Source organism: Sceloporus occidentalis, unplaced genomic scaffold, assembly GCF_023333645.1.
Source record: "Sceloporus occidentalis isolate IW3139 unplaced genomic scaffold, rSceOcc1.0.p SCAF_1, whole genome shotgun sequence".
Lineage (NCBI taxonomy): Eukaryota > Metazoa > Chordata > Lepidosauria > Squamata > Phrynosomatidae > Sceloporus > Sceloporus occidentalis.
Window position 1 is genome coordinate 197978882 of NW_028316981.1, and position 72089 is coordinate 198050970.

Consider the following 72089-nt stretch of genomic DNA (forward strand, 5'->3'; position numbering starts at 1 on the left):
AAAATAATCTGGGATGTATCCAGGTTGACTCTTTCTTGTTCATACATGTCCTGAATACACTTGATGCACTTTGGGGGTGGGGGTGGGGGACTCTGGCAAAACCCCACAACCCAGGATATTCGATACTGGTCCCTCACCCCCCAGGTTTTCCTGAAAGAACCGCATCTTTGGCAGTGTGAATAATCTTCCCAATCAATTCAGCTTGCTCTGTATTGTTCAAGGGAATGGAGGCTGCTCCATTTTATCCTGAAACGATGGCATATGTGAATAACAAAGGGATTACAATGACTTGAAGAGATTCACAAACCCAAATCAAAATGGGAACCACAATCCCGATATGCATCAGTGTGGTGATCTGCATCTCCTCAGAACAAAAAATTGAGTGTGATTGCTCACTTAGTTTACACACCTGGCCACTTACATGATTTCCCCTGCCTGCCCCCCCCCCCCCCCCCCGGAAAGGACAAATGAGGAGTTTGGTTTGCATAAAATTACCCATGCTACTTTATCTGTTGGTGTTGTTATTTGCCATTACATTGGTTTTGAATTATATGGCCACACGCTGAATGAAAGACCCCCAAAGACATCTGGCCACCAACAGCCCTGCTCAAATCTTGCAAACTCAAATGTAGGGTGGTAGCTTCCTTGACTGAATCTTTACCATCTGTAATGTATATCTTATATGTTCAGATGCAAAATTTTAAAAATGATTTTGGTCATGTAAGTAGAATTACAAGACATCTCACCAGAGTGGATTAACTGTGACTAAGGACTTGTCTACACAGGCCAGAATACTGCTCCTGGAATATTCTGGCCTTGGAGATGCCCCTAATTCTTCCTGTGACCTCCCCACTCGGTAGTGATGCTGGGTGTCCTGCTGTTCTGCCCACTGCCAATGGCATGAGTCTCTCCCACTAAAATCAGAGACGAGGCACCAAGTTTCAGTGCTATGGTAAGGTGCCTCACTGAGATCTCAGAGGAGTGCTGGTGGGGGTGGCACCAGGTGGCTGTTTACACATGTGTCCTGTTGTGCCACCTAGCACTGCCAGCACCAGCAAGAGTTGCTAGAGCGTTCCAGATTTCCCTGCAAAATCTGAAGCAAATAGTAAGCATTCTCAATTTCATTTAAGCAGAGAATGGGAAGGTTCAGTGTGGAACTGGCCTTCCCTCAAGAAGACAATTCACACTTCAACCAGGGATTTGGCCCTGTGTCATGTAGACAGGTTGTAGTGAGAGTGGGGAGAAACCAGTTTAAATGGCCCATGTAGACATATCCAACTCAATCTGTTGAATCTCCTTCTTTGGAGGTAATTGATGATACTTCAGCTTCAAGGTCCCTGATCTCCCTCCTTGTGGTTCTTTATCTTTACACGATACTTAGACAGGACAGTACATTAAACAGAAGACCAGCTTCTAGAAAAATGCACACACACAAAGCACATAAAAACAAAAGAAATGCTCTCAGGGAGCCCATCAAAAAGAGGATTATCCTCTGCAAAAGAAGACATGTGGCCACCCTAATGCAGGTGAATTTTGCCTTTTGTGAATGGTAGCCATTCTTCAGTGTTGGAAGCAGAAAATTTTCCTAGCTCTGACTAGAGATGTTGGGATGTTGAACCTAGGATCTTCTATATACAGCATGTCTTTAGCAATGAGCCATAACTTCTCCAAAATTATTTTATGTAATTAACATAGTATAGTAATCATTTTCCATAAAGCTATTAACTGGTTTTTAAGGTAATTATCTTTTGATCATTTCTGATTACCTGTTTGAAATGGGGCACCACTCAGTCTGACAGAGTGGATTTATAGTTTTGGGATAGCTCTGGATCCATCTTTGTTGTTGGACGTCTTGAGTCATCTGGAATACATTTTAGCACCTTTGATTGTTAACACCAGCTATGGCTTCTCCTGGACAGAGATAGCTCTTGGTCATGGTGATACAAGACCAAGACAGAGGCATTTTAAAAGCTTGAAAGGCTGAAGACAGAAATCAGAGACACATTCCAGAAGCAAATGGATAGCATTGGATGAACTTTTTATTTGACTTTTAAATGATTATAAATTTCCTCTGATTTTATAAGCACTCCTGTAATGGACATAGGAGCAGCTTCCAAACACTTGTATTGACAAGTATTATATAGCTTCTTTTCTGCTCTTTCAATGAATTGCAGTCCCTGCCTAAGTTAGGCCCGGGACAGACCGCCCCAAAGGGACGGCCTGGCAGCAGCCTGTTTCCCTCCAGAGGGACACCACAGCAGCTAAATGGTGCGGCGTCCATCCATAGTTAAAAGAACCCGATTCTTCTGGGTTCTTTTTATGGCATCCGGCTTATGTCATGAGCACATGACAAACGCAATGTGTGGTGACGTACGGACGCTGTGTGTCCGTTATGCCAAGGTAATGGTGCCCGTGTAGATGGGATGCTGCCATTTGGCTGCTGCTGTGCCATACTAGGGTTAGCGATCATGCAGTTGGTGCATGGTCCCTAACCCTAGAATCGGTGGTGGCACAATGCTTTGGGACCATCTCTACTGCACCTAAAATGCACAAAAAGGGGAATGGTTCAGTTTGTTTACTGTGCCAATTTTGTACATGTTCAAATCTACATCTGTTCTGTACAGTTTCTGTATCATTTAAACATAAACCCCAATACAGATTTTTTAAATATATATATATATATAAACTTTATATGGATTAAGTGGATTATGCATTATGCACAGCTTGATGACATAATGTTTGGCATTGTCTGCATTAGACTATCCAAAGAAGAGATTAGGCCTATAGAAATGATAGTAGCTCCATGATTTTGCCAACAACTTGTATGCCCATCAGGTTACTGCAGGCTGTGGGTGACATAAAATGTGATATAACAAACTATGAAGGGTCCCCTTTGGCATGAGGCAAGCTTCCTCTTGGTTCTGCAAATTGAACAAAAGAGGCAAGGGGCGGCAAAACATGTGTGGGTCCATCCAATGCTCCTGTCCCTCCTGCCATGTTTTACATGGGCTGTTCACCCTTATAAATGTGTTTGTAAAATGCCCTAGGTCAGCTTATCTAGGTAAGTATATTTTTAAAAGAGGTTTGTGCCTTCCACCATTGGACAGCTGAGAACAGAAACACCCTGCATGTGTGGATGTGGGTGCAGATCCCAGTTCCCACACTGGACATCATTCCTGGAGAATACAGCCTACCCATTTTATATATTGATGAATCCTCTTCCCTGAATGTTCTTCTTGCCAATGGACTATCAGAATGGCAGGGACTGAAAGGTGTTGCTTAAAAAAAATTACATTGGTGATATAGAACAATGGGATGTGATGGTTCAGTGGTTAAGACACTGACTCTGATGATTGCCAGGTTGGCAGTTCAAGACCCAGGTGCCACATGGCATAATGAGCTGCCATCGCTAGTCCCAGCTTCTGCCAACCTAGCAGTTTGAAAGCATGTAAAAATGCAAGTTGATAAATAGATACCACTTTGGTGGCGAGGTAACCACTCCATGTAGTTATGCTGGCCATGTGACTACAGAGTTGTCTCTGATGACGCTGGCTCCCCTGGCTTAGTAATGAACATGAGCACTGCACCCTACAGTCGGACACAACTAGACAATCTTGTCAAGGGAAAACCTTTACCTTATAGTACAATAACATCCAAAATCCACAAACAGTGGTACCTTTGTTTTTTGTGGGGTTTTCGGGCTAGAACATGGCCACATAGCCCGAACCCCCCCCCCCCCCAAAAAAAACAAAAAACCTATGGATGCTGGCCATTAAAGCCTTAGACTCCACAGTGGTACCTTTATTGGGCCAGCCAAAATGCACAAAATACATGTTCCAAGCTTACAAAGCTCCATTTCCTTATTCATCGGGCAAATTCATCAGTTACAAATCATACAGGAAGAAGAAAAACATGACATTTTTAGTCACAAGGCTGCATTTTGTGAAGATACAGCTGTTCTCAGTTCAGGTGGTATGGAGGGACATTTATGCAGGCCAGCCCCTCCTGCTTCTGACCATGTGGGTACTTTTGGAAATAAAAGTTAAGTTTGGTTACCAAAACCAAACTTAACCAAACTTCTCTTGTGATCCAAGTTGCCTCTGTGAAGCTACAAGCTCCTTTGTTAGGAAGGGAGCACTGAATTTCTAAAGAAGCTCTCCATATTTTTGCATTAGAAAACATTTTTTTCAGTGCTGTTTATGTAAAACATGGTATAGCTGTATCGATGTTAACAGTTATTGCACTATGCCTCCTTTCCCCCCGTGAAAATGTAACTATAAAACATATACTATAACAGTGCTATAACACTATAATATTAAAATGATAATTTCTGAAAAATGATGTTATAGTGGTATAGCTTGCATAAATACATAAGTTTTTTAAAAAAAATATTTCTGGTCATCACCATATTTGTGATAAATGAAAAGGGTTTAAAATTTTTAAAACATTGTACATACATTACTTAAAAATGAGAAGATTCAGTATCCATGAGGTGTCCTATACTATGGCCTGTTACAGACAGCCAAAATAAAGCTGCTTCGAGTCACAGTGGAGGTATGGTGTTTCAATGATGCATGCGTCCTAAGAGTCCAGAAGTCGCACCAAAGCCACGCTCCAGCCCTAAGGACTGGAGCGTGGCTTTGGTGTGGCTTCTGGAGTCTTAGGACTCATGCATCATTGAAACACCATGCCTCCACTGTGACTCGAAGCAGCTTTATTTTGGCTGTCTGTAACAGGCCAGAATTACATAGAGGAATGTTGTTGTTGTGTACCTTCATGTTGTTTTTGATTTATAATGACCTCTAGGCAAGCCTGTCACAGAGTTTTCTTGGCAAGATTTGTTCAGAGGAGGTTTGCCCTTGTCTTCCCCTGAGGCTGAGAGAGTGTGATGCCTAAGGTTACCCAGCAGGTTTCCATGGCTGAGCGGAGAGATGAAACTTGGTCCAGCATTCAGACCACTACACCACACACTGGCTCTTCATAGAGCAATGTACCCCATGATTGCATTCGGATTGCCATTGGATTATACTTCCAATTTCCCTTGTCTGATAATGTCCTATGACTCGCTGAAGTTCACCTAGTTAGTTTTGATGGCTGAATGGGGAATCGAACCCTGATCTCCAGAGCTGAAGTCCAGTGCCCAAACCATTACACCAGGCTGGCTCTAACCTTAGAGGGATTCCAGAAAAGGCTTTTAACTTGCCATCATTCTGCCTCATTCACTAAATTTAATTGACATCTTCATCCGCACTCATAACTTTTCTTCGATCCTCCATCTTTTATACCACATAACACTTATTAAGAAGAAAAAATAGAATAGCTGTGTGAGGCCTTCAAAGTGCTAGTGCAAAGTGACCTTTGTCTGTAGATGCCCTGTCAACAGACTAAAATTAGTTAATAAATTATAGCAAGGTGACCTTCCTTGTACCTAAGACAGGTTGTAAATGCCCTTAATCATGTTTTGAAGGTACATTCCCTCTTACATAATTTGATAATTAAAATGTAATATTAAAAGTAAATAGCTGCTGAGTAGATTTTGTCCACTCATTCTCAGAAGGTGAATAGCTTGCAGCATTTATTTGTTGATACAAAGGAGTTATCTGCCAAGTAAGAGTTATTAATGATCATGGATTAATGCAATAGGGTTGTTTGCTCACTAAAGTCATCAGGAGCATTAATTGAATCACCTCTTTGCTTCTTTTGTAACCCTAAGGTCTGGATTGCGATGATTCCTCTGTAAGAGTTTGATGGGCAGAAGGGCAGGCCTCAGTGGTTCTTTGATGAAGTAGTAGCATCAAACATGAAGCTCAAATGGGATGCTCTATTTTGAAATATGTCTACTCATTATAGCTTGGCATTCTTCCTAGTCACCAAAACGGTATGCAGTTTGACATGTAGTGCAGATATGATGGGAAACTGCAACTCCTGACATATTTAATATGTCCCTTTTCTCATCTGAAACTGAGGAAATTTTAAGAACTTGCTCTCTACTCATTATTGCTTTTGTACCCATGGCTTAACCACCACCCCTTTCTTGTTTTCTTCATTTTCTTCCTTTGTTCATCTATAGCTAGCACCCTTTGGGTTATTTAGAGGGTGAAAATAATGAATCCAGGTTAAATCTCCATTGTTCACGTGCCACCCAAATGCACCTGATTAAACTGGGGGGGGGGGGCAGAGGGGCTGTCAAAAACCTATTTAATTTGAGATAATCAATATTATTCCCCCCCCTGAATTTTAAAAAAAAGATTCACATCATCCGCAGTATGAATAACTGATGCAAATAGACCCAAATAGACCCGGGATAAAACTTTGCATGCCTTGAATGTGTTTCAAATAGATATGCATTGTCGACTCCATCTTTATTCGAATGCTACAACACATGAGTAAAGGAACTTGCAGTGATGTGCACTGATGCGTATTCCCATAGTGTGAATAACAAACCCAGAATGCATGAGTGAAGTTATTTGCATAGCTGAGCTAAAAAAAAAAGATGTCTGATTGACCCCTTTGTCTCTTTCTTTCAGCCATTTTGCTGTGTCTTCTGTCCTCCTCCTCCCTGTACCTAGACTACTCCTTTGCCCTCTGTTTCTTAGATCTTTTCTTTATCCTTCAGTGAAACTGAGAGAACCCCACTGGGCATTTGTGGGCCTCCAAGTCACCTATCCACTTACGGCGGCCTCATTAATTTCATAGGGTTCTCTTAGCAGTTTATCAAACGGGAGGAATTTCTCTTAAATTCGAATGAAAAGAAAGTGGGGCCAGAACACATTCACTTAAAGTCGCTAGTTTCGTGCAATTACATGAATACACATTGCATTCGAACTGGCTCCCCATTGCCTGAAAATAGCATGCCATTGCCCAAATTTGCCTGTGGCAGTCTATCACACAATAACGTGAAACCCCATGATTGTGCTCAGACTGACTTCCCATTGCCCGAATTTGCGTGTAGTGGGTTATCACGCAATAACGTTAAACCCTATGACTGTGTTCAGATTGCCATCAGATTATACTTCCAATTCCCCTTGTCTGATAAACTCCTTAGGCAAAGGATACTCCGAGGTGGTTTTGCCACTTCCTTCTTCTGAAATATAAATGTTGTTGTTGTCTTCATGTTGTTGTTGTTGTTGTGTGTTTTCAAATCATTTTTGGCTTGTGGTGATCCTAAGGTGACCCTATCATGGGGTTTTCTGGGGTTGAGACTGTGCAACTCACACATGGTAATTCAGTGGTTTTCCATGGGCGAGTGGGTAATTGAACCCTGATGTCCAGAGTCAGAGTCCAACACTCAAACCACTACACTACGCTGGCTCTCCATCTCTTCATATACATATAAATGCATCTCTTCATGCGCCTTATTTATGTAAACCAGGATTCCCCTTCTTCTCTGGTCCAAAACACACTGCAGACATGATCTAGTTTGAGACTGCTATAACTGCCCTGGCTCAGTACTAGGGAAAACTGGGAACTGTAGTTTATTTTGGCACTAGAACTGTCTGACAGAGAAGGTTAAAAATGTTTCACAAAACTACAATTCGCAAAATTCCCTAGCATTGAACCAGGTAATTCCTAACTGGATTATTTTTGCAGTGTGTTTTGGACCACTGTTTTTTTTTTGTTTTGTTTTGTTTTGTTTTTTTTTTTTTGCTATGCTGTGTTACCTTTGAGGTGTGTGTCAAATCACCTTCCTACTTGCTGTTTCTTAGTTCATGCATCACCACTCTCTTCATGCCTGCCTGCCTTTCTTCCTTCCTTTTCAGAAATGGACCCTACTAAATTCCAGGGCTCTCCTCACTCAATTTCCTTGACTTCAACAAACTGCTGGGGATTTAGTGCATGGGCAGCAATTTCCATTTAAATTGCTTCATTGACAAATGTATTCCTTTTTCTTGCCTCCTCTAGGCTATGTTCCCAACTCCTTTCTCTACACTAATCCACATCTTCTTGATGGTGTAGTGGTTTGAGTGATGGACTATGGCTCTGCACATCAGAGTATAGTCTTTGCTCAGCCATGGAAACCCACTGAATGACCTTGGGCAAGTCACACTCTCAGCCTCAGAGGAAGGCCAACCCACCTAGGGTCACCATAGTCAGAACTGACTTGAAGGCACACAACAACAACAACAACACATTTGTGGTATAAAAAGCCTTGCTGTCTGCTTTTTTCTGCTGCTGCAGAGCTGACCTCTAACCTGGAATCCTAGCTATTGCGTGTGTACCATCATTTCTGTGGCTTGAAAAAGTATACCATGGAGTTGCCCGCACAGATCAAATGGCCCAACTCCCCCCTGGCCTCATGTTGTCAAGTTTAGATGATGGGGGCCAAGCTCCCTGTGGCAGGATTGGACCTGATGCTGCCTGTGCAAACACGGATCTGGACCCTGGGGTAAAGAGTTTTTAAAGGTAAAGGTAAAGGTTTACCTTGACATGAATGTCAAGTCGTCACTGACTGTAGGGTTTGGTGCTCTGTTACTAAGCCAAAGAGCCAGCATAGTCCGAAGATGACTCTGGTAGTCGTGTGCCCAGCATGACTTCAGGGAACACTATTACCTTCCCACCGCAAATGGAGAAACTATTCAGTTGATTCATTTTGCTATGCTCACTGAATAATTCTGCAATTAATTTAGCCCTGACTGAATTATTTAGTAATTAATTATTATTTAGTATTATTTCGTAATTAAAGTAGTACCTATTTATCTACTTGCATTTGCATGCTGCTAGGTTGGCAGAAGCTTGAACTAGTGATAGGCGCTCACTCCTTCATGCAACATTTGGGCCTCAATCTGTCAACCTTCCAACCTTACAATTGTCAGAGTTGGTGTCTTAACCACTAAGCTACCACGTCCTTACCCCGGGGTAAAATAGCCCCAGTTTTCTCTATGGCAAAACTGGGCTGTTTGGACAGCCTCCACCCCTATGCTCCTTACCTTTCCAGTGGATGATCAATCAGAGAGGCCCCCCAGTTGCCCCGTCTGACTCAGAAAGGCCATGCGGGTGCAGCTTAGCACCCCATTTTTGTGTAAGACAGGGCAACTGGGGGGCTTCTCAAATGGATTGCCTGTGGGAAAGGTAAGGAGGGGCCCTGGTTGGTTCAGTGACAGTTGTGTGAACACGTGCCCCTCCCTGCGCCAATTCAGGGAGTAACTTGGGTGAACACTGGATGTAGGATACCATAAGGATCAGCCTGTGCTATCCTGCCCTGTCTGCTCAGGCCCTATCTCATTAAGCAGGGGAATGGAGAATTGGTATCCTGGTACGGGGGCCTTCCAAGACTTTAAGAGGAGTGATAGCCAGAAAGATTGGCTAAGATGTATAAAGGTATTAACAGTAAATGTTGGAAATGTAGTTCATGAAAATGTACTTTTTACCACATGTGGTGGTCCTGTGATAAAGCGAAAAGTTATTAAAGACAGATTCAAAAGTTAATGTAAAATATATTTAAATGTAGAATTGATTTAAGACCAGGACTATTTTTGTTGGCTAGATCAAAAACAAATTTTAAAGATATCAATTATAAAGTGATGCATTACATGATTATAACAGAAAGATTATTGTATGGTTTGTAACACCTTGCCTGATGAAGAAGCCAGTGGAGCCTCAAAAGCTTGTAACATGTACAGTGGACCCTTGCTATACGCTGGGGTTTGGTTTCAAGATCCCCCGTGTATAACAAAATCCGTGGATGCTCAAGTCCCATTAAATATAATGAAATAGCAAAATGGTGTCCCTTATAAAAAATGGAAAATCAAGGTTTGATATTTGAAATGTATACTTTTAAAAAACATTTTCAAACCGTGGATGCTTGAATCCGCATATAAAAAATTTGTGTATAAGAAGGGCCGACTGTATATTGTGCATTTTGGTTGGTCCATAAAGGCATTACTTTTTGGGAGATTTTTTTATGTTATTGGTTTTGCTGGATGTTAGCCAGAGAGCTGTATCAGAAATGGAAGTGTGAAAGTCAATGTAGTAGTAGCGAGCAAGAGGGAACCAAAATCTTTAGTTTTGTATATGTAATTCATCATTTACCAGAAGAAGCTGGCTGTTATTGAATTAGACTCCCCACCTCACCTCTTTTCCCATCTGCTTTTCAAAGTAAGTTATGACCAGAAGAACCACTGTGGAAAATTACCTCCTTTGAGGCCATTAAAACCCCCTAGAGGTAACAGATTTCCCCCCCTAATTGTGTTGCACTCAGCTGTTAAAGTTCCTTCCCTCTGATCTGCAAAAGTTGGGGCTGATGAATTTTCGCCATTATTTTTTTTAAAAAGATGATTAATGTTGCACATTTTGTTATGTACTCCCTTGCCTAACAGTCTAATTTTGTAACTGATTTGTTTGCAAACGGGGAAACTATTCAGTTGATTCATTTTGCTATGCTCACTGAATAATTCTGCAACTAATTTAGCCCTGACTGAATTATTTAGTAATTAATTGACCTTCAAATTGGTGAGGCTGGCAGGTTGCAACTGATTTGTTTTTTATTCTCCCCTTCCTCATCTTTCTTTAATGAATTAAGGCTTCTGTATCCACTCAGTTGGGAATAAGGTTCCTTGGACTCATTGTCACTTATTTCAGAATAGAGATACACAAGATGTTCTGTTAGTCCACTGGATTTGGTACCTTTTAAAGGTCTTTGTTAGATGATAACACAATTGAGCGTTGTTATGTGATCCATGGATAGTACAAGAATTGGTTAAGCAACTTGCCTTTCATGGGGCTGCACCTTCCCTGAAGAAGTAGATAAAGAGTTTGGGAGTCCTAGGCAGGAATCCTTTTGGTGCCTTTTAGGTCATTGCACAAGGGAGTATCCAGTACCTTGTTGCACAGTGTTTCTTTTCTTCTGGCTGTGCAAATGCACAGTTGCATCTGAGAGCAACTTCACTCAGTCTTCTGAATGAAAGGTACTCAAATGGCTATGACTGGCTGCAGGGAGTGACTGGACTTCCCCATGTTATGCACTCCCAATAGCAATTGCCCTCCTGGACTTCTGCCATAGTGGACCAGATCTCCCACACAAATACCCAGGCAGAGCTTTATGCATCTAAAAGGATTCCAGACCTAGATTCATCTTTGTCGCTGGAGACTCCAGCTCTCTTTGTGGCTTTGGAGTGCTTTTGCCCAGGTTGAGTTGGTCTAATGTACGATGTGCTTATGTGGAGCAACCCTTGCACCATTTATAAAGGAAAGGCAATAGCAAATATATTTCTATACTGCTTATCAATGAATTAGCATTCCCTAAGTGGTTTACAATCTGTAAGCCAATTACCCCCAACAAGCTGGGCACTCATTTTACCGACCTACGAAAAGATGGAAGGCTGAGTGCACCTTGGAGCCCTCCTCTAGGTTCGAACTTACAATGTCGTGGCTGCAGTATAGGCATTTAACCACTGCATCACCAGGCAATGGCTGTCAGTATTCTTCCTGTGTGAGATCAGACTATTGGTGATGATGTTTATTTGCTTGGCCCCTTGATATCTGAGGGGGTGCCTCTCTTTCTATATACCTATCTGAGTATTAAGATCTACGGGAGTGTCTTCTGTGTTCTGCCACTGAGAATAGGACATTATGTGGAGCTGTAAGAAAGGACCTTGTATACTGCAGCACCTAGTTGTGGCATGTTGTCTACCAATGGCCAGGCTAGCACTGGCCTCATTTTGGCACTCTGTTATGACCTGGTTATTTACTCATGTTTTGGGGTGTTGAGGACCATAGTTTTGTTCTGTTGTCATTGCTGATCTGATACTTGATTGTGTGGTTTGCTTAGGTTTTATGATTTTAATGTGAAGCTCTTGTTTAGATTCATAACTGTGAGATCTACTTATACAGAAGCTTGATTTATTGATTTATTTAAACAATAAGATGGGACTTTAAAAGGTGTTGAAGGTGGGACATAAGGGGCCAATTGCTACATTTGATCAGCAGGTTTTCTGTTGACATACTGCTTTATCACCCTAGCGGGCAAACGGGATTTAAACAAAAGTTAAAATAGAGAAAACCAGGAAATGCCTGAAGTTTATCACATGACATTTCCTGGTTTTCTCTAGTTTAACTCTTGTTTAAATCCCGTTTGCCCGCTAGTGTGATCAAGCTCATAGGCTTCCGCCATACTGCAAAATTAATGCTGTTTGGCACTGCTGTATCTATCATAGCTCCACTGTGGAATCCTGGTGCAGTGGGCCCTCGGTATCCACTGGGGTTTAGTTCCAGGACCCCTCCCCTGGATACCAAAATCCATGTGTGTCCACGTCCCGCTATATACAATACAGTAGTAAAATGGTGTCTTTTGTATAAAATGGCAAAATCAAGGTTTGTTTTATGGATTTTTTTTAATGTGTGAATATTTTCAAATGGTGAATCCATGGATATGGAGGGCTGACGGTATTTGTAGCTTGTTATGGTACCAAAGCTCTCTGACAGAGAAGGCTGAATACCCCACAAAACTACAAATCCTACATGGCAGTTAAAGCAGTGTCAAACTGCATTAGTGTCAAAGCAGCCATAGAGGTGCTACAAGGACTGAAAGTGCCATTAGCAAGATGATGTCTCCTTATCCACTCCTGGGTACTTGTTCCCCGTATCATTCTTCCTCCCTTTTCTCTGTTACCTCCCCACACCTGCCTTTGCCCTTTCTATATGTTTTGTCACTACTAGCTCCTAGGTCTGTGATGACGTACCTATGGCACGCGTGCCAGGAGTGACATGCGAGGCCATTTCGCCAGGCACGGGCGGTGAGAGAGAAGGCAGAAGAGGCACCCGTGTGCCCGTTCTGCCTCCTCCTTGCCGTTTTTCAGATTCCTGCTGTCTCTCTGAGACAGTGGGAAGACAGAAAATGGCGCTCGGGAGAAGGAGCCAGAGGCAGCTGGGGGCCAGGAAGAAGGAGCCAGAGACAGCTGGGGGCCAGGAAAGGGCAAGGAGAAAGTCCCACCCCAGAAGCCCTGCCCCCAGAGGGCAGAAGCCCCACCCCAGTACACAGCCCCTCCCTGGGGGCTGAAGCCCCGCCCCCAGCACGTGGACCTATCACTGCCCTAGGTAAATGTCCTGCAGTATTTCACAGATGAAAATCAGGACATGTGTGATCAAAGAGTGTGACATGTGTGACCAAACTGGATTGTTTCTGCAGTGTGCCTTGGATGGATGTAATATTTACATCAGACCCATTGAAATCAATCAAATGTAAGTCCGTCGTGACCAACTTAGTTCCCACTGGGTCATCTCTATTATTATTATCTCTTATGTATGATTAAATCTGGTACCAATTCATGATTCTTAACATTTGTCATAATGAAAAATAACAGAAAACACCAGGAAGTTTTTCTGACTTGTCATTTTTAAAAAAGTGCCTGCCAAAAATTAATGCAAGCATTACAGCAATCACACTGATTACAAGGGACATCCAGGAGTGATCATATATTTACATTAACATCACTCAACTGGCTGCCAATTAGTTTCCGGTCCAGGTACAAAGTGTTAGTTACTGCCTTCAGGCCGTACATCAGGGGTCGGCAACCTATGGCTTGCGGGCCGGATCTGGCCCGGTGAGGCCTTGGGACCGGCCCCAGCCCGGTCCTGCCGCCGATTGCTGTCCCCGCCACAGCTTCTGCGCCATTTTGAGCTTGGCCTCCCAGTTGTCTGAGGGACAGCAACCCGGCTGCCGGCTCAAAAAGGTTGCCTACCCTGCCGTACATGGTTTGGGTCCAGGTTACCTTCAGGATTTCCTCCTCCCGTATAATCTGCCCTGTACACTCAGGCCCTTTGGTGGACATTTACTCCAGTAAACAAGGACTAGGTTGCCAACAGCCAGAGGACTTTTTCTCCAGCCGTCCCAAGACTATGGAATGACTTGCCAGAAGAGATTCAACAGCTGATTATGCTGTCTGAGTATAAAAGAGCATTAAAGGCCAGTCTCTTGCAGCAAGTCTATCCAGATGATTTTTAAATTGTGGATTTTAAAGGATGAATTTTAAATGTTTTAGAATGCATACGTCTTATTTGTCATTTTGAACTGTTGCATGTTTTAGTTAATGTGTTTTGATTCATGTTGTGCATTGTTTATTTGCTGTTGTTTCCTGCCTTGATCCATTGGGAGAGGAGGGTAAATAAATAATTTTGATGGTTATGATTGCAATGATGATTACATTATCTTCTAAAAATGCAAGAAAATATGGGGAGATGTATTGCTGTTTAGTCGGCCCTTCTTATACACAGATTTTTTTATACATGGATTCAAGCATCCTCTGTTTGAAAATGTTCAAAAAAAGTATACATTTCAAATCTCAAACCTTGATTTTCCATTTTTATAAGGGACACCATTTTGCTATGTCATTATATTTAATGGGACTTGAGCATCCACGGATTTTGTTAAACACGGGGGATCTTGGAACCAAACCCCAGCATATAACAAGGGTCCGCTGTATAATGCTATGGAAGTGTGACATTTTATACAGCTTAATAGAATTAAAAACCTTAGCAAATGGCTTCTTATATTTTAGGGGATTCCTGCCTATCTTGCATGTATGTGTCTTCAAGTTGCGTATTAATTTAGGGCGATCCATTAATTTCATAGGATTTTCTTAGGAAAGGAATACTCAGAGGTGGCTTCACCAGTTCTTTCCTTGAAATATAGCCCATAGCACCAGGTGTTTATTGGCAGTCTGCAATCCAAGTACTATCCTATTTTAAATCAGCCTATATCATATTACCACACTACACTCCTATAGTGCTGCTATTCCACTTTAACTGCTCTGGCTGCCTCCTGTTCCATTCTGGTGTTTGTAGTTCAGTGAGGCCTAAGAGCTCTCTGGCTGAGGATTCTAAATGCCCCTCCTTAAACTACAAACCCCAGAATGCAACAGGAGGCAGCCAGAGCAGTTAAAGTGGAATAGCAGTGCTATAACAGTGTAGTGTGGTTTCGTTGGTGAGACCCAGATTTGTAACTGCCAGAACCATGCCATCCATCATCACACATATTACAATCTTACAGTCTTGATTCCTCAGTGTAAAATTCCTTCCTCAATAATGCAACAAATGGATCAATTCACACTTGACTGTTGCTTCAATTCCTTTGTTACTTTCTCCACAGAAGTGTACTATGTTAATAAATATCTTACACCTATTTTAAAAGATCTGTTCCATTGTTCCAGTGCCAGGCTATCCCTATCCAGTTTGTCACATCCTTGAGCATGAATGTGCTTTGGCCTGGGCCATGATTAAAGTGAGCAGAAGGAATGGATAGGTATGGTCCAAAACACAGTGCAGAAACAATCCAGTTTGAGAGCACTTTAACTGCCCTGGCTTAGTGCTAGGGAATCCTGGGAATTGTAGTTAACTGTGGCACCAGAATTCTGACAGAGAAGGCTAAATGTCTCACAAAAGTACAGTTCCCAGAATTCCCTGGCATTGAGCCAGGGTAGTTAAAGCGGTCTCAAAATGGGTTATTTCTGTAGTGTGTTTTGGACCTGTTTTGTCCTGTCAGGCTTGTTTGTTTGCCATAGAGGTGGTGGCTAGCACTACACTGTGGAGTCAGTTTGTGTTACTGGAGAGTATGTGTTGCAGTTGTGGTGTTTCACTTGTGAAGACTGTGAGAAGTTTGGGCCATCATCATCATTATCATTATTATTATATTTATTGGGGGAGTTGTTTGTTTTTTGAGGGGGCAGTGTAGCATGGTGTTGTGTACATTTCCTTCTGTGCTGACTAGAGCACTCTCTGCTGCTCCTTTGTGACCTGAGGGGCTTCTCTTCCTCCCTGAGGGGACCAACGGCTTGCCGCGTGACCTCCCCGCTGTTTCGATTTACCAGTGACGTCATCGCCCCTGCCTTTCCAGCCCACGGTGACTCACTCCCTCACACACTGCCCTCTGCCCACCTCCTCCTCCTACGCTCCCTCCCCTCTGCGCCCTGACGTTCCCACAGAGGACCACGTCGACGTCAAGAGGGAGAGGGGGATAGAAAGAAAAGAAGAGGCGGGGTCTAACGGAACAGATGGAGAAAAAGAAAAGAGGGGGAGAAAATAAGGCGTGGCTTCTGAGGCGGTTGGGGGAGGGGCACGCCAATACCCCAAAGGGGGCGGGGCCTGGGGGCATGAAAAGAAGGAGGGGGAAATAAGGCGAGGCTTTAGGGGTGGTTGAGGGAGGGGCAGGTCAATTCCCAAAGGGGCGGGGCCTGTGACATGAAAAGGAGGAGAAATAAGGCATGGTTTTAGTGGCGGCCGCCTAAAGGGGGCGTGGCCTGGAAAGGAGATAGGGAAAAAGATAAGAGGAAGGGCGGGGGAGTAATGCGTGGTTTCAGAGGCTGCCATAGGAGGCGGGCGCTAAAAGGGGGCGGAGCCTGGCTGGGAGACTGAGAGAAGATGAATGAGGGGAGGAATAAAGAACTGCTTCAGAGGCGAGAGGGGAAGGGGGCGTGGCCTGTCAGCGAGAAAAGGCGAAAGAAGGGGAAAGGCGTGGCCAAAATGGGGCGTGGCCAAAAGGGGCATAGAAAGAGAAGGCAAGGAGATGGGGAGAAAAACAAGGCGTGGCTTCAGGGGCTGAGGGTGGTGGGACGCTGCCTTTAGGAAGGGGGCGGGGTCTTGGAGAGAAGGTGTAAATGAGGCGTGGCTTCAGGGGCTGTAAAAAGGGCGTGGCTTTGCGGTGAAAGAGAAAGACGGGGTTAAAGTAGGGCGTGGCTTGAGGGAGATGGACGCTGCCTGTAAAGAGGGGGCGTGGCCTTGCGCTGTGGTCCTGAAGAGAAAGAAGGGGGCTAAAGTTAAGGCGTGGCCTGTGAGGCGGCGAGGGCGGGGAATTGGTTCCCCCCAAAAGGGGGCGGGGCCTGGCTGTCTTGTCAGCGCGAGGCGAGTCAGTTGGGGCTCGGCATTGAGGGGAGGAGCTGGGACCGAGCGGCTGCGGCGGCTAGAGCGGGGTGGCAGAGGACTAAGCAGCAGGCGAAGGAGAAGGGAGAGCGGGGTCGAGAGGGAAGGCGCCCGTGCGCTGCGTGTGTTGCCAGTGGAGGATACGCGAGAGCCAGGGGAGGGGCCTCCCGGATCCCTGCTCTTTCTCCGTGTCTCTCTCTGTGGAGGCGCGCCCCCTCCTCTGCGCCCCTTCCTTCCCATCTTACTTCCGGCGGGGATGGCGGTGCTGGATCTGGCCCTGGAGGGGCTCGCCGTCTTCGGGCTCGTCCTCTTCCTGGTCCTCTGGCTCATGCACTTCATGTCCATCGTCTACACGTAAGTCAGGCCTCCGGGATGCTCAGAGAGAGAGAGAGAAGGAGACACGGCGTCTGGTCAGGCCTCACCTGGAAGAGCAGTGAAGGGGCTCTGGAAGCCATAAAGAGCTGTGAGAGGAGAGAGAGACTCAGGGAGATGGTCCACCAGACACTGGTACCATGTTCTAGAAGAGTTTATTCATCTGTGTGACTGGCATCGCCAGAGAACTCAAACGCTATGTGTGTGTGTATATATATATATACATATATAAATGCATACATACACAGTGTGTGTGTGTATAACACATTAGGGAGCTGGGGATGTTTAGTCTGAAGAAGAGATGGTTAAAGAGGTGATAATGATAGCCCTGTTTAAATATTTGAAGGGGGGGCACATTGAGGAGGGAGCGAGCTTGTTTAGAATAGAATATGGAGCAATGGGTGCAAGCTATAGGAAAAGAGATTCTACCTCCTGACTGTAAGGGCTGTTCCACAGAGCGGAGTCTCCTTCCTTGGAGGTCTTCAAACAGAGGCTGGATGGCCATCTTTTGGGGATGCTTTGAGTGAGAGTTCCTGCATGGCAGAATGGGGTTGGACTGGATGGCCCTTGTGGTCTCTTCCAACTCTGATTCTTCTGCCTTCCCCTCCCTCCCTCCCTCCCTCCCTCCCTCCCTCCCCTGGAGATGCCCCTCTCCCTTTCTGGCAGCCCTCCTTGGGTTTCCATAGGTGAGGCACCTGCCTTGCTTCTATCCATCCCAGAGCCCAAATGCTGGCTCTAGACACCCCCACGCAAACCTCCCTAGTCTTGTATGTATCTTCCTCTCTCCCTCCCCACAACCCTTTATTCCTCTCATACCAGAGAATGGCTGGTTCTCAGAGGGACACAGCCCTCCCTCAGCCACCTTTCGTTTGTATGTGCCCCAGTGAACCTGTTCCTGGGCTTTGTGTGGTGTGTGTGTGTCCATGGGCTCCCTCTCCCCTTTGATTTACTCAGTGACTGTTCAGGGTGACAGAGAAAGGCAAACACACACATCCATTGGTAGGTCAAATATAGCTGAGAACAGTCACCATTCCCTTCTCTTCCAATGTGTTTCCCAGCTCATACCTTCGTTGCAATGGACCTCATGTTTTTGAATCCCTTCCTTGTGACGGTTTTCAGGACTGTACTACTGATGCCACACTGCAGAAATAATCCAGTTTGGCCCCACTTTAACTGCCACAGCGCAGTGCTATGGAATTCTGGGAATTGTAGTTTGTCGTGGCACCTATGGTTCCATAGCAGATTCCATAGCATTATGCCCTGGCAGTTAAAGTGGGGTCAAACCAGATTATTTCTGCAGTGTGGATGCAGCCTCGGATACCGTGTCCAAGGAACAGCGGTGGCACGTATGTACCTAGAGATTATGAACCTGATCATATATCTAAGGCATGGATTGTTTATGAATCATCGGTTGATTGTGTTGCAAAATCATGTTGACTCCTCATACACCTGTGTTACTTGTATGCTTCCAGCCAATAACTACAGAATGGCTTCAGCTCTCTTTAAGATACATGACCAATACTCCGTCTCAGCCATAACACACATAGTTATACACACAGCATTAAGCAATGTTTTCTTTATATGTGTTATATTTTTGGTGGGTTTTTTTTTCCTGCTAAAGAGATTAGCATGGTGAACATGGCCATGTCCCCCAATTTCTTTGCAGTATACACTGTACATGACAACTTGTTTATGGCATTTTCTCAATCTGGTGTCACTATCACAACAGTGTATGCTCCTCACTTCTTATTTTAATACAGCCGCAATGTTTTAAGTGTGTGTCTTAGTCTTTAACAGGTTTGGCATAGTTGCTTTTAAAGGGGTTTCTAGTGACACAGATTGGCCTGTTGTGCTTCCTTCAGGATATAAAAACAAAATGCGGTGCAGAACACATGATTTAAAGAGACAGCATTGCATAGGTTTGTTTTTGCATTTGCATTGCACTAGGTTTGTCACCAATAAGATTGTGTAAACATAGCTGTGTTGTACAGGAAAGGAAAACAAATGTGTGCTGGAATCTTCTTTAATGAAATGCTTTAGAGAGAGAAAAACTCACTGGACGTTCTTTAGCTAAGGTATTTTTATTATTATTTTTCTTTCAGATAAGTGGTGATTAATGAATTATAGGGTGTTTCCATGGTATATTTATATAGTACTTAGGGAAGGAAGAAGTATACAAGGAAAATACTGAGAGAATAATTACTTTTTCTCATGAACCTGATACTAGCTTCCTTGCCTTTTATTGCTTACTACAGGTAGCTTTGTGGGTAACACAAAAAGTTTGAGGAAAATTCAGTGTTCCTACACTTCTTGTGTGTAGGTTTTTGGAGCATTGTATTGCATTGTATTGAAATTATTATTTTTAGTTCTATGGCTGAACATATGCCTGTGTTAATAATACCAAGGTGATGCAGTGATGCACTTTAATTTTAAAATAATACCGGTTCAAAAAGCCATTAACTATCTAGAATGCTGGACCATTATTTACAAGTCTTAATAACTTTACTGTGGCACTTAATTCTATTACAACACCCAGTTTTCCCATGAATCTTCAAGACATAAGGGCAGAGCATCACACTTTTCAATGTTATAACCTATGGAATAAATAACTCCAGTCTAGAATTTCTTGCATGGTGAAAAGCTGCGAAACACAGCTGGATATTGGCTGCACAATCCTAATAGGACGCTACAGAATAGCTTTGCCGGTGACTAAATTATAAAGTGACATTTGGAAGGAATTGTTGCTGTTGAATACATGTTGCACAGCAATGTGCATTACTCCACTCCAGCAAAAAGTAACTCTCAAACATTGTGAGATCATGGAAGATGTGCCCAAGGTCTTTTTGCTGCTATAGAAAAGTGATTCAGAAAGTCATGACATCCATTGAACAAGTGGTAATAATAATAATAATAATAATAATAATAATAATAATGTATACCCTGCTCTTCAGCCAAAAGGCTATCAGAGTGGCTTACAAATTGTTAATTAGACATTTCCCTGCACTCTGTTATAGTACAGGGGCAAGGTTGATGTTTCATTGAACATTATGTAGCAGTAAGTAGACGAAGCAGTTTGTGCACAGCAGAATAATAAGCATATGACACACACACACATATATATGCATGCATGCATGCAAGCAAGCACTCTTTCCAACTGAGTATCTGCACTAACTATACGTTATATTCTTTCAGTAAATGTTTAAGATGCTGCCAACGACTTCACTGTGGCATTAAAAGCTAAACCCAAGCACTCCTGCTATGTTTTTCATAAGCCCCTGAGGAAGAAACATGATTACAATGTTTCAGGACATGGTAATAATTCTTACAGTCAGGTTCTGCGTAACAGAAACTGTATCTAATACGTAACCTGAATTGCCTTATGATAATTTGTAGCATGGTGCTCTGTAGATAGAAAGTAGATTTCTCCCTTAATAGCCTAAGAGCTTTGTACCGTATAATGAATCAAAATGTTGTTCTCACAGAGGATAGTAATGTAAAGTAAGTGTGCAGTAATGGGGAATGATGAAGCTGACTTCTTGGACTGATTGAAAATATTTTTCACGTTTTTCCATAGACTGGGTAAAGTAGAAATTTGCCATTATGATGCGACACAGATTCTTTTTTTTTACAGTTGGATTATCTATGGATCAGATCCCACATTTAAAAGTGACACTTCTTTGGGGTCCTGTTAATTCAGAGGTGGACAGCTGGGTCTTTCGTGATGTAGCTGAACTGCAGATCGCATCAGACCTAGACAGCATAGTCAATAATGAGGATTCATGAGATCTGAAACATGTCAAGATCTTTAATATTTGAAACTTCCAGAATAATATGTATTGGTTAAAAAAGAGCGTGTTATAGGTTCACACATGGCATTATAAACACATTTGCCAATAGTGATTTGGGAAGCTAAACAAAAAGTGAGATAGAAAGCTGTTTCTCTGTGCATCCCTAGAGACAGGCTCCATTTTTGGCCTCCTCACCAGACAGGTGATCAGTGATGTCTGAGCTGCTCAACTAACAATTCATGGGAATAAGTGGGTTCATATTGGGAGAAAGACAGGATATAAATCAAGTGTGGAGCTGATCCCATAGGTTTCACCTGAAGTATTCCTCTCCTTTTAAAATGAAAAGCAGTTGCCATAGGTTACAATCTGGGCCAGAATAGTGCTGGGTGGAGGAGGAGGAGGAGGAGGAGGTTTACTTAATCCTTTCCCTTCAGGCTGTTTTTCTGCTCAGAATTGCCCAGAGCAGCTTCTCTGCAGTAGGAGAAAGATAGAAATCTCTGTATCGTTTCTCTTGTGGGAGGAAAAATAGCTTAGTAGGGTCTGATTGTAAACAGAAAAAATGGCCTCATGAAAAGAGGCCCTTCCCCCTAGAGGTACATTGCTGAAAATTGTAGTCTTTTACGTAGTGGCTTTTCATTTTGAGAAAGTAAGGGATGGTTGCTAGATGATGTATAGCTGTTCATAAAAATGGTTTTTGCAACTCTGTAAAAGTTGCTGTTCTCTTCAACCTTGTGGGGACAACTGATGATGGCAAAATAATGGATGACTGTATACAGGCCAAAAGAAACATGGACAATGATAACACTTCATATGCTTTTTAAGGAGACGTTGACCAATACTATCAGATTATTATTTGAATTTATATGGGTTTCCCAAGCTCAGCCTTGCTAGCATTTAAGCGGCAGTTAAGAGATGTAAAACTGAATCCTGGTTCTGATGACATCTCAGGGGGATGCAGGAACTGCAGCACAAGCCACATGGCAACAGAGCAGCTAAACAAACCATAAAACTTTATTCCATGGTTTGTTATGTCATCTGAACATGGGCCTTTTTATTTCTGTTTTGGTTTCTGAAGATTCCTGGCTGATTGTGTAGTCTGAAAAGGCCCAAGAAAATTGGTAGATCCTAGTAAAACATACACTGCACATTGGAAGAAAAAACCCATTTCATCCAGAATTCATTGAGAATTACATTTTGTGTATTTCTTTGTGGTAAATTAAAGAACCTTTCATTGTTTAAATTATCTGCCATAGTTTCAGATATCTAGAAGCAGTACTTCGTGGCATAAATAAGATTTCTCCACCCAGAATGTATTTCCAGTTCTGTGGTTCATCCAGTGCTTCAGTGTAACACTTTAATAATAGGAACTCTAATGTTTCTAATTTTTTATTAGTTATTAATCTCTGATATTGCTTTTAAAGCATCCTAGAAAATCTCTAACAAAGCTTTTATGTATAAGTTCAGGGTTCGAATCTCTGCTCAGCCAGGGAAACCCATTGGATGACCTTGGGCTAGTCATTCTCTCTCAGCCTCAAAGGGAGGCAAAGGCAAACCCCTTATGAATAAAATTGACAAGTTCACCTTAGGGTTGCCATAAGTTTGAATGATTTGAAGGCACACAACAACAACAGTTGTGCTAAGGTCAGTCTTTGATGAAAGTAGTTACTAAGGTGCTACTGGTGGGAGACTGACTTTCATCATGTAAGAATGCATTCAGTCCAATGCCATGTGTATTGTAAGCACGAACTTGGTCAGCTTGGCTAGTAAGAGTTTTCTCTTGCAAACAAGTATACAATCTCTCATGACTTGCACTGCTATTTCAAGAAAAAAATGAGCCGTGGAGTGGTCAGCTTTTCTAACTTCTTAAGTTTTGTTTGAGACAGAGACGTAGGGCGCGAACAGACAGGCCAGAATAAAGCTGCTTTGGAGGTATGCTGTTTAAATGACACACGCATCTTAAGAAGCCAGAAGCTGCACCAAAGCTGTGCTCTGGTCCTTAGAATTGAAGCATGGCTTTTGGCCTCTTAGGACGCATGCATCATTTAAACAGCATACCTCCAAAGTGACCCGAAGCAGCTTTATTTTGGCCTGTCTGCTTGGGCCCTAACTCTAGAGGGAGTAGATGGGCATGTGACACTTCCATCAATGTCAGGGAAGCAGCTGGAGAATCCTTCTCCACCATCCTTTTCCTGAAAGTTGCATGCTGCATGTGTGCTAGCCCCCTGTTATGGTGGGTAATGTTCAAAAGCATCTCTTGGATAGGTACTTATCCTAAACATAGTTCAAATGCATTGTGTCAACTGCTAGTGCTTACCTTCATTTTCCATCCTAATAATAGGAACAAAAATGAGTGTTTACATCTGTCCAACCTCTCTTTTTCACACAATAGGCAGGCTTAGAGAGGCTGGCTACTTTTTCTCATGAACAAAAAGCCAAAGACAAAAGGAGACAGGACTCTGGTAAGCAAACCTCAGTGCTTGTGTCTTGCTTTCTGGAGCTCTCTCTGATAGTAAAAGTAGATCTTAGGTGTCTGTCATCCACAGTATTGTTGTGCACTGATTGTACTACTTCTTTTTTCTGTCGTCTTGTATTTTATGGGTTGCTGTAGTATAAGAAACATCACCCAAGAGACTTTCTGCTGTGCTTTCTGCAACCGGACTTGTTTATCTCGGATTGGCCTTTTTAGTCATCAACGCGCTTGTAGAAATGCGCGGGATGAGTCCTTCCTGAATCTTTGTTTGTGAAGTAAAGCCAGAGAGAGAGAGAGAGAATATAAGAGGCTAACTTTTTAAGACTTCACTGTACAGTATGCCTGACCTTTTAGAAGGGGATAGGATTCTACTTCTGTCTTCATTTTGGAAATTGAGAGGAAAATCATAAGTGAATGTGCGGTGAGGAAGAGAACACTTGGGAAGGCTCCACAAATGGATCCAAGGTTAGGTGACAAATTCTCTTATTTACATCATTGCTTCCTTTCTGTACAGCTGAACTGAAGAAGACACTGACTGTGATCAGTCATCCTATTGTTGACATCAGTCGTTCACTAGAATCCTTAAATCACTCTTGGACAATTCTGTCTGGTTCAGCATAGAATTGGCAATGGAGCTTTTTTCCCTAAGAAAGGAAGAAAGGTGCTGATAGATCAGATTAAAGGCCCATCTAGTCCATCTTGCACATAACTTACACATTGGCTACAATAGCCCTTAAACCCCAGAGCTTTCTTTGTATTTCAGATAATGTCTCTGAGTATATGCATATAATTTCTTACCTACTCAAAGAGAAGCACCCTCCATATTCCCTAGAGCTCAAGGGCTATGTTTCCATGTTCAGGAGTCTGGCTTTCACATGAGGTGAAATTACCGTCTGATTACACATTGCTAGAGCCAAATGTGTTTCATATGTTAAAAAAACCCTCTGCTGCTAAAGGATAATGAGTTTTGCTCTTGCAAGCATCTTTTATTTTGCTTCTTTAATGGCAATTTTGGGGTTTATCTAGATCTAGCATGGCAGCTACGTCAATTGGCCCTACCTAGTACTTACACAGTACTGATCCTCTACGGCTACTTTAAAATTCTGTGGAGAGAGCAGTAGTCTTTGTGTGTATTTGGGAGTGTGTTTATTTAAAGGTAAGAGACCAGATCATTGATCTGCTATACCTGTTCATTAATTCCTTGCTTCCAATATGTGTGTGTTTTGATGCTTCTCTCCCCTTTTTGGGTATAATGTTTGGCTCCCATATAATTCTGTCTGCTAATATTTCTAGAGTTGTGTGTTGTTGTTTTTAAAAAGATAATACTAAATATTTTCTTTAAAACATTTAATGAAGACTAATAAAATATCCTCTGTAATTGTAGTTAACAGTTAATGAAGTATTCTCTGAAAAACTGGCACTTCTTCACAAGTTTACTGGTAATTGTACTGGAGGGCATTGAACCTTTCCTAGCATTCCTAGATTCTGCTCTCTAATCAGCTGTGTTTTGCATTAACTACTGACCTCTTCATATAGGTTTTTTAAAGTAGCTATATTATATCTTTTAAAGCTATTAGACTCTTGCGTACGTTTCTCAAGTTTTTGTACAAGAATTTCATGTGCATCTTATTGGCTGTTAGTAATCTCTTCATTTTCATCTAGCTACTTGAAAATTAGTGTATTCCTGATATCTTCTAAAGGTATCGCCTAAAGTGTTAAAGACATATTAGTCTCTCTAGAGCATCTAGATTCCCTTACTTCCCTTTTTCCTTTTCATCCTTCATGCTCTTAAATGCCATATATATATTAGTAATTTCAACAGAAATGAATCCAAGTTTCCTAAAAGAAGGGTTTTTTTACCCTTTTATATTCATTTCAAAATCTCATTATAGCTTTCTTTTGTAAGAGCTGGATTAAATAGGTAAGAAATAGTCCATGTTCTTCACTCTTTTCAGTGTCCTTTCTCTACCTTTGAGCAATAGGATGGAGATGAATTGATGATTTTTGAACTCTTCTTATTATCTTCATTGGTGATGGAGAAAATGTCATCTCTAAGCCTCATGCAGCATCCAAAGGAATTTTTAGGACCCAAGATCCTCACACAACCTCCTCAAATAGATGAAACTGATTTATTTCAGTTTAATTTTATTGATTTAAATCATCCTTTTGTTCTTCCATATCTATATTTATTTATTTAATTTTGCCATGGTTTAAATTGATTCACCCAGAGATCTGCTGATCCAATGTGTGTTCCACCCTGCTTTTGATTATGGTTTCATCCTTAATACACTTGTAATCCTCTATAGAGAGCTCTTACCTTATTAGTGAAACTGTTCTGTGTCACTGTACTTCTGTAACTTCTCAGTCCTTCTACATTTTGCAAGAATCTTTTCTCCCATCGGCATGATTTGCAGTGTATTTCTAGTTTAGATATTCCCTTCAAAATAGAGAACATTTTAAATCTACTTATTAATTATAATACTTCACATTGTATAGTGTTCAAAACACTCCACAGCACTATCCTAATTAAAATCTTTACTACAGTTTGTTTAATCTTTTCCTCCTCATCCTAATAAAATAGATCCAGGGCAGGGAGAACTTAAAGACCCAAATGAATGATCAGCAGGACAAGTACCTTCTTCCTGATGATCTCCAGATTATTTCTTCCTACTTGTTCTTAAGCCTTTGAGTGTTGTGTTGAAGGGAGACAAACCAAACCTGAGCCCTGTGATTAATTTTTCTTCAGCAAATAGCTGGCCCAGAAGATCCAGATCAGAATCATATTGTTTGGGAGGGAATCTGTAAATGTCCACCCACAGCCCAACCCCAGTGGTAACTAAGGCCCGGTACAGACTGCCACTTTGCAGCAGCTTTGGGTCAAAATTAGGGCTTGGGAGAACGAAGCGTCCGCATGCTCTGCGCTCTCCCGGCGCCATTTCGGGGGGTGCATGTCTACACGCCACATGTGCTGCTAACGTACCTTGTGTGCCGCGTCCAAATGGGGCACAACACAAGAGACATCGCCACATCGCTCCAGGGCACTAATGGCACCTTGGCAGTGGTGCGGAAGGGAGCTACATTTCACAGCTTCATTTTGGGACAGATCGTTGCTGAGCCCATGCGGCTGCCTTGGCAATGATCCAGAGGAGCCCCTTCCTTCTCATCTGTCCAGCCCCTTAGTTAAGAAAACCAATTGTAAGGGCTTTTTCACGCCTGGTTCTCTGCTGACTGTGAAGCAGGTTTGTTGTTCTCAATTTTATTCCAGGAAAAGGACTGCATTTTTCATACATTCCCTCCAGTCTGGACCAGTAGAAAGGTATCATCTTCATCATCATTAATATCCCGCATTTCCCCCTGATTGTGACTCAAAGCAGCTTACAACGATTAAAACACATTATTAAAAATCCACAAAATACAACAATTAAACAATCAGAAAAAATTAAAACCTGCTAAAGCATATATTAAAACACACATACATGGACATACACATACAAGCACAGTGATGAGCAATATCCAAGCCATTGTATAAGAGGGGTCTTATGTTATTACTCATCAAATGCCTGTCAGAATAGAACAGTATTTCTTTGTCTGCAAAAAGAAAGCAGGGAAGGAATATGTGATTGCCAAAATGTGTGATTGTATTTCTCCTCACCAGCCACCCATAATCTCCCATCTGATATCCACAAGTCCTCTGTTTCTGGAAAAGACCAAGGTATTCCTCCATTAAGGACACTGCTTTATGTAGGACTTTTTAAAAAGGTGATTGAACATACCTTGTCCCTGTTGCCCCATTAGCAGCAATGTCACATCATAGTTCATGATGGTAGCTGGGTCCCAACTATTTATGTGTGTGAGGATGATCTACACAAATTCAAACTAGACAATGAGAAAATTGGAATAGTAAAATAATTCATGTACCTTGGGTCAAACATTGATCAGAATGGGGGCTGCATTCAAGAGACCAGAAGAAGAATGGGAAGGGCAGCTATGAAAGAACTAGAAAAGATCCTAAAATGTAAAGATATACAACTGAGCACAAACATTAGATTCGTACAAGCCATTCTTTTCCCTGCTACCATGTACAGATGTGAGAGCAGGACAGTGAGGAAAGCAGATCAGAGGAAAATCAATTCATTTGCAATGTGGTACTGGAGAAGAGTGCTGAGGATACTGTGGACAGCCAAAAAGGCAAACAGATGGGTCCTAGAACAGATCAACCCTGAAATCCCCCTAGAAGCCAAGATGATAAAGTTGAGGTTGTCATACTTTAGCCATGTCATGAAGAAGGCATGACTCATTGTAAAAGACAATAGTGCCAAGAAAGGTGGAGGGAAGTAGATGGTGTGTTAGATGGACTAAGGCCACAGGCATGAATTTACAGGACCTGAGCAGTAGAAGATAGGGAGTCCTGGAGATATCTCATTTTGTGATGCCCCAACTGATTTTTAACTTTAGGGATTTATATAAAGTTCTAAACTTGGTAGTCAGAAGAGCACCATTGTGGCATGCCACTTCCCCATTCCCAAATTGTGGCCAGTGTGTGATTGAATGTCTCCTAGCAAGGGCAACTTGATTACCTCCTTCCTAGTGAGGGTTGCATAGTACTCTCATAAATTCAAAATGCTGAGAACTATTGTATCATGTTACTCTTGCTTCATTCCAAGCCAGAGTGGGGCACCAGTCAGCATTAGTCATGTTTAACTGTTTAGCTGTACTGATGGAACTCAGCTGAGAGAGTTCCTCATACAGAAGGCATACCATTGGTATTACAGTAGTGAGAATGGTCACTACTATAGAAGGAAGTGGTATATTTTTGGAAGGAGTGGTGGTTTACTTTAGTTGGGGAGCTTGAACCTCTGCTTTTTGAAATGATGCTGGTGAAAAAGATACAGCTGGTAACCAGGGAGATCAACAGTATTTGCTTGCTTGTGGAACTTGAAACAAGCCTCTAGTTGCAGTGGTGAGATTGTTTTCTCTTTCAAAAGGTTTGGAAAATCTTTTTAACTTACTAGGAATAGTAAAAATTTCCCTTCTTACCCATCTAAAGGAAGAGATAAATAATAGCATTAACTGCACTCCTTTAAGGGCTGTGCAAGAGGGAGGTGGAGAGAAGACATGGAAGAGGTTCAAATCCTATCTTGGCCCTGCAAATCCATTGGGTGACCTTGGGCATGATAGGTTCACCTTAGTGCTGCCCTAAGCTGGAACTTACTTGAAGGCATACAACAACAATTGCGGGGGGAGAAAGAAGAAGAATAAGGGAAAGAGGAAAACTGGTGGTAACTGAGAGGTGTGATGGCTGAAGGATGAATAGCATGGAGGACAGAATAGCAGGCTCAGCCAGAAAGACAAACATACGCCCTGGGAAGAGATGAGAGAAGGCTGCCAAGATTAACAGAAAGGCATAAAAGTTTGCTGTTCTCTCCCACAAATTCTTTGTAGACTCAAACTCAAATGATGATGGAGCTTAATCTTACTTCTAGTCATCACCATTTTCATGGGGCCTTAGATTAGGGATCTCACTCCCCCCAGGGATAAATTGGCTGGCACTGTTTTTTGTAGTTTACAGGAAAGGAGCTTGTGCAATTGGTTTGTGCAAGCAATGAGTTCAGTGTACCCTTTCTAATCTGATGCTGAAGTTTGCTGTGATGTGTAATCCAACATCTAATCTGTTTCTTTTCATGGAAATGTCTTGCAAAAACATGGTTTCATCAAATTGTGAGAATCACAGGCATAAGGAAAGACAATCACTGTCCTAAGCCCAATGGAAGAAATATTCACTTAAATAACCTCCTGTGTTTTATACGTAATGCACCTGCAGTACACTAGAAAGCAAGCAATTTGAAATGCCAGTAGTAAAGAAATTACACTCTCCCTCTGAATATTCTTCTGGATCAGAGTTAAAAAAATCAAACTAACCATACAAATCAAGGTACATAAACTCAATGCATGCTTTTAGTTTGAGTATGTTTTGTGGTTTTTGGTTCTTTGACATGTTGTATTGTACCTTGGAGATTTGAAACTTGTCCATGCTTGACTGTACCTTTTTTCTAATATGAGAACACTTGCAAAGGCAGGTAAGTTGGACTTCTCACTAAGAAATAAATGGACGAAGGACTGTGAGTTAACTCAGAAAGATATGGCAGATTACTCAAGGTGCTACTGCTGGATCTAGAGACTTTCTAATAGGTTGTGTACATAGGTCTTTATTTCTGTTCTGCATCAAGGAATAATGGAGATAGTTGTACATGCAACTAAGAATGGTAGCCCTCTGTTCTGGCACATTTAATCTATGTATAAATTTGTAATTAAAACCTTTCCTTTAGAGACAAACTAACACAGTAAAGTTTAGAGAGGTTGTTCATCTTGAGTAAAAATTGCAAATAGGGACTTCAAATTAGCTTTGCAGAGAACCTTTTACTGAATTGATGTATAATGAGCAGACGTTACAAAAGATTTTTCCCTATGGGGAAAGATCATTGCTGGATAATGCACCAGTTCATTAAGAACAATATGATACCTTGTTTTTACTTTCTACTTCTGCTTCATTCTGGAAAATCAGTGCTTCAATTACACTAAAAGCAGGGGGAGTGAGAGTGAAAATCCAGCTAAATATTGGAAGAGCCAGGAGCTTATTGCATGGATAAAAAAACCTGACTGCATCCCAATGCGGTGCAGCTGAGTTGCGGGATGCAGGCAGGAATTATTGCACATAACTCGCTGCTGATTCTGCTGGGCAAGTACAGTCTGGGTCCCAGGTGCGTTTTGGAGGCCGCTTTTGTCCATGCGATAAGCTCCCTAGTAGTAGTAGCTGGAGGAACATATTAATGCTGTCGTAATGCTGTTAACCCCATGGAAACATTTTCACTTTGTGGATATTTTTAGACAAACTTTCTAGTATGTATGTTTCCTTGAAAATTGTGACTGTGTGTGTCCTTTACTTACCAAATACATAAACAACAGTTGTAGGACCGAGACAGAAGTCAGTGTTAAAAGAAGTCCTCATATGTACAGTATAAATATTGGAAAATATGTCTCAGAGTACTGTGTTCATTCTTCATATTTGTGTAGTTTCCCGTCATATTTGAATGTATATGTTAAAGAAGATGCATTTTAGTAGATCTTTGCATTAAAAAATGGTTGACAGTGAACACACTCTTAAGCTGTGTTAAGTATGGCATATACTGTTAAGCACTTTCAATTTTTCATTAATAATTTTATTAACTTTTAAAACATAAAACATGCATTATCCCCAAAACAACTCTATTAAACCTATAACACATTGCACAAATAACACAACATCTTGAACTAAAAATGAAACTGTGTTACAATAGCCCCTATCACATGCTATCAGAAATTTAAGCCAGATGAGGATTCTAGATCATTTCCATAATACTGGCTATCCATTTCTTAGCTCAATACTGTTACATCATTGCATTGTTGATTATATTATCACATATCACACTATTGCATTGTGAGTATATCTTTAAAAATTAAAGTTTAAGAATTTGGACTCTGCAGTACAGGGTGAATGAAGCACGTTACATCCTACTAGTAAAATAGGATGTTCATGAGGTCACAATTCATATTTTATCCTGCTCCTCTATCTGTTGGTCATCTTGTAAAATAACTAATGCTAACATAATAAAGAGAAATGGTATTAAAACTGTCCTTAACAAAAATAACATTAAAAAGACAAATTTTCCCAGAGCCTCACCCTAAGATTTCACATACCTAGTAAAGCAGTTGCTATGCTTGTCTCCAGAAGCCATTAAAAATGTGTTGGTGCAGTTCAGCTTGAAGTTCATTCCAAAGTGTAAAGACCTTGAATATCCTTTGGTTATTTGTGAAATCGGGCTTATAATTGTGTTAGGAGAGCCAGTGTGGGGTAGTGGTTTGAGTGTTGGACTAGGACAGTGGGAAACTAGGGTTGGAGTCCTCTCCCTCAGCCATGGAAACTCACTGGGTGACCTTGAGAAAGTCACATTTTCTCAGCCTCAGAGGAAGGCAAAGCCAAACCCCTTCTGAACAAATCTTGTCAAGGAAACCCTGTGATAGATTTGCCTTGGGATCCCTATGGATTGGAAATGACTCAGGTGCACAACAACAATTGTACTAAGATCAGTTTTTGGTTAAAGTAACCACTAAAGTGCCTGGTGAGTCTCCGACTTTCACCTTGGCATGGAAGGCTGCATGCAGTCCAATGCCATGTTCATTGTAAGGATTGTAGCCCAATCTCGTGCATAGTTAGGCTTACTTAACCTCATGGAAACTAAGAGAGTAGGTTAGTAGGAAATATGTGTTTTTGTATGGAGGAATTCTTAACTCCATCTTACGGCATCTCAATGTAGGACTGTAAAAGGTTTTTGTGAAGGAGAAAAAAAATCCTCAAGAGGAATGTTTAATTGGTTTAGCTGGTGAGCAACTGTGGGAGATTAGCAGCTGTATTAGCAGCCCTCTAGGAGAGTTTGGAGGGCCACCGGCACTACAAAAAAGAAGGAAAAAGAAAAAGAAAAAGAAAAAAAGCTTTTACTGCCAAAACCTTGTAGGGGAGAAATTGTAGCATTTGTAGACTTCATGGGCCCCTAGAGGACATTTCCAGGCATTTTGAGGCAATAAAAAAATCTGTAAAATCTCAGTTTGTGCTCTCTGGGGTGTCTACTGATGTGTTGGAAATGCCCTCCATACCCCCTAGACATTCGTTTTGGGCATTTTGTGGCAAATGCCCCTGGGTTTACAAAATCAGCCCTGGGCAGGGGGTTTGCATGCAACCCACATGCCACACTTTGCCCACCCTGGATCTAGATGGCCTAATTGTCTTTCCTAGGATAAGACACCTTCCTATGTTGTTCATGGTGTGCTATTTATTCATAGAAAGGAGATGGGGGTCTGGTGAAATGGTTGCATTACAGTACTCAGCTTATCCGTCGAGAAGAAAAGTTTAGCAGATTTCTTCTTCAAGGAAGAAATCTTACTAGTATTGAAAACAAATTTGTCGTAGATTCCATTCTTGACACAAATGCATTCCTGTATTTGAAGGTAAAGAAGGTTAAGAAGTGACATGATAGCCATGTTTAAATATTTGAAGGGATGTCATACTGAGGATAGAGCAAGCTTGTTTTCTGCTGCTCCAGAGAGGGACACGAGCAGTGGGTTCAGATACCACCTCAACATTTGGAAGAACATCTTGATCATAAGAGCTGTTCAACAGTGGAACACACTACCTTGGAGAGCGGTGAAGTCTCCTCCTCTGGAGGATTTTAAATACAGGCTGGATGGACATCTGTCGGGAGTACTTTGATTGTTTATTCTTGCTTAGCAGAGGACTGGACTGGATCCAGCTCTGTGATTCTAGGTGCACTGAATCAAAGGTCTGCTTAAGGGGAAAAAATGTATGCGTTACAATTAAGAAAGCTACTTACTGAGAACTGTGAAAAGCAGGACTATATTTTTGGAAGAGCTTATATAATTTTGTACTTAACGTGTGTTAGGATGTGAAGTTACTTCCTAATTTCAAAAAGGAGGTTTAAGAGACTCTGGGAAGCAGGTTTAGGAAATAATCAAACAAGATAAAGAAGCTATTTGTTCTTAATTTTGAGGGGGAGGGGGCAACGTAGGCTGTACTTGCCTTACGGAAAGAGGAATGTCATTTTGTATGTGCAGAGACCATGCTTAGTATAGTTCTACTAGCTAGTAGAAATAATTGGTTACCAAACCCAGACAGAAACTGTTGACCATGACCAATGTGATTTTTCTCTTGTTAGAACACACTTTTGTTTTCAAGATGTAAAGTGAAGTGTTAAGTGAATGCTAATTTTTCATGTTGCTCAGTTTGTGGTCTAGGGTGAAACCTGGAGTAGAAGTAATAACCATCTAACTTCTTCCATCTGACTGCGTGAAAACAAATACAATAAGAAGGTGTATGCTTGATTATTTTTCCATTTGGGATTGTTTGGGATTTTCCCATTTTGTCCATGTAAGCATGATAAGCAGGTTTCATAGCACAGTTGTTGCCTTTCTAAATTATTCTGATTTATACTGTTTAGTTATGTGGAGCCATTTAGTTATGTGGAGTACTGCTGGAAGGGTAGCATGAAATGGGAATTTACATGAAAGAACTTCTCTCTTGTTTGTATTGTCTTTTGATCAGTCCCCTGCATTTTATATTTCTCTTCTTTGAAGATGAGTTGAAACATATCAGGAAGTCTGGTAGCAAACATGCTGGATTGACTTTGCAGCCATGAAAATAAGTATATATGTAGGGCTTGTTCAAATTTAAAATCGTAGTTTGTAATTATGAGAATGTGTCTTGAGGAACCCTTAGCCATTCCCATGCCCTTCCTAGTTTGAAGCAAACTGTAGTTTAGCATTTTGTTTGAATTAGCAAACTGGTTTTTTTCCAAGACAAAATGGGAAATAAAGATTGAGTTTCACATAAAAGCAAGTATAAACTGTAGTTTGTTGTACATAATGGCAAACCAAGGGCTCAAGAGAAAGTGCACACTATAGATTTGAACCACTGTAAGAGACTGAAACAAGTCAGAACTATACATTAAAATGTATGAAACTGAACGTTTTGTAGACATGTATTCCAAAAAGCTAATTTACCTTATGGGAGTATTCTCATTTGAGGTATTTGCTGATGTTGACAATATTTCTAACACTGTATATTTAGCTTATAAGGGGGTTACTAAAGTTTACACAGTGTATTGCCAGGCATAAACAACAGGTGACTTAACTTTGGACTGTGGTTATCATAATGTGTGGAATGATGCCAAGTACTTGAATGCTGCATTTAAGATATTCTGAATATGCCTGTGTAGGTGTGGGATAGTGACTTGGATATTTAATCTCATTGAGTTTTACTTGGTTGATCACACCCAAATGTAATGGTTCAAGTTTTATGTGAACAAGAAATGCAGTAGGCTTTCTGTTGGAACCAAAGCATCTGATCCAAGTAATGAATGTTTACTACTCTAAGACTGTCCCTTACACATGGTCTTCAACTTAGATTTTCTACCCTTTGTTCATTTTTTTTTACAGAGCATATACATGTCATCATCCAGTTAACCAACTCCTCAGTTTTTTCTGTCTTTTTCATGAAAATTTGAATTATCAGCGAGGGATTGATTAAAAGTACAATGCTTAAAAACTATTATATGATTATTGATGCCATGCCATCTGCTGAGAAGTAACGCTTAAGATGTGTCATGATACATTGAGTGGCCGAACCTTTCAGCTTAAAACAGCTCTATAAACTTTCAGTGGGGACCATTCAGTCATCACAATTTATTGTTTCAGTCATTCTGATGATTATGATTTTATGTCCCATCTTTTACCCAGCACAGAGGTTCAAGGCTTACGGAAGTTAAACAAGATAAAAATAAAAGCTCATGTCAATAAAAACATACAAAAAGTTTAATTATATTTTAACTAATAATAGAATTAAAAGCAATTTTAAAACATAGACATTAAAAAGGTAAAGGCACTTCTATTAAAAGCCCCCTTCTTATCAACAGTCAATCCAAATGGTCTGTTGAAACTTTCTTTAAAAAGTCTTTATTTGTCAATGGATCAACATTACAGAAGGAGTCAGTGCTGGCTCAGTAAGAAAGGACTTCCAGAGCCTGGGAACAGAAACCAGGAAGGCTCTCTTCTGCATGCCCACTTCTGGCTTTCAAAAAATAGCAAAATGGTACTGTACTTAAATAAAAAAGTTAACTCTCTCTCTCTCTCTCTCTCTATATATATATATAGAAAAGAACCCTACTTTTGACTCACCAATATTGTAGTTTTTTCCCCCCTGTAACTGATTGTTTTTGAGCTACAGTTCTGAGCCAAAACATTGGTTAAAAACTACAGGCTTTTTTACACTTCATGAAGAGCAATTAAATGTAGGCAGTAAATAAGAAAAAAAGTGCTTAATGACAACTTAGGCCTGTTACAGACTGCCAAAATAAAGCTGCTTTGGGTCTCTTTGGAGGTATGCTATTTAAATGATGCATGGGTCCTAAGAGTCCGGAGGTCGTGCCAAAGACACACTCCATTCCTAAGCACTGGAGAGCAGCTTTGGTGCAGCTTCTGGATTCTTAGGATGCATGCATCATTTAAACAGCATACCTCCAAAGAGACCTGAAGCAGCTTTATTCTGGTAGTCTGTAACAGGCCTTAGCTACTTTATTTGTTAATGCAGTGAATTGGAGTTTTCCTTGGATATTTGCTGCAGCTATGTTATGCAAACTGGTTTGAATAAAGCATAGTGCGTAGAAACAGGAAAAGTATAATATATCAGATATGTGTAAGAAAGTCAGCTGCACCTGATTGTTACTGAAAAGTATTTATTGGCAATGCTAGCAGATGGCTAATATTTCACTACTGTAGTGAAAAATACTGAGGTAACGGAACCTTAAAATCTATGGTAAAATAAAAGATCACTCACTTGTCTGCTAGTGACAAATACATTTTTCTCTGCTGACTAGGAAGTTTTATGAAAAAGGGATAAAAAGGGGAAAATAGAAAAGTATTTGTAGCAATGTTTGCAGGTTTGCTATTAGTACAAAGCTTGTATTCACCATGTTCAAAGCTGTCAAAGACAGTAAGACAGCCTCACATCCCAAATAGCTGTCATAAATGGAATGGTCAATGAATGAATGAATGGTCTCTGAATTTCCTGCAAAGAAAAAAAAAAAGGGGGGGGAGATGGTGAACAGTTTATGCAGTGCTGGAAGGAAAAAAAGCACTTTGTAAGCCATTAGGTTTGCATCTCAGTAATATCACAGGGCACATTCTCAGGGAAATTCAACATAATTCAATATAATTGGAAACTGCCAAGTAGTTCACTTAAAATAATTCCCAAAATATGCATGTACTTGTTCTAGAAACTTTACTGACCTCTCTACATGGAACTTATGTTCAGAGTCATGGGCCCTATCCAAACCCTAGACCCCCAAAAGACAGAGTGCACTCTCAGAATCATCTCGTTGTAGTATTACGAGCCCCAGTTACTTTTTTGTCCAGAAAATATTTTCCTTTTGAAATTGACCAACTGGTCACTGTTTTAAAAGGCTTATTTCATTAGTGGGATGAAATTATATTTAGAGAACCTAACTTAGTCCCAGAAACCCCTGGGGGCATGATTTGCCAAAAAGGAAACTAGTACACATCTTGGCATTTTGTAAAGTTCTAGCGTCACTAAAATGTCCCCTAAACCACAGAAGTGAACCCATATCTGCCTTAAATGCAGTAATTTTTAATGTGGCAAGTTTGGTCCTTAACTCAGAAAAGTAGAAAGAATACACTTTGACTTCTTTAAATAGTTTAAAATGTACACTTCATGGAAAATCAGGGACAAGTTTCAGGTTTCAGTGTTCCTGGTTCTTAATGAGTTGAAACTGGAGAGCAGTCTTGTAGGGTCTCTGGTTCAGTGGTGATGTGGAGAAAAGAAACTGTATATTTATTCTTTTGCTTTGCTCCCCAGTTTCATCAGAAACATCAGATGGGAGGGCAGGATGAAGGTATCAAAGCTCTGTACCACATCAGTCTTAATAGAATCGTAGAATTGGGAGAGACTTCAAGGGCCATCCAATCCAACACCCTGCCATGCAGGAATATATAATCAAAGCAGCCATCCAACATCAATTTAAAAACCTCCACAGAAGGAGACTCCATCATATTTTGAGGCAGCATATTCCACTGTTGAACAGCTCTTACTACCATGAAGTTCTTCCTAATGTGAAAGTGGAATCTCTTTTACTGCAGTTTGAACCCATTGTGCTGTGTCCTATTCTTGTTCCTGCATTCCCTCCACCCTCCTTACATAAAAGGAAAGAAATTATAATATATGCCTACATGAAGTCAAGAATAAGTGAAAAGTTCCATAGAAATGTTCAAATGTTGAAAACAAGTTCTAGTTTTCCTAAATGTCACATCTCTTTTTCAGGCATCTACACCTTAACAAGAAAGCAACGGACAAACAGCCATATAGCAAGCTACCAGGTGTCTCACTTCTGAAGCCCTTAAAAGGTGTTGATCCAAACCTCATCAACAACTTGGAAACCTTCTTTGAATTGGATTATCCAAAAGTATGTATCAAGATCCTCTTTGAGTTTGTTTTTGTTTTGGTTGTCTTTACTGAAGCTGCGCTTCTGAGGTTTGCTGGTGTTCAATATGTAGTGAATGATATCTCAGGATATGTGTGTATAGAGTTTTCCCCCAAGCTATTGTGTGGTTAATATTATATTCATTCCTTCATATTTGCTGGGGTTAGGAGCACAGGACCCTAGTGAATGTGGAAGAATCTCAAATAACAAAAACACTATGTTTTTTTACCTGAGAGAATACCTCTCTAGGAATCTCTGGGTCCTCCAATGCAATTCTGTGGTCAGCATCTACCAGACATTGACCATAGAATTGTGTTGGAGGAGTTAAAAAGGCCTAGTGGAGTGTTCTCTCTAGGAATCTCTAGGTCCTTCAGTGCAACTTTTGGTTAAGGTTGACCATAGAGTTGCACTGGAGGACCTAGGTATTTCTAGATAAAACATATTAATAAAATCCGTGAATAATCAAATCTGCAAAAGTCAAAGCCGCAAATGTGGAGGGACGAGTGTAGTCACTGATCAAAAGCAGTATTAAACAAAATAGGTTTTGGTGCACATCTGGATGGGACGGGACTGCATTATTCAGCAGGCAATGGGCATTTTCATACAGCATCCCATGTTAGGTCTATGTTTGTTCCACTATGATGGAAGCTCTTTTCTCTTGATTTTTTTAAAAAAATGAGAATTATGTTAAATTACAGTCACACATCTAAAGGTTAAAGAGGGGGAGAAAAAAATGAAATGTGGCAGCTAACCTTTTTCTTTTAGCTTGAGCTTTCATAAATGTAAATTCACTTCTTCAGATATAGTATTCAATACTTTATCTGAAGAAGCTCATGCTAAAATAAAAACCAGTTACTTAAAGGTGCTGCCACATTTCTTCTGCCCCTCCTTTCCTCTTTTTTATGCTGCAGGAGACTAATACAGCTACTTCTTTGAAGACAGTTATACAGCTCTCCCTCCACACAAGGCAGGAACAGAATTTAATGAATATATATCTATGTACAGTGGACCCTTCCCTTACGTGGGGGATCCGTTCTGGATCCCTCTTCATAAGGGGAATCGCGCGTATGTGGCACGTCACAGCATGTGCGCCGCAGGTGCATGCACCATTACCCCTTCTGGGGCACGCTGAACCTTCTTCTGGCGTGGCTTTCAGCGTATGCTGAAAACTGTGCAAGTCGCACCCGCGCACTGTATTCATCTATGCAGCTATATCTAGAGATATATCTATATGTGTTCTTGTGTATAATTCATTAAGTTTTGACCCTAACTTTCTAATACAATGGATTCTCAACATTCACTGGTGAAGGACCCCCATGAATATGGAAAAGCACAAATAAAAATATAATATTCTTTTTACCCGAGACACCTCTCTAGGAATCTCCAGGTCCTCCAGTGCCACTCTGTGGTCAATATTTGTGAGACGTTGATCATAGTATCATGCTGGAGAACCTACAAATGCCGAGAGAAGCGTTTTCTCTAGGAACTTCTAGGTTTTCCAGCACAACCCTATGGTGAACGTCTGGCAGAGCTGTGCTGGAGGACCTAGAATGAACATGTTAATCAAAACTGCAAATAATCAAATCTGCAAAAGTCAAAACCACGAATGTGGAGGAAGGCCAACTGTATATCTATAAGCTGCCAGATAGAATAGTTCAGCAGGTGCACAGGCAGGAGCAGAGATACTTAGTAGTTTGTAAACAATGCAGACCTTGTAGTGCAAGGCAATACAATAAATCTTCTTTAAAACAGGTGGTTCTCTGTGAGGCATCTAAAGTGTCTGCCTCTGTTAGGAATTAATAGGGCTAGAGTAACTGTTTTCAGTAATCTCTTCCAGTACAGAATGTAGAAACTGATGGTATATTCTTTTGTTGTCACATGGTAGCCCTTGACCTATAATTTATCCCTTTCTATTTATCCCTCTGACATGACATATACATTATTATCTAGAAAGTTATTATCCAGAAAGTATTGTAGTGTTGCAAGACCAGCTGTTTCTTTTTTATACCTGACTGGAGCGTGTTTACCTTGTGTTGGTTTCTTGGGACAAACTAGAGGTTCTGCTGTTGTGTTACTTGCTCTGCTCCCCAGCAGTCTGCCTGCCTGAGCTGATGGAGATACTCTGGAATTTCTGCTTGCCAGAACAATTGTCCTAGGGGATTTCACCATTAATGAGACTACCTTGTCTGGGGCAGCCAAAGACTTTATGTCTAATATTGACAGCTAAGGAGCTGTCCCAGCACATCATTAATCCAAAAAACATATTGAGGCATACTTTAGATTTGCTATTCACTGCTGTTCAGAAAAGTAATTATCCAGTATTTTTTTTTTACTGGATTTTAATTTTTTTTCCTTGAAATGACCAAATAATTTTTGGTTGAGATTTAGACATCTGTGGCTCTCTCTGCCAGTCTGCAAAAATAGGGGAGAGGTATATTAAATGGTCCATATCGGAGGCTTGTTCTGTTGGGAATGGAGGAATGACTGATATGATCAGCTGCCTCCCTGGTGCACACCCAAGCTGAGGAAAATGAAGCAACTTAGAAGGGTGGAACATTTGTGGAGGAAAAGTCAAGATAAAGCAGGCTGAGTGAACCCACGGCTGGTGAGTCTGTCCTATGATGATGTGGGAAGAAAAAAGGTTTTTCTTTTTCATTTTTGCATCCAGCTGCTGTTGTCAGCAGAGTTTTTATTTTAGCATTGCAGAAACTTTGGGTCATATCACAGTGAAGGGGGGAATTCTCAATCCTGTGTAAGACCTTTCAATGATAACATTACATCCATCATGACTTAGATTGCACATCTGGTGTGGTGTCATCAACTGTGGAATCTACAGCACCAACAGATCGGTTTTATTAGATGAATTATATTTAATGAAAGTAGAGGGTACTTTTTTTTAATATGTCTGACTTTTGTGTACTTAACCCTTGACTGTGACATACAGAGAATATTTGTTGATAAATGGCCATGGCAGCCAAATAAAAAATGGCTAGTGGGTCTTAAAACCAATGTTTGTGCATTTAGACATCATGCATATATTTGTCTGGTTTTGTCTTGTTAATGTAATATATTTTGTACATGAATTACTCCCATATAAGGATGGTATAATGGAAATTCACAGATGTTGAAAGTTTCATATTCTTATTCTGTTAGCTTGATACACACCCATTCCTTTGTTAAAGCATCTTATTGAACAAAACTGGAGCAATAAATCCTTCTTTCATTTTTCTTCTGCCCCTGACATGTGTATTTTCTTATTTTACTGTTTTCCTGTTCCTGTTTCTTGTAGTAATGTTTTTAACTGCTATATTGAATTTTAACTTTGTATTGAAATGTTTTTATAAATTTTGTAAGCCGCCCTGATCATATCCATGGAAGGGCGGGGTAGAAATAAAATTTGTTATTATTATTATTACAAGTTTTTGAAATTAGCTTGTTAGGCAAGTGCATTGACTCACGTGTATACTGGTACTTCTTAGTTGATAGTGTCCTATATGAACTCCAGTCACAGGGAATTCCCCTGGAACACATAGACTCTGTAGTGAGTCAGTGATAATATCCTTCATGGTAGTGTTACACCATCATCTTAATTCATCATCTAGGCTATAGATTATGCCTTATTCTCTTGATTGGAAACTGTTTATCATTTGTCTTCCCCATTTTTTAATATTCTTCTTGGTCATCTCTTCTGTCTTAAACCAAAGCTGCAGTGGTTGGCTTATCTCCTAAGATTAGAATGTTCTAGTATAATGAAGCTCTAATTTGAAAATTAAAAAATTAGTATAAGAAGCAAAGATGTGAAGACAAAGATGGCATGGAATGAAAAATTAAGGAAAAAGAGTCCTTCCCCCTCCTTTTAAGGGGAAGGCCTTTTTTTATGAAAAACCGGGGGGGGGGGGAGCTTTCAAAAGATGAATCAAACATTTAAAGCAAGGTGTTCATATACTTATTTTTTACTTTCTAAAAAACTATGCAACAGGAAGACATTTATGTAAGTATGTGTATAGTACCAGATATTCCAGTTCCTGGTCTTGATTTCCTTTTCTCAGTCCTTTTTATGGGAACAAGTGTTTTAAGTCTCCTTGACACTATGGAGAACTAGAGAAAACAAATAATTTTCTCTGTTGATAATTTTTTCTCTCCTTATTGTTTTTAATATTTTTACCTACTCTTAATAAATGTGTGTCATCTTGTAGTTCCACTGGTAAAAAAAAGATAAACATTTTACAAAGGAAATTCAATTTGTAATTATTCCCTGAGTAAGCAGTACGTTAAATATACTAAACATGGTAATTTATGCCAAACAAAATTTAAACAAAATGTATTTTAATCTGTAAATGGTAGCAATAGCAGATTGTTTCAGTTTTTCTTGAAAATGGTTGTGATCATGCACTCCACTGTGTTCTGTAGGGTAGAAGTAAGGAATCTGGTGCTCTCCAGACATACAGTATTAGACAGCAACTCCGGTACTTTTGGCATCTTGGAGGACACTAGCTTGGCCTGCCTTTGCTACAGGACAAGGAAAATGGTTTGATGCTTCATGACCAGTCCCTAATAGTTGCATTTGTGAAACCAAAGGGTAAAATATTATTAACAAGAAAAGGGAGTCCATCTCAGTGCTTCTGTCATCTGAAACAGCTTCTGAACAACTTAGCTGAAAACTGTTCAATATTTCTGTAGTGCAGATGCATGGAAAACAGACTTTTTCAAAACTTTGTTTACATTATCAAGTCAATTCTAAACAAACAAACAAAAAACCTGGGGTGCAGATAAGGATAGGATTTCCTTAGGAAAAACATTCTGCCTTTTGGAGACTATTTCAAGACTGTTACTTTGATAGTGAGATGTTATAAATAATGCTGATAAAGTCCACCTGTTTCAAGATAGTAAATCTAAATTTTAAGATATTTATTCTTGTCTCACAAAATACTCTTGCTTTCTTTTTCACAGTATGAAGTGCTTCTTTGTGTCCAAGATCATGATGATCCTGCTATTGATGTATGTAAAAAGCTCCTTGGCAAATATCCCAATGTTGATGCAAGACTATTTATAGGTGAGTGAGAAAGAAATGTTTATCATGGCATTGCCTTTTAATAAACAGAAACACAAATGAAGAAGAAAAATCTGGGACAATAATGCTAATCTGTTAATATCAAGGAATTCTTTTTAAAACATTCTCACCGTAGATAGGTAAAACAAATGCAAACAGAATTCAAAAGTGATTACTCTATATAAATGATTCCATATATGTCAGAAATATACATAAATCTGGAATTATATTTCAGATTATAGGAGCCTTATATCCCAGATATACAGGACCCTTGTTAGATATTGATAGAACGCTCCTGTTGGCTGCAGTTACTCTGGAAAACCTTAGTGCAATTGCTATGACTGTAAAAAGTTTTAAAGTGTTTGGATTTATGTTGGCTGTTATTGATGCTGTTTGTACTTAAAATTTTAGTTTCAAAATGCTGTTTCTCAAATGCAAAGGAAAAGTTAAGAGCACCAATCTATCTCTGGCATTTATCATCTTTCCTATCTGACTGACAAGCCCTTTTGTAATCACATGATTGCGATTAATGTTTTTGCAAATATATTCAGCATAAAGGACCTGGTGTCATTCCTAACCCCTTAATAGTTTGCGCTTGAGGACAAGCTGTCATTAAACTGTAACATGCAGTGCAGCTAAAATAATATAGAGAAGATGAATTGTTTCACTGCTACTGCATTCCTCTGTTCTCCTGCCTCTGTTTGCCTCATTAGGCTGTTTATTTGTATATGTTAGGAAAGCTGGTTAGAGAATTAAAAAATAAAAGTATAAACCTCCTGGAAGGTCTGACTTCTGTATTTGTGGCCATCAAGCAATGTTTGCATGTAGTGTGGATGCTATATTATCTATACATATATGCTTCTCCTACTTTGATCTAGACAAGCACACATTATCAAAAGATATATGGACTCTACTTCTGGTTCCCAAGTTCAGTTTGTGCCCTTTGCTTATGCTGTGGTTATTGAAACTCAAAATTACTGTTCTCTCCTTAGCTAGATTTAATTACTTTTCAGCCTGGGAACCCGATTAGTGGCTATGCAGCTCAATGTTGATTAGCCAAGAACCTGACAGTTCATAATGCACCTCTTTAGCACCATTTAATATGGAAATAAGTGTATTCTAAAAAGAATCGTAAAGATTGTGTATATTCGGTAACTTAATTTTTTTCCCTTTAAGGTGGTAAAAAGGTTGGGATAAATCCAAAGATTAACAATTTAATGCCAGCATATGAAGTTGCCAAGTATGACCTCATATGGATTTGTGATAGTGGTATTAGAGGTAAGTTAGTTTGGTGTATGGGAAATATATTTTTAAAAAACACAAATCTTTTGAATGCATGCTCTTACCTTTTGGATGATAATGGTTACTGTAGGGTAGTTTAAGTTTCCTAAGGAAACAAGAATATTGAATATCAAAAAATGTCAAAGCCCAGCCTGTTGGCATCTGGCTTTAAATCAACAGAGTAGCAGAAATGTGCCTTTGTATAACTATGCTTCCCTGAGAACTGAGACTAACTCAGAAACAACACAAGTAGCTTGTAGTTCAAGGCAAAAGTTTACTAATGGCTTTAATCTATATATACATAAAAGCTATATCCTAGTCTAGCTAGTGAATAGTTTAGGTAAAGAGAAATATTTATCTCACCATCTTTTCAAAGAAAGTTCAAAGAGGGGGAAGATGGAAAACATGCAGTTCAGATGAAGATCTTTTTGAGAGTGTATGTTAGTCCCAAAGGGAGAGTGACCTAAATCACATGGTTAGTTCGAATGAACGAGAGAGAGGTATTTGCATTCAGGAAATCCCTATCTAAGAAGGGGGAAAGAGAATGCAAAAATCTTCCAACAGTAATTAATAGGTGTTCTTATTCCATCAGCATATGGGACTTAACAGAACAAAAATAATAGGTTGCTATCCAGAGTACGTTTAGATTCAAATTTTAGGAATCTGACAATGCAAGGAATGGTTGCAATGAAAGAAAGGTGACATGGGGCATTTGTAAGCAAATGCCTCTAAACTGAGGTTAGATTGCCCCAGGCTTTGGTATCTAAAACCAATAATTTGTAAATACAAAGTGAAATTCTTTTAAATTAACAATATTTTATCATGAATTACACTATTTGCTTTACTGTAGATATTACTCTTGGGTGAAGTTTGGGGAATAAGATTGGGGAATGGCATTACTGCAATACATTTTTTAAAGTTAAAGCATGAATTTGGTGGTTCCAGATCTGTAGCAGTTAGATCAAGTGAATGATACTTACTACCCAGACTCTGAATAGTTTGTGTCTCACACTTATATCAGGTGGACAGAACTTTGGTAAACAAACCAGTCATTTGACTATATGACACAGTATTTCAGACTGTAGCACAGATAGTCATTGTTAACCACTGTATCAAATACATTTCGAGCAAAAAACAACAACAAAATCCTCCAATCCTGAATTACATTTAGGTGTTTGCATGTTGTTATTGTTTACTTCACATTATTAAAATTAGGGGTGTAGATGTATTTATGACATTTGTGTTTGTCTTCTGGAAATTTTTCTACAGTTACCGTAAAATTCAGATTTGGAATGTTGTAACAGTTTTGTAACCAGATGTATATGGTTGTAATTGAAAGCTGTTATGTTTTCCCCCCATTGGTTATAAATTAACAGAAAAAAGATGAACTTTGTATGGTTGAAATCTTTGGTGTAATCGAGAAGTTAATATTTTCCTCTACATTTAAGGTATATTAAGCCTCAAATACAGGTTTTTGAAAACATTAATTCATGGATATTAACCACAGTCAACACTCTTATTTTTAGTAACACCAGATACGCTAACAGATATGGCCAATCAAATGACAGAAAAGGTTGGATTGGTCCATGGCCTTCCCTATGTAGCAGATAGACAGGGCTTTGCTGCCACATTAGAACAGGTGAGTACACTTTAATTCACTTGCTTTTTTCTCTGTTGTTTTCCCCATCCCATTTTGTAAATTCTTGAGAATTATGACATTTCCAAAGCTCAAAAAGCACAGAAGCATCAACCATTTGAGTATAAGAAATGTGTAAGAATAAAAAATGACTTCCTGCTTTTCTTCATATTCTACTCTAAACCTTTTAGCATATGCGAGGAATAAAAGCTTTTATATCAGTGTCTTGCTTCTGCTTTCATGTAGAAAAAATATATAGTTCAGCAGTCCTGTATGCAGTAACCCTTTCAGCTGGGCTTTCTAATGGGTTTGAGTGAGAAAGTAATTTTAACTTTTTATTTGCTTTCAATAATGGTTAATTCTTCTGTGGCCATTTTGGGTGGGGGGGGGGTTAGAGGCTACATCATTTAGTCATTTATGGTCTGTATGGTGAATCCACAATCAGACATCTGTACAGATTTTTATATGGTTGACAAAATATCCATTAAGCACAGACATACTGTATATGGCTGCATAAAAGTAAGATGTGCCTTGCCTTTATAAGTTGATGCATCTGCCTTGATAGCCATTATGCTAATTATTCAAATTCAAAATAAAGTGAGTATGATATCTGTACACACCATGAAAATGTTAAAAGAATGTATGCCACTATAGGTAAAACTATGGAAAGTGAGAGTACATAGCCATATCTCCTCTTCCTCCTTTTGTTTTGAACAGGTATATTTTGGCACTTCCCATCCAAGAACATATATTTCTGCCCATGTAACTGGGTTCAAATGTGTAACAGGAATGTCTTGTTTGATGAGAAAAGATGTCCTGGACCAAGCGGGAGGACTTATAGCTTTTGCACAGTACATTGCTGAAGATTATTTTATGGCTAAAGCAATAGCAGACAGGTAAGAAAATAGTATATTTGGAGGAAGTTCTTAATAGATTTTATTCTTTAGTGATTCCTTCATATATATGTGTGTGTGTGCATGCGCCTTCAGGTCAGCTGTCAACCTATGGGGACCCCATTAATTTCATAGTGCTTTCTTAGGAAAGGAATACTCAGAGGTGGTTTTTCCAGTTCCTTCCTCGGAAATAGAGTCTACAGCACCAGGCATTCATTGGTGGTCTCCCATCCAAGTATTATCCAGTGCTTGACCCTGCTTAGCTTCCAAGATTATATGAGATCTGGTGGCTTTAGGGGTATTTAGGCAGACTCCTTTTTAAAGCACACTATTAGCAGTGTTCAGGACTCTTGTGTTATCTTCAAATGAAAATGGAATTATATAATTCCGCTGGCCTAATACCCAATATCTGTACCACATTCAGAGAGCCAGTGTGGTGGAGTGGTTTGAGAGTTGGACTATGACTCTGGAGATCAGGGTTTGAATCCTTGCTCAGCTGTGAAACCCACTGGCTGACCCTGATCAAGTCAAGTTGTCACAGCTTTATAGAATGGCAATGCTACCGGCCACCAAAGAAACCTGCCAAGAAGATCCTGTGAGAGGTTCACCATAAGCGTGTCTTTAAGTTAGAAATGTCTTGAAGGCACACAACAACAACAACTCTTTCATATGGGACTACTAACTATCAATCTGTTTCTCAGATCATATTCAGAGGAAAGGGTAAATCACCTACTTGAACAGGGCTACAAAAAGATAGTTCAAACTGTTTTTTGGTATTAGAAGCCTGTTATGATCTTGCTCTTTATTGGTTTAGAGCAATTGTGCAATGACCTACTTCCTAGAAAGTGATCAGGATGCTATGGTATCAAAACTATGTTCCAAAACACACTGCAGAAATTATCCAGTTTGAGACCATTTTAACTGCCTTGGCTCAATACTAGAGAATTCTGGGAACTGTAGTTTTGTGAGCCATTTAGTTATTTGAAAAGCTCTATCTCCCTGTATAAGCCTGCTTGCTACACTCACATGTGCCACCATTGAAAAAGGTAGCTGTCCGATATACATCTGCATTTGGAGGCAGGATTTTTTACAGTGGCCTATTTCTTCAGTACTGGGTTCTTAAATTTCCTTGGAGTTGAGCTACTATGGGAAGGGTGGCTTGGGAACCCTGCTTTGTTTTGAAGCGTATGCCAGCCAATTTGGCATACAAATACTAGATGAGTTCTATTCCTCCATGGTTTCAAAGGTTCTCTGAAATAATATGACATTATTTCAGAGAATTAATTACAGCAAACAATCAGAGAAAAATGATTCTATCATGAAGCATTTCTTTTAATAAGAATCCTGAAACCTGATTCAAGAAGTTTGAAGCATGATACAAGGCTTTGTAACAAGTATGGTGGTAGGTAATGAGAAGTCATGAAACTAATGCTATATGTTCCCACCCTGTTCTCACAAATCCCACTTATTTTTGTGGTGTACAGCTTATCAGTTTAGAAGCAGTCATATAGTATGAGGTGTACTGAAATCTCATTTTCCATCTTCAGAAACAGAGATGAAAGTAGAATCATGTGGTAGAATTTGAGTTCTGCTATATAAACTTTAGATTAAAGAGGGATATGTCTTTAAAATTCCTCACATGCAGAAAATAGGTAACAGAGAAAAGTTCTTCTAATTTTCTTTCCAATGCGCTGATAATTTAATATGTGAAATAAGCCTTCTGTATATGGAATTCTACCTAGCATTGCTAATTATTTATTGTAGTTGTATTCATGGTGTTCATTAATTTTCAGAGGTTGGAAATTTGCAATGGCCACACAAGTTGCAATGCAAAACTCTGGTTCCTACTCAATTTCCCAGTTTCAATCCAGAATGATCAGGTAAAATATCTTTAAGTTACTCTTAACTTTCTGTCATACAGACCTTCCCTTGTAATAGCTATAATGTCAAGTAAATGTGTCTGGTGTATTTTTGTTTGTTTGTTTTTGTAGTATGGACGACAGTACTATAGTCCATGGAAGGGAACTATGGAGTGACATCTGCATAGTATTTTAATTGTGAAGGTTTAATTTTTCCCTTTTTACTGGTGAGATAAAAGCTCCTTGCTTTTATGCACAGAAGGATAAGGTTACATGTCTTCCCTCCTCCTTGTCAGTCCCTCTTACTACATGTGGGGCAGGATACTGCTTTTTGAATGGGATTGGGGAGCTTAAATTCCCATCTCTGAGTATAGGATAATTTTAAATTAAAATGACTGTTAATACAAAAGGACTCTTGATAATCAAAATTAGAATACAGAATTGGTGTAGCTGTTAAGTTAACACAGGTCAGTGCATCATATTTAGAAGTAAAATGATTGGTCCAACATCTTTAACAGTTCCTACAATTACCCATTTTAATAATACAATTTTACCCTGATAATACTAAGTTACTTCAATTATTTATTTCCTGATATTGAATAAAAGTATTCCATCTAATTCTAAAATAATTCTAAAATAAATCTCATCCTGCTTTCTCTATAGCAGTAACTACATATTTTTGACAGATTGAGGATGCATGTATACTGTAGAAATAATGGTTTGACACCATTTTAACTGCCATGGCTCCTTCCTATAGAATCCTGAAGGTTGTTGTTTTGTGAGGCACCAGCACTCTTTAGCAGAGGAAGAGGAGGATGAAGCCTTCACCTCCACAAGCCTTGTCCCCAGACTGGCTGCCCCTTGGAGGACAACCAGGGTGGGGAGGAAAATTTTGGCCCCAAAACCTGCCCTCGACTTACACAAGAGGTTGACTTACAGTCAATTGTATATGGTATTTTTGCAGTTTAGATGTACCCTGAGTGACGGATTTTGAGTTTGCTACTATCTGTGCGATGGTGTTCCTTTCTTCTATTAAGGCATGGTTCAAGTTGAAAAGCCTTGTAACTAATAAGAAATAAGTTCAGTTTCATAAAACACTGTAGTTATTTTTAACCAGTCCTTTAATTGGAATAGAGAAAATTGTTCATTTCCTTATGAAGCCTTTTTTTGTTGTTTAAATCTAATATGCTCATTTGAAAAGCACATCTTGAAAAATAGCATGTGTTCATTTCTTCTGAGGTTCAGAAGGAGCAGAAAGTTTCAGATTATGTTATAATCTTTCTTTCACCTTTCTTTTCTTTTTGAGCAAAGTGGTGATGTTACCATTTTAATCTTAACCAGTATTTCCTGTTTTTATTTCCATATTCAAAATGTAGTGGTTTTTTTGGGTGCATACCAAAAATCCTGTTTCAGGTTTTTGACCATGAAATGATTCTTCATAGTACTATAACTGTCATGCATGCTTCTATTTCCTCCTTACCTTGAATGTTTAGTTATGTAACCTTTATAAGATACTTTGTACAGTCAAATATTTTATTTTTAAACAGGAAAAATGAGTACTGAGTTAAAACCAGGACTGGATTGATTTTTCATTTATATTGGTGTGGGCAGATGTTAGGGATAGGGACTGCTTTGGCTCAAGAAAATGGTTACATTCCTCACTGATCCCTCCAACGATTTCTTTTCTTTTCCCTTCCTTCCTTCCTTTTTTGCATCCAAATGCCCCCGTATGCCCGCTAGGACATGTGAACAGCCTCCTGTTCAAGGACATGTCCTACATTTCAACCTTCTTTCCAAGAGGAATTTCAAAATGTCCTCCATTTTGAGCATAACTACGAAGCATGCATTTACACTTACATTAGTCTTTTTAGCTTTTATTTGGTAATGTCCTACATTTTATGGAGCCTTGTCCTCCTTTGCAGTTATGACATCTGGTCACCCTGCATGTGGAGCAAATTTTTGTCCTGTTTTTTACCCTGTCTGGGCCGTTTTAGGGCCCCAGGGTGTGTGTGTCAAAATGTGGTACAATTGCCTCAAGTTATCCCAGAGTATGGCAATAGGAGCCACAGAAATGTCCTTGAGAAGCTGCATATGGCCTGCAGACTGCATGTTCCCCATCCTTGGTTTATATCTTGCCTATCTTCCAGAGAGTTCAAGACCACATACATACTACTTCTCTCTCACTCCACCTTATCCTGACACTAAGCTATGTAGTTAGTGAAAGAGTTACTGTTTCCAGATCACTCAGGAAGTTTAATGGCTCAGTGGAGACTAGATCTTGGCTCTTCCAGTTGCCAGTTCAACACACTAACCACTATCAGCAACTATATTACCAACTCTGTCCTAGGTTTCACCTTCAGCCCCTAAAGCTATTGCTCATGTAGCTTGACAGTTACTGTTTGGTTCTAACCTACCTTTTCCATGCTTAATCGTAGGTGGGCCAAACTACGGATCAACATGCTTCCAGCCACAATAATCTGTGAACCAATTTCGGAGTGCTTTGTTGCAAGTTTAATTATCGGGTGGGCAGTTCACCATGTTTTCAGATGGGATATAATGGTCTTCTTTATGTGTCACTGTTTGGCATGGTTTATATTTGACTACATTCAACTCAGAGGTGTCCAGGTAGGTTTTATTTATCAGAGTCTTGTTGTGTGTATAGTGTTTCAAATTGATTGTGTTTGCTGTCATTAGCTTTTTAAAATGTTACAGTACTTTTTATATTCTACATAATAAGTGATTTAGGAGAATTGTTTAAAAGGTAGGGGGAACCCCGAATTAGCAAATATACTTTCTTTACCAGGTAGGAAACAGCACTCTGCAGCAAAAATTGTATATCCCAATACTATATTTAATGTTCCAATGTGTTGTGATAGGAAGCTATAATTTATATAAATAGTTAGATAATTAGAGCTTATACAAAATTTGGCCTATATAAAAGTATACATCATGATTGTGCTGAAAGGCCATAGTTAGATATTGTCTATTGTGCCACTACTGCTTTGAGATGTTTGACTTGTCTGACATGGCATCTTTAATTATACTTTAATATTTAAAGTATCTTTTATATTTTAATTAAATCCTTGTTCATTTTAATGTTTTAATATAGATCTTATTATATTTACACACACACACACACACACACACACACACACACACACACACACACATATATATATATATATATTACTTTATTACTATTACTTTATTGTTCCACACAATGGGAACTATTATTATTAGAAAGGCTGGATCAAAATGAATATATATCTAACGGCCTGCAGTTACCTTCACCTTTCAGGTAACAGTGGGAAGGTTAGCTGCTCCATTGAAATTTATGTACTGGATTTTTAAAATACCTTACTGCTTATTAACTGGTGTTGAGTTTTTTTGAAGTGTTAGAACTGATGTCTTAGTGGTATAATTTAATTTGTATTTTACTATGTGTAATATTTTGTGTTTCTATTGAAAACTTAAAAATTATATTGGAATATGAAAAATACCAGTGAAAAGTGGATTGTAAATCAAATAAATTAATATAGTGATTAATCCCACATGTTTAAAAGTAAGTTAAACTCTTAGTAATATTCCCATGGTATGCCAATTGAAGGATTACTGTTAAATTTCATATAAAATAATTGTTGCCAAGTGTTAACTGAATTTCAGGATTCCAGACATTATCTTTTATAGTTGAAGAGTGGCGGGATACAGACCGCACCTTTAGGGTGGCCTGCAGCTACCCCTTTGCACCACATATTGGGGCCAGGGCAACCACAGCAGCAGCCCAAAGGCCCCAATCCAGTGCTTTTCTGCAAAATGCCTGGTCCCGAAAAAGGGTGTCCTTGGGGCTTCATGCCCCAGGACACCCCGGGGAGCCGCTTCCAGGCGAGAAAGGGGCCACTCAGCCCCTTTCCCCCAGCTTTGTTCCCACAGCTGTTTGGTGGCTGTGGGAATGAAGCGCTCCCCAGGAAGGAGCTCCGTTTTGGAGCTCCTTCTGGTGCCGCTGTTAGGTGTCACAAGCAGCCTGATGCGGCACAAAGATGTCATGCCCACGCCGCGCCATTTGGATGCAGCGCGGCCGTCACGTCAAAATGGCAGTGCCCGTGTGTACAGGGTGCCACCATTTTGACATACGGAAGATGTACTAGGGTTGCGGGGCGTCTGTAAGAGATGCCCCGAGCCAACTGTAGCATGTCTTAAGTATGTGCTATGGTGCTGGTCTGTACTGCGCCAGTAACACCTTAATGTATTTGTTATTGTTTACATATTAGAACAGTACCACTTTATTCAAAAAATTAAGATGTGATCATTAAGTAAATGTTAAATACTGCATAATTTTTGGCATTTTCACTGAGTGTGAATATCTGTTTGTATGATCCCCAGGGTGGTGCACTATGTTTTTCAAAACTTGACTATGCAGTAGCATGGTTCATCAGAGAGTCAATGACGATATACATTTTCCTCTCGGCTTTGTGGGATCCTACTATTAGCTGGAGGACAGGACGCTACAGGTTACGCTGTGGAGGCACTGCAGAGGAGATCCTGGATGTATAGCCCCAGCTTTGTGACTGTATTTCAAGAAAAGAAAAAAGGAGGAAAAAAAGAAAGTATTATAAATTATGTTTATATAAAGGCTTTTAAAAGATCTACCTTCAATAGTTTTATTACCTGTATGTTTTCGTATCTGTTCTTTAATTTATTTTGCATGGCACTTGCATCTGTGAAAAAAGTACATCTGTAGTCTTGGCCAAATGGTACCTTGTTTCTATGTAGAAAATCAAATCAAGAGAATTGGTTCCAGGATTCATTTTTCGTAGGATCGTTCTGCAGCAAGTTCTAAAGACAGCCTCTTTCAGTATAGTTAAAAGCAACTCTCTGCTAATCAAAGGAAATAATCAGTGGGACATAACCTGTAGAGGTCCATTGGAAATTAATGGGAAATGTGCAAAGCACAGTGGCCTTTTGGCCATTGGATTGCATCCTTTGAAAAGCTAACAACATTTTTGGACAAGTGCGGTTTGCATTTGAAAGCACAAGTGGTAAGGCAGAAGGGGAGAAGCTTTTTAGTTGATATATGCCTACCTCTTGTAATTGCTGTGGAGCAAATAAAAATGTAAGTAGGCCTTGTGAAAAAGTAAAAGCTGGAAGTTCGTTATCTGTGTGTGGATTTATAGATTAAATTATTTTGGTCTCTCTGCAATGAGCCAAAAGTTTGATGTGGCTGGGTGGGAAGAATTAATGGTTAGCTATGCCTAGTGGGCATCTTTTGGCCAACTCTAATTGGTTCTGTCTTGAACCATTTTTAATCACTGTGCTGTAATTAGCCTAGCTAATCTTCTCCTTCATTCCCATCTTGACTTTTTAAAAAGGGGTGGGGTTTTTGTTTCTGTGTGAGTGAATGATTGGTAGTTATGGGGCGGGAGGGGGATGCATTTCAGAAACATTTCATGTCTGAGCTATTTTCTTATACACTGTCTTCTTAAGAATGTAACTTCATGATGCAGGTATTTAATATCTTTTTTAAATGGGCATAGATCTCTCTATACGTTAGTAATCCTTAACTATCCAATTGCAATAGATACTTGTCAGTATATTAAAAGGCAAGATGGGTTTGCTGTTACTGATATGAAATTGTAAGCTTTAACTATGAAACTAGGACTAATTTTGACTTTTTCATTCATTTAATCTAGTTTCTAAATTGGGTTTTTGTATTCAAATTGTAATGGCTAAAAAGACTAGATTATAACCAAGTTGTAAATGCATGCTGCCCGCCCCCATCTCTCTCATTTCCTATCATATTGTTCTCTAACCCCACTGTGGAATTACTCTTAACATGGTGAACTGGACTTGTTTGTTTAAAACTGACTCTGATCACAAAGCAAAACTGAGAGGGACATTGCACAAAGCCTTTTGTTTTCTTTTATAATTGTATTTATGCTGCTTTTTCTTTTAAATGGGCATGGCATATTGTCACCATAAAGCTTTATTGCTATGTGCATTGCCAATATGGGAGCTTTAAATCCTAGGTTATGCCAGGTCTGTAACACAGACCATAATCCTAGCATATTAGCAATAACTTCCCCCAATTTACTGAGCCAGTCCATTTGATTGCCTGGTATACACATATTGTAATGGAACAGGGTATGTGCTTATACATGGACATGTTTTGTGTGTTGACAAATACTACAAAATGTTCCCCAAACTGTATCTCATGTTCTCGTTGTTTGCCTTATGACATTACAGAATTTGTTTTGAAGGGCATCTTCACAAACAGAGGCTTTTATTGCATGTTCCATTTCCTGCATGTGAATCAGGAAGAATGCTTCCTGAGGAAGGTTGCACACTGCAAACTAGTCTGGTTATGACCCAGTCAGATTGTGTTTTTTACTTTCTTTGTTGTTAATCATTGTTGATTTTGCTTATAATGTTTGTATTTTTATTTGTTTTGTGAAGTTTGATTGATGCCATCCATTGCACTGCTAAAGTGAAGCTTAGCTATTTGGCTTGATGCTGATCACCATGAGAGCAGTGTGATGCCAAAACCAAAAGGCTGGACAGACTTCTGTGTGTGTGTTTCTGTTTGTGTGCGAGTGATACCTATGAAAAACTGAGTTAGAGGTGTGCACGTGTGTGTGTGTTTATGTGTTTGTGTGTACACCTGTGCATTTGTGTGTGCACACATTTGTAAAACCTTTATCATTTAAAGGAAACTGGTGCATCACTTAAATGAGCAACTTGATTTCTTGTGTAAGAAATCTGGGTTGATTATCAAATGGAAAATACTTTGGAAAATTGTTGGAGGGCACTGTGACAGCACAGTGAAGGTTCAAATTGCTAATTTAAAGCTGTTTATCAACATGTTAAGAATACCATGTTTATTTAAAATTATTGTCTTGTTTTGTTTCAAAATAAATTTTGAATACAATCAAATGTTTTAAGTAAATCTATTTCTTTTCTTCCCCATAATATTAAGTAACAAATACTGCCTATGCTTGAGCCCCATTTAAAGGAATGGGGCTTGTGCATGTTGCGGTGTGGTGGTGCACGCGCACCATGGGCATGCGTCCCATTTGTCCCTATGGGACGTGCTGCTCCTCCTCCCCATGCGGCTTTCAGCATATGCTGAAAGCCTTGTAAAGCACTCCACATATGACGCAGGCGCACTGTACAACAGAGGTATGTTTACCCATTTTGGATCATTTCATTGCTGTTATTTCTAAAAAGAAATCCCATTCCATAAATACATACAGTCTGGTCTAGTTAGCATTCGTGCATGTGTGTGTATACGGTACATTTGAGGTTGTCCCTAAAACCCAGAAACTCGTTTGAAAAAGCTCAGCTTTGCTACATGCATCATGATCTCTGGGAAGAGATCTCTGAGAATACACCAATTTTCCATCTCATCTGCGAAGTGGATGAACCTGAATAAGTTACAGAAACGTGTTGTGTTTGCTTTGTACCAAACTTAATGCCGGAGACATTGTAGTTGACATTTTACGAATGGCAGACCTTTAATTATTTTGTTTTATTTAAATAATAAATTTACATATTGGGATTGATAACTAGATAATTTTTTATCATTGCACTTTTTAAAATAGCTTCATTTTATTGTGTTTCTATTGTCTGAATTCTATGGCCTACCATACTATGGTATTTATGATTAGGGATCAACTAGAATGATTTTATGTTGCCAAAGCCTTAAAAAAAGACATCATTTAATTGAACCCTGGTGTCCAGAGTTGTAGTCCAACACTCAAACCACAGCTACTCTCTAAATGAAGTACTGTATGACATCAGCTTGCCTGAAGCCATTGAAAGGCTACTGTGGTTGAAGAGTGATTGAATTTTATCTATGGAGGGAGAAAAGTGCATTTGGTAGGATATAAAATGAGTTAGACTTCAGTAGCTTTTCATTCTGAAGACAACTTTGTGTCTTGACACACCACTGTATTTAAACTTTTAATCACTTCTGCTATATGGGCTAGCAGGCTGGTTATGGATTAAAACGTTTTACTGTTTCTTCATATGGATCATCCATCATATTACTTTTTATATTTTTCTTTTATGCATAATATTCTATCTGCTGAATGATTGTCTAAAAACACAAAGTCCTGCACTTCGTTGTGGTGGTGTACCTTCAAGTCACTTCTGACATATGGTGACCCTAAGGCAAGCATTTCACAGGGTTGTCTGGGGCTAAGAATGTGTGACTTTCCCAAGATCATCAAGTGGATTTCCATGACTGAGCAGGGAATCAAACCCTGGTCTCCAGAATTATAGTCCAGTGCTCAAACCATTCACTACACCATACTAGGCTGAGCTATATACCATCCCAACTTACTGAATAACTTCTTTATCCCCTGGTGTAGCCATTCCATGCTTTGTGAGGAGCAACTAGGATTGTAGAAATGTCCAAGTATTTCCACGGAGCTAGTTCACTATATTTACACCAGCACTGAGACCTCCCAAGGACATTGGCAGATCTCAGCATTGATGTCAACATTTCACAGCGCTTCTCAATTATTTTCTGTCATGCCCCCCCAGGAAGAAGAAAACATTTCGCGTCCCTGCGCGACTGTAAATAGTATCAAACGAGCCCCCCTTTACGGAGCCTCACACCCCCCCCTGGGGGCGCGCCCCACTATTTGAGAAGTACTGGACTATGGGAACATAGCCAGATGCTTCTATGATCCTGCCTCCTCCCCATGAAGCATGGTACAGTGTGGCGGGAGGCTTGTGTATGTACAAGATACCGGACAATGCTTACCTCTTGGGGGCAATGTTTACCAAAACCAACATGCAGATAATTAGACTGGCATACAGATAGTATAGATCAATGTAGAAGTATGCAAGATGATGTACTTCAATCCCAAAACAACAACAACAAAAAAATAAGTTACCTATTCAGCTTCTCCAGCAGTGAATCAGCCTGCCCTCTTTTGCAACTGCTGTGAAGACTGGGTAAAGTTGTTCTACTCAATTAGTAGTAGTAGAATTAATAGTAGAACTACTCAACACTTTATTTGCCACAGTTTTCTCTGAAAAGGAACAAAGTGCACAGCCTGAGCAGTGAAGATGGTACAGTGGGGGTAATGCAGCACAGAATAGGTAGAGAAGTAGTGCAGGATTTCCTCACTACTCTAAATGAATTAAAGTCTCCAGGGCCCAATGAGCTACATCCACGGATATTAAAAGAACTGGCAGAAGTAATTTCAGAACCACTGACAATAATCTTTGAGAATTCTTGGAGAACAGGAGAAATCCCCACAGATTGGAGGAGGGCAAATATTGTCTTTGAAAAGGGCGGGGGGGGGGGGGGGAGAGGACCCAAATAATTATTGCCCAATCAGCCTGGCATCAGTACCCGGAAAGATTCTAGAACAGATTATTAAAGAGACAACTTGTAATTACTTAGAAAACAATGCTGTCATTACAAAGAGTCAACATGGGTTTCTCAAAAACAGGTCATGCCAGACTAATCTGATCTCTTTTTTTGATAGAGCCACAGGCTTGATAGATGAAAGGAATGCTATGCATCTAGTATATTTTGATTTCAATAAGGCTTTTGACAAAGTTCCCGATGATATTCTCACAAAGAAGTGAGTAAAATCTAGTCTGAACAGTGCTAGTGTTAAGTTGATTTGTAATTGGCTGACTGTCTGAACCCAAAGAATGCTCAGCAATGGCTCTCCTCATCCTGGAGAGAGGTGACTAGTGGAGTGCCACTGGGATCTGTACTGGGCCCAGTGCTATTCAACATGTTTATCAATGACTTGGATGAAGGAACAGAGACCATGCTGATTAAATTTGCAGATGATACCAAACTGGGAGGGGATGGTAATACTCCAGAGGACAGGATTAAAATTCAAAATGACCTTGACAGATTAGGGGGCTGGGCTAAAGCTAATATGATTAATTTCAACAGGGAGAAATGTAAGATCCTATACCTAGGCAGAAAAAATGAAATGCACAGATACAGGATGGATAAAACCTGGCTAGACAACATGTGAAATAGATTTAGGGGCCTTAGTAGAGCACTAGCTGAACAAGAGTCAGCAATGCGATGTGGCAGCCAAGAAAGCCAACCGGTTGTAGCAGGGGTATAGTGTCTAGATCAAGGGAAGTGACAGTACCACTCTATTCTGCTTTGGTCAGGCCTCATTTAGAATATTGTATCCAGTTCTGGGCACCTCAATTCAAGAAGGATGCTGACAAGCTGGAAACCTGCCCAGAGGAGCACAACCAAAATAGTCAAAGGTCTGGAAGCCATGCCCTATGTGGAGCAGCTTAGGGAGCTGGGAATGTTTAGTCTGATGAAAAGAAGGTTAAGAGGGACATGACAGTCATGTTTAAATATTTGAAGGGATGTCACACTGAAGAGGGAAGAGGCTTGTTTCCCACAGCTCTAGAGACATGGGCTCTCTCCAGATGGGCCTAAAGTGTGCCCCCGTCACGTGCTAGGGGTTGGCCGAGGGCGCACCGCCCATACTGGCCTCACCCCTAGCACGTGACAGGGGCGTCAAAATGGCGGCACCCTGTACACATTAGCGTCTGCACATCCCGATGTCACTGTGATGCCACAAGTGCACCATTGGTGCACTGCGGCATCACAAACGCACCGCAAGAAGAACCCACTTTTTAAGGGTTCTTTTTGCTGCGCGAGGGAGCCATACAGTTTGTCCTCTGCGGCTCCCTCGCGCAGCAAAACAAGGCGCGGATAGACTGCCCTTTTTGGGTGATCTGTATCCCACCTAGGACAAGGAGCAATGGATTCAAACTACAGGCAAAGAGATTCTATCTAAATCTCAGGAGGAACTTCCTGACAGTAAGAGCTGTTTGACAGTGGAACATACTCCCCTGGAGAGTGGTGGAGCCTCCTCCTTTGGAGGTTTTTAAGCAGAGGCTGGATGGCCATGTGTCAGGGGTGCTTTGATTGGTGTTCCTGCATGGCAGAATGGGGTTGGACTGGATGGTTTCTGAGGTCTCTTCCAACTCTATGATTCTATGATTCTATGATTTGGATCCCAACCAGTATCAGTATGTATTACGTACATAAAAAACCTGAGTACAAAACTATATAAATAAAATTAGATACCAGTTTTAAACAAATCTAAATGCAGTAAAGAAGAGTAGAATGCAGAAACTCACATGAACTTCTTCCTATCTTGGAAGTGTTTATGAATTATGTAGAGCAGGGATGGCCAAGTGCAGCCCATGGGTTTCATGTGGCCCTTTAAAAACCCCAAGAGTAGATTCTGAAGCAGCCATATGCTTCCCATTTGGGGTGGGGGGGGGGGTGCACAATTTTTTTTTCCTCCCTAAACTCGATCACAAATATGGTTTGCTTCTCCCAAACTTCCTATCTTCAGTGGCCACTCTCAGTTCCTGCAGGCTCAGGGCCATGTCTTCTTTGACTGAGTCTATCCATCTGGTGTGTGGTCTTCTTCCCCTACCTACTGCCATCTGCTTTTCCAAGCATTATTGCTTTTCCTAATGAGTCCTGTCTTCTCATGACTTTCCCAAAATGTGACAGTTTCCCTGGCTTCTAGGGAGAGTTTAGACCTGATTGTTACAGGAACCCTTTGTTGGCCTTTTAAGTCTTCCATTGTATCAGCAGAACTTTTCTCTAGCACCACATCTCAAATGGGTTGATTTTCTTTCTGCCCACTCTCTTCACCATGAAGTTCTCACAGCCATACATGGCAATGGGAAATACAACGGCTTGAACAATCCCCACTTTTGTGTTGTATTTCTTTGCACTTTAGGATCTAGTATAGTTCTTTCATAGCTGTCTTTCCCAGTCCTAGTCTTCTCCTGATTTCTTGACTGCAATTTCCATTTTAGTCAAGGATTGATCCAAGGTCTGGAAAATCTATTTCAAATTCCTGATTGTCTATATTGAATTTGTGTAGGTCTTCGATGGTCGTAATTTTAGTTTTCTAAGGTCCAAAACACACTGCAGAAATAATCCAGGTTGAGACCACTTTAACTGCCCTGGCTCAATGCTATGGAATTCTGGGAACTGTAGTTTTGTGAGACATTTAGCCTTCTCTGCCAGATAGTTCTGGTGCCACAATAAACTACAATTCCCAGGATTCCCCAGCACTGAGCCAGAGCAGTTAAACTGGTCTCAAACTAGGTTATTTCTGCAGTGTGTTTTGGACCTAAATTGACATTACGGAGACACATCTTAAGCCCCCTCTGGCTATGGGCTGAAGCTCTGTTGCCTCACAACTTTCTTTCTCCTTTGACTTGTTTTTCTCAAACGTTAAAATGAAACAAAATACTGTTTTCAACACTGCCTGTTTTTATTTCTGTTTACATGTTCTTCGGAACTGTTTGAAAATGGTATAGATTCCCGAGGGGGCTTCAGTGACAAAGTCTTGCTGCATTGTGTCTTTCCCCGGAGGTGAAGGAGTGAGATAAAGAAAAGGTTGAACTTAAACATGAATGACTCAACTACTGAATGGGTTGATCCGAAAATAAAATCTGCATTAGACTAACCCTCTTTGCTTACAGCTCCATATCTACAGCCATATCAGTATTTCCTTGAGTAAGCACAGATGACATGGGTTTAATATTAATGTATGGCCACACTGTTTTAAATGACTGATAATTAACCAATATGTAAAGTACAGTGTCCCAAGGGAAGCAGTAACAAAAGGATACAGACAGTTCTTTTTATACTTCATGCATTCAATGGAAATATATTTGAATCTTGATCATTTATCATTTCTTTCCCATGTGCTGTTGTTTTTTGCCCAGCAAGGGGAATTTGGGAAACTGAAAATGCCTCTTTCAAAAACAACAACAAAATAGCGATGTTATCTGAAAGAGCTTTCTCTTCATGATGATGGACTTTTAACAATAGAGTCTTTGACTGGAGAGATTATGAGCAGCAGAAAGGATGGAACAGTAACCTTCACATTCCTGAGTGCATATCAGGTATTAATTTTAACTGTTGAGATGAGATACCTGTCTCCTCTGTGTGCATTTTTCTGGGACGAAGCCCCAGTGAGCACAGGGGAAATTACTGCTGAACAAAGATACATCGGATTACATTACTGAAGGGGGGGGGAGAGAGGTGAAAATAGGAAAACACATGGTGAAAACTGCGCTATGCAAGAACTAAGCGTAATGAGTATTATGCTGCAGGGAGGAGGGCAATTGTTGTTATTTCCTACCTTTTTCACAGGTCAAGATGTATCCACACTGCAAATTCAGAGCAGTGTTATACCACTTTAACTGTCACAGCTCCATCCTATGGAATTTTGGAATTTATACTTCAGAGAAGGAATTGGAATTCTCTGGTGGACAGCACTAGTCTGCTCCCCTGAACTGCCATTCCAAAGGTATTCTGAATTTCCACCACATTGATGCCACTACCAAACTGTAATACTCTCATGTTTTGCTGAAAAAACCACAGGAAACAACACATAAAGACACAGCATTCTTGAAAAACTGGTGCAGATAAACAATGGAACTAAGACAATTAAAATCACCATAGAAGCTTAGACTAGCCGGCATGTATGTGACATAATGGATCATAAAGTTAAAGTGGTATTGTCAGTTGGCCAAGTGTATTAGATCCATTAAGTGCAGTGCGTTTTAATAGTAGTAGTGATAAAATTACATTCACATGATGCTAACACTTAACCTGCATAATTGAAGACAGAACTAAGTTGATGCCAGTGCCAGGACAACATTGTTAGGTGTTTGATACCACTGTCATCTCCATCCCTGCTCAGTCTGATGGGCACTTCTTCATCTTTTCCCCTCAATAGCCACTTGTGGCTTACAAAGGCTGGAATGTCACCATTTCCCAAGAAAGCAAGTTGGAGTATATAACTATATTGGAAGGTAGTTTACATGTTTCTTTACCACATCTGTTTCAACTGGGAAGCCATCAACCCAAGTTGATCAGCAACAACCCAATTTCAGTCCTCCCCTGTGCTCAGCAGTATGCAGATGATAGCATTTCTTCATGGTTGCTATGTGGAAAGAGGGAAAAGTGGAAGGAGAACAGCAGCAGAGTGGTGTTTTCTCGAAAGAGCTCCTCAAGCACGTCTTGCAATCTGTTAGCATAGGTTGGTTCAATCTTTTGCTTTCTCAGAGCTTCAAAATTCTGTCACATCCAGATTACCATTCACATGAGAATGTCATAATGTCTAAATTTAATTAGCATCTGATGAAGCAGACTGTGTTCATGAAATCTCATACTAGTAAGGTCTCCTTCCCAGTTAGTCTCAGTGATGCTAATGGATTCCTTTATAGTTTCTCAGTCTTACTTTGTTCACCCTGACGTTTGCTGTTCTCTAGAGAAGAAGAATATGTAGGTTTCAACCGTGTTGCAAATGTATTTTGCAGTTAGCACCTCCCATACCAAGATGGTCTCACTTAATCTAAGTCAGGGTGAGGAACCAGCACTCCCTCCCAAAAATTTGGGACTCCAATTTACATCAGCCCCAGTCAGCATGTTAACAAGCGATGGTGGGCATTGCAATTCAATACCATCTGGAGGTCCACAAGCTCTAGCAGCCCTTGAATAGGTACTTGAATAGTGTCATCACACAATATTCTCTTTGCATCATCACACAATATTCAACAAGGAAAATAAATCCCTGAGCTTGGAACTTCTTGGAATCTTGGAACTTCTTAAAATCTCATTTCTGTTTGAAATAGCTCAGTATTTCCTATGTGGACATTAATATGCACATATTTATTAACCCAGCACATCACCTTCCCAAAATATTAAAATATACACAAGAAATCACTCCCTACTAAATTACTATGAATCTACCATGCTCCTTGTAAATAAAAATAAAATAAAATAAAGGCACAGGCACACACATGTGCACACACACAAACAGATACACACTCCGGAGATGAGAAGTGGAAATTAGAACTTCCAGGTACTTCTGATTTCAATTTTGAGAGCAGTCCAGCAACAAGATGGATGGGGGGGGGGGGCAGATTAGTCCCTAATTCCACTGAATTTTCAATCTCAGTTTAGGCTCTTAAATATAGGTGTAACACTATATATATCATGATGGGTGTGGAAAGAATATTTAACATTTTTATTTGATACAGTCCTTCACAAACTACAGACCACTTCTTCAGAGTTATGCAGTCTGTATTGTATATCATCATGCTTCACAATTAGCACTTTGATATGGTGCTTGTATAATACTCTTTCTATATTAATTTGCAACCTGCTTATTACGTGTAATTGCATGGATATATAATAGCAGGTTACTTGAGAGCATGTAACACTTGGAGACTGAGTGAAAGATGTCATAGCATAACATTTTGTAGATTTGGTCTATTTCCTCAAATGTAGGAATCTGTGCCGGCCTGTACGTATGGTGAGGGCTGAATGTCTGCATGCTCAAAGCCCTTGCCGCACCACCCAGCCACCATTATGGCATGCGTGCGTGCATCCACATGGTGTATGCCATGATGACACACATCAGGCACAGTGCCCAAAAGGCACTGCATGGAAGGGGCATCATAATATCACGGTGCTTATGATGCCCCTTCCTGGATGCAAAAAGAAGTCCCTTTTTGCTCCCTTCTTTTTGCTCCCTCCGGAAGCTGCAGCATGTGGTTGTTGCAGGATCCATCTGGGGCATAAAAGGGTGGCATTCAGCCACCCGTATGTACAGCTTTTAAGTCTACAAAAGCTTATGCTACAAGATCCCTTTGCATATTGGTATTCCAGACTAAGGAGTTTATCACATGAAGGGCTAACTGATAAAATCCCATGCAAAAATGGGATTTTAAAATCCGGGTGTTGTTTGTCAGATGCATTAGTGTGAAAGAGAAATAACACAAAAATAATCCGAATGGAAAGCTCCTTTGTACCTTCAGAATTTAGCAAAAGTAAAATGGAGCTGGTTTTGACGACTTTGTGTTCAAGTAATTTTCACGTTATTTCTCTTTCACACAAATGTCATCTGAAAAACATCCCGCAAATGTGGGTCTTTTCAGCCCCAAATGTCGTCGGAATATCACAACCTGCAAATGTGGGTTGTTTTCAGTTTAAATTTAGTTACTGCATGGGATTCGTCCCGTGTGATAAACTCCTTACACAGCTACAGTATGTCTCTGAAGGTTGCCCGAGAGTTTGGCTAGTAATCAATGCAACATTATTATCATTATTTTTTTAAACACTGCACTTTAGCAAAATTGTAAGTTGTAACATCGGGTTCCCAAGTTGCTTAGGCAGCACTGCATTAGCAAAAATTACTGCAGGTCAGCAGCTTGATCCTAGCTTTATGTACAAATTCAGTCAAAACAAGTGAAAGCTGCAATTAAATGTTGCCGAGTATGGTATCTTTAGCTCTTGAGTAGTGATCCTGTTCACGGTTCCAGATATGCTTCTGCCTTTATACCCCAGCCCATCCTTTGGTTAATGTTCATGATCATTCCTCGGTGGTCTGAATATTGTGTGGGAAAGCTTTCTGGAGATTAGGATGCTTCAGTACTTGATCATGTTCCCCACCAGGGTTTTTAAAAGACCAATTTTGTAGGTTTCCTCATCCAGGTGCTGACTAGCATGTTGAAGATCAGGAACACATTTGCATGTATCTAGAGTTCACATTGTTCACATACTCACCTGAGAGCAACACCCATGAATTCTGTTAAGGTAGATGGAACAGTTTAAGATAACAGTGCATCAGGTGCTCTCATTTTACACAGTAATATCAGGAAATTTCTGTTCCTGGTATCTTGCTTGCACAGCCACCTGTTAGGGATGTGCAAATCTGTCAAGTTCAGCTTCATTGCAATTTTCAGGATCTCAAGAGCACTCACATTCAGTCCAAAATCCTGCATCAGGTTATGAGATTATTTCTTCCTTCCTGCATGGACATTTACACGTATCTTGGTAAGTCCTTTTCCTAATGTACACATTGTAATTCATTTTTCTTAACATACAAATATCTACTCATTCACCTCATTGACAACAACTTGTTTGTGTGCAACAACAACAACAACTTATTTATTTATTACCCACATTGCCCTAAGACTCAAAGTGAGGTACAATGTAGATTAAAATACAATTGACCATTAAAACACATAAATATATTATTAAATCGAGCATTAGACATTAAAATCATTCAGGTTAAAATACTGATTTTAAAATGCATAGTTTAAAAATGACTAGGTAGGCCACATGGGCTTATGAAAATATTACTGTTGCTAGATAAACAAAAGATCTTATAAAGAGTTGTCAGTATTTCCAAAATGGGAGCCAGGATAGTGCAGTGATTTGATTATTGGACTCTGGAGAACAGGGTTTGAATCCCCGCTCAACCATAGAAATGCCCTGGGTGACTTTGAGCAAGTCATACTCTCTCAGTCTCACAAGAACAAGAAAAACATTTCCATCACATTTCTAAAAAAACAAAAATATTAGTTATCTTGCCTTTTATGGACAAACATAAGCACCAAGAGATGAGAGCAAGTAACTTACTTGCAGTTGCATATGAAGTGGTAATAAAACCTGGCCCTGAAGTTTCCCATACTCATCGCTACTTGCTAGCAGGCACTCTGGAGAACATGCAGTAATTGTAGGACATAATCATGAGGCTGCAGAGAGAAATTAAAAAGCACAAGTAATGTAAGGCATTCAATACCTATGGGCATTTTCAGAGAACCAGTGAACTAAAAATAGGCATCTTAACACTGAGGTCCAAAGTCTACACTTCTACGCCGATATCCTATTATAGAATCAAGGGAAAGATAAATAATTGATACAGCCATTTGTAGCAATTTTTCGGCAAGACATGACAACTGTTGGCTCATCACACATACAGCCAACTCCCACTCCCTATATTGTGTGTACCTGCAGGCATAACCCAATGGTACAATTTTGCAGTGTGAGCTAGTCTTACAGAATGAGTGAGAATCCAAGGTCGCATTTATACCATAAACATAAAATATTTTAATAACTGGGAGAAGATTTAAAAACTAAAAGGACCAACATATTTGCACAGAGGCAATAAAAGAGTTGTTGTCTGTCACTCTAAAACAAGAGTTGGGCTAAGTGTGGTCCATGGGCCACATGCAGCTCCCAGGGATGCTTTTGTGCCCCCCCCCCCGGCTTAAAAAAATAGATTCTAAGAAAGATGTACCTAAAATGTTCTACATGTGAGCATGAAAACAGAGTTAAAGATACTTATGGTATAAAAAGTTTTTTTTACAGTTTTAGTGTTCATGTAAATTTGTAATAAGAGACTACTGTGATGTAGTTCGAGAGTTAGTTTGAATTTTGGAGACCAGGATTTGAATCCCCGCTTGGGTGACTTTGGGGAAATCAATATTGGTGAAAGGACAGCATCTTCCATCAGGCTAGTGTGGAGCATTAGGATAGGCTATTCAGTATTTTTATCATTATCATCATCAACTTAATTTATATCCCACCTTTCCCCTAAGTATTGGACTCAAGTTGGCTTACAAAGATTACAAACAGAAACTTACAAAACCAACCCAAACAGAGCAGATGGCCAGAGAAGTGAGAAGAAACTTCTAGGAGACTACTGCTGGCTCGCAGCATCTATTGAGGGAGGCTTCAGTTACACTGCACAATTGATGCAGTTTGGGACCACTTTAACTACCATGGCTCGATGCTATGGAACTGTAGAAATTGTAGTTTTGTGAGCTACTTAGCCTTCTTTGTAAGAACTCCCATGCTTCAACAAACTACAAATCCTAGGATTCTATAGGAGGAAGCCATGACAGTTAAAGCGGTGTCAAACTGCATTAATTCTGCAGTGTGGCAGCAGCCTGAAGCAGTTTTCTCCCTCTGCCTAATGACAGGGCCAGTCCTGACCACAGCTTTCCTATATATTTTTGCTAGAGAAAATTATTTGCATATTTTTGCGGGAGAATAAAATGTACAAGTTCAGTAAAGATGCATTCTGGCCAGATGAACACGCAGAGCAATAATTGGCACTAAATCCCAGGAGCCGACGCTGGAGGAGAAACATCCAGATAAATGAGCCATTAAAGAAATTCAGGGATGTTGTAAGCTTAAGGAGCCTAATGGGAAGCTTCTGGCCAAGGCCCTACTACATAATGAATCTTAATGCAAATTTTAAAACAAATTGAACAAACTGGCAAGAACATTATAATGAAAGGCACCACCAAAATTAAATGCAACATTAAGCTCCCCTATGTGCTTTATGTGCAATTGCAAATAACCCAGTCCACTTTCAGCTTCAATCATATTGCCCACAAATGCATCAAGGTTGTCAGAATTTGCAGGCAAAAACACGGGAATAAATTTTATTAATGGTGGTGCCTGCTGCTTGGAGACAAGTAGACTGTTGTGCCTCTGCTTCTAAAGTAACAGATCATCCAGGACACTTTGAGCTGTTGCTTAGCTTTCTGTGATGCCTTCTTGTTGCATCCATAGAGATGGCCATTGCCACATGCTTAGGAGAAGCTCGGGTCATGATAGGGACCCTATTGTGCTTCTTACCTGTTAAGTCCTGATACTCTGATATAGATAAACATTTCCACCTAGAGGATCTAGGATTATGGAATCCCTCCATGATACATGTTGTTGTTGTTGTTGTTGTGTGCCTTCAAGTCGTTTCGAACTTATGGCAGCCACGCTATCATGGGGTTTTCTTGGTAAGTTTCTTCAGAGAGGGTTTTCCATGATACACATACATTCTTGTTTGTGTAGCTGCGGCCTAGTTTTAGTAGTGCATCTCACCTAAGATGTTCTGCAAGAAACTCTGCATTTGCTCTCAAATGTAGCAACTCAGAATTAAGTGATGTAAGTGGAGTTGGATTCACTGATTTCATCTGGAATTCTCTATGTATATTTTTTTTCTTCCCTACTCATCTCTTTTTCCCATCCTCTACCCCATGTTTTTTAAAATATGGTCGAACATTTGGCTGCATTGCTATTCTTTTTGTTGTTGTTTAAAACAAAAACACCAGGAGATTTCTCAGTAAAATCTTCCCCATGTGTAAGGCTGTATATTTTTGAGCTAACCTTAGCATTCTTAGGATATTTCTTAAGGGTTTCCTGGGATTTAAGGAAAGCAGTCCAAAGCACCTTTCATTTTAGAGAGCGAGATGAGATGAGTAACCTATGGCAATGGAACATAACATGGCTCCTACCAGCTAGGCAGCCTAGATATGGTAATGCCACAATTCTTTTCAAAGACTGCTGAGGACCTTTCACATGACATAGTTATAGTGCTATGATTCTACTTTTACTTCTTTGGTTTCAGCCTATGGAATCCTGGGATTTGTAGTTTAGGGAGGGGTAAGTGCCTCCCAAATTACAAACAGATTCCATAGGATGCAGCCATTGGCAGCTCAAGTGGAATCACAATGCTATAATTGTGTGGTGTGGAAGAGAATAAACCCATTTGAAATGTGTTGTTGAAGGAGAGTTCTGCAGGTACCATGGCCTACCCAAAAGACAAATAAATGGGTCCAAGAGTAAATCAAGCCTGAACCCTACAAAGAAACCAAAATGCCTAAACTGAGATTGTTGTACTTTGAGAAGTACAAATCATGAGAAGACACAACCCACTAGAAAAGCCAACAATGCTTGGAAGACCACAACCTGGATGGATTGACTCAGTCAAGGGAGCCATGGCCCCGAGTTTGCAAAGACTGAGCTGGGCTGTTGAGAACAGAGTGACTTCGAGATCCCTCATTCCTAGGGTCACCATATATTGAAGGTGACTTGATAGCAATTAGCAACAACAAATATACAGAGATATATATTTATATACACAAAGAGAGATAGATACAAACACATATGTAAAAACCCAAGCAACAGTATGACACAGTCTACCAATTGTTTTAAATTGCCCTGAACTGGAGAGTGGCAAAGCTTCGGAGTAGCTAGTTACAAAACACTAGGGTATAGCTAAGGCATATGATAGGGCATATGATAACTAGGACATATCTAATGTACACTACAAATGTAATTTCATAAGGGAGAACTTTAACTCTTTTTGCACTCTAAGTGTATTTTTTAATCCATCTTTACAAGGATGTAGATGTGACCTCACTGAATGGGAGAGGAGCAACACCACAGGGTTCAAGTGCTGATCTGTGCTGCTGCCTTGTGCTCTGTTGTGGTTGTTGAGGTGAAATATGGTGAACAGGGAGAGGATGTGTTTTGCAGAACAGGTCAGTGACTTGTGTCATTCAGCCGTAACTCTGTTTTGAACATAATTGTGACAGTAGCTAACTTGTTTTTGCTGTTTGCCTTCAGGTTGTTTCTGACTCATGGTGACCCTAAGGCAGTGATGTCCAAACTCTGGCCCTCCAGGTGTTTTGGACTTCAGGTCTCAGAATCCCAAACCATTGGCCAAGGTGGCTGAGGCTTCTGGGAGCTGAAGTCCAAAACATCTGGAGGGCCAGAGTTTGGGCATCACTGCCCTAAGGCAACACTATCATGGGGTTTTCTTGGCAAACTTCTTTAGAGGGGGCTTGCCATTGCCATCCTCTGAGAGTAAGAATGTGTGACTTGCTCAAGGTCACCCAGTGGGTTTCCATGGCCAAGCCAGGATTCGAACCCCGGTCCCCTGATTCATAGTCCAGTATTCAAACCACTACGCCATGTTGGCTCTCAGTAACTAACTACACTTGGAAATGATAATGAATTACCTTTTAAAACTAACTTGAAAGTAGGCAGAGGCCAAAATTAAAATGGCTGAACTTCCTCAGGCCACAGATAGGGTTTAATTATTATAATGAATTATAATGAATTATTATTAATTGCTAATTGTTTATTCATAATTAATAAGGAATGATTACTAATTTATTATTTAACTATAGTGCTATTACTAATTATTACTAATTAATATTATTTCTATTAATTCTATCCTCAACCTCTTCCGCCCTGCTCTTTCTCGGGAGAATGCCAAGCAGCGGAGGAGCCTTGAACAGAGTGATCAGATGTCATAACCAGAATGGAGGACAAGACATAGCATATGGGCCATTTGCTTTTTAAAAAACACTCCAGATTTAAATGCTGCTTTAAAATTTCTTTTCATCTCCCAGATATGAAATATTTGGTGGGGGGGATGAGAAAGTGTTAGGAAGGAGGGACTGCAAGCATATTAGGTGTTATATTCCAGGGGATGTACAATTTGCAGCCATGTAAAGTCACACACTCCCAGCCTCAGAGGATGGCAAATCCCCTCTGAAGAAACTTGCCAAGAAAACTCCGTGATAAGATTGACTTAGGGTTGCTGTAAGTCAGACATGACTTGAAGACATACACAAACCACAACAAAAAAGTCTGCAATTATTTCACAGGTAGCACCTGGGAATAGGAGCCAGTGTGGCCTAGTGGTCTGAGTGTAGGACTCCAGACACCACAGTTTGATTCCCTGCTCTGCCATTAAACCCACTGGGAGGCCTTGTGTGAATCACATGCTCGCAGCCTCAAGAGAAGGCAAGGGCAAATCTCCTCTGAACAAATCTCGTTAAGAAAATCCCATGAGCCTTAAGGTTGCCATAAGTTGGAAAGAGCTTGAAGACACACCACAAAAAACAACAAAGCCTCAAGAAAGAGCAAGTGCGGCGTAGTGGTTTGAGCATTAAACTATGACCCTGGAAAACCTGAAAGTAAAAACCAGGAAAATCCTGAGAGTAAACCTCACTTTCTGTGCGGGTTAATGTCAGATTAATGCTCAGTGTCCCCGACGTCATCTGAAAATGATCCTGCTTTTGCAGGATTTGTCCACTTTCTGTGTGGGATGTCCCCTGATGTCATCTGGAAACGATCCCGCTTTTGTGGGATTTTCCTGGTTTGAACCCCGTTTTGTGTGATAAACTCCAGAGACTGTTTAAGCCTTCTGCTTCTCCTCTTCCAAACTGAAATCAGACTTTGTGCAGTGGGTTCAAAAGACAGGAACACTCCCTTCCAGCAAAATGAAATTGCATTTTAAACGGGTCATTTCAACTGGGGACAAAGCACATGGGAAAATCAGTTAAATGCTCTTCTTCTATAGCCACCACCCCATAACACTTAGGGCCTCGGTTGCTGTTTTTAATTTTTTTTTACAAAACAGACAATCCAGCCACAGATCTTCTGTACCATTTATAGTTTTGGTCTCAAGAATTATGCTTACCTCCAGTTATAAACCAGAGGGAAAGTGTGTAGGCTAACAGAAAGTTTGGACATAAGTTTCCCGACTGTCTTCCCAAGGGCAAGACTGTAATCTGTTGTCTGATTCAAGGGCAACTGTTTGATCCAAGTTAAATGGTGTGCATTTTAATGATGTCTCCAAATAATCAATGTCAAAAAAGAGAACAGTTAAAAAATGAACTTTTTTGTGAAGATGCCAAAATTTAATTTAATCAACCATCCAGCTCCCCCAAACAAAACACACCTGCCAAAGTAACACGATCAGTTCAGAACTGGACATTTATAAGATTGTTTTCTGTAATGTTTTTATTTTGTATTGGGTGAATCAAGAAAAGAAAAATGTGTCTCCATGTTGGTTACTTCGTCCTCCCAAAAATTGTTGTTGTGTGCCTTCAAGTCATTTCCAACTTATGGCGACCCTAAAGTGAATCTATCATGGGGTTTTCTTGGCAAGACTGTTCAGAAGGGATTTACTATTGCTTTCTTCTGAGGTGGAGAGTCTGTGACTTGCCAAAAGGCACCTGGTGGGTTTTCATGGCCAAGTGGGAACTCAAGCCCTGAATTCCTGAAATGCTGGTCTATTGCTCAAAGCACTCACACATATTGACTGTCTCCTCCCTGAAAATCTCACTTGGCTATGGAGAACTTGGAAAAGTTAA

At 40.1% G+C, this 72089-nt stretch overlaps 1 protein-coding gene across 2 annotated transcripts; it reads left to right on the top strand.

Moving 5' to 3' along the window:
- The first annotated feature begins 16611 nt into the window (after positions 1 to 16611).
- On the top strand, positions 16612 to 55223 carry LOC149323205 (ceramide glucosyltransferase). Of its 2 annotated transcripts, XM_089488440.1 has the most exons (9): positions 16613 to 17202; positions 37418 to 37559; positions 42528 to 42630; positions 43804 to 43905; positions 45435 to 45547; positions 46262 to 46440; positions 48231 to 48317; positions 50732 to 50921; positions 52677 to 55223. In XM_089488440.1, the coding sequence occupies exons 1-9, from the start codon at positions 16676 to 16678 to the stop codon at positions 52845 to 52847; spliced, it is 1614 nt and encodes a 537-aa protein (XP_089344566.1). In that variant the 5' UTR covers positions 16613 to 16675; the 3' UTR covers positions 52848 to 55223. The 2 variants fall into 2 exon arrangements, with proteins under 2 accessions (XP_089344568.1, XP_089344566.1); XM_089488442.1 differs by lacking the exon at positions 43804 to 43905 and having other exon boundaries at positions 16612 to 17202.
- The last annotated feature ends 16866 nt before the right edge of the window (positions 55224 to 72089 follow it).

Bases quoted from the DNA above. Each gene is read 5' to 3' on its own strand.
- LOC149323205 (XM_089488440.1), top strand. From the start codon at position 16,676: ATGGACGCTGCCTGTAAAGAGGGGGCGTGGCCTTGCGCTGTGGTCCTG. The intron at 37,560-42,527 runs GTATGTATCAAG...TCTTTTTCACAG, and splicing joins TTGAATTGGATTATCCAAAA to TATGAAGTGCTTCTTTGTGT. The intron at 45,548-46,261 runs GTGAGTACACTT...TGTTTTGAACAG, and splicing joins TTGCTGCCACATTAGAACAG to GTATATTTTGGCACTTCCCA.